The sequence below is a fragment of the Petaurus breviceps genome, unplaced genomic scaffold, assembly GCF_028583685.1.
Source record: "Petaurus breviceps papuanus isolate PSGF00001 unplaced genomic scaffold, PetGlider_PUasm1.0 47, whole genome shotgun sequence".
NCBI classification, from domain to species: domain Eukaryota; kingdom Metazoa; phylum Chordata; class Mammalia; order Diprotodontia; family Petauridae; genus Petaurus; species Petaurus breviceps.
This window is the reverse complement of record NW_027186349.1, coordinates 8,046,500-8,118,588: the sequence shown is the minus strand read 5'-3', so window position 1 is coordinate 8,118,588 and position 72,089 is coordinate 8,046,500. Positions and strand designations below refer to the sequence as shown.

General features: G+C 38.1%; 1 non-coding gene and 2 pseudogenes across 1 annotated transcript; all 3 read right to left on the bottom strand.

Annotated features, from left to right (window-relative positions):
• Positions 1–23,252: 23,252 nt before the first annotated feature.
• Positions 23,253–24,437, bottom strand: LOC138171771 (uncharacterized; annotated as a pseudogene).
• A 17,547-nt stretch (positions 24,438–41,984) lies between these two features.
• On the bottom strand, positions 41,985–42,091 carry LOC138171854 (U6 spliceosomal RNA). Its single transcript, XR_011170982.1, has one exon. It is a non-coding gene; the product is annotated as a U6 spliceosomal RNA (small nuclear RNA).
• An 8,833-nt stretch (positions 42,092–50,924) lies between these two features.
• Positions 50,925–55,352, bottom strand: LOC138171812 (phostensin-like; annotated as a pseudogene).
• Positions 55,353–72,089: the final 16,737 nt, after the last annotated feature.

Sequence of the window (72,089 nt, the reverse complement as noted above, 5' to 3'; positions counted from 1 at the left end):
ACACAGGATATCCCCTCTTCCAATCTGCTCTCTCCTGTATTTTCTCCCATACTCCTTTCGACTTTTCCAGTGGATCTCTATGCCTCAGTGCCTGTATATCTTATTTCCCAATTACATGTAAGATGGTATTAATAATAGTACACACACACACACATACACACACATATTTATATATAGATATATTTGAATATTTGATTTGAAAACTTTCAATTCCAGATTCATTCCCTTCCTTCCTTGTCACCCACCTTTACTGGGAAGATAAGCAGTTCAGTATAGGTTGTACATGTGTGGCTAATGCAAAACAATAACATAGTAGATATATTGTAAAAGACTGACTATATTTCCCTCCCTCCTATCCCACCTCCCACTTGTTCTGTTCTCTACTTTGATCCCATCCCTTTTCAAAAGTGGGTGTTTCCGACTTCCCTCCCCCACCAGCCTACCCTCCTTTCCATCATTCCCCCTCTCATCCCCTTCCCCCTCTATTCTCCTGGAGAGTGAGATACCCTATTTAGTGTGTATTTTGCTCCCTCCTCAAGCCAAATTCAATGGGAATAAGGTTGACCCATTCCCTTTTGCCTTCCTATTCTTCCCCTCCATTGTAACCATTTTCCCTTGCCTCTTCTGTGTGAGATAGTTTACTCCATTCTGTCTCTCCCCATCTCCTCTCATTATATTCCTCTCACCTCTTAATTTCACCTTTTAAGTATCATCCCTTCCTGTTAAATTTGTCCTGTGCCCTCTATCTATGTATACCTGTAAACATATATACACACATTCACATATGTATTCATATGCCCATATACCCTCATATATAGACACACACATATCTATATCTATATCTATATCTATATCTATATCTAATCCCTTCAACTACTGAGAAAAGTTTCATAAGTTACAATTATAGTTTTTCCATGTAGGAATGTTAATAGTTCCACTTTGATAAGTTCCTTATGATTCCTTTTCCCTGTTTACCTTCTCATGCTTCTCTTGCTTCTTGTATCTGAATATCAAATTTTCTATTCAACTCTGGTTTTTTCAGCAAGAATGATTGAAAGTCCTCTATTCCACTGAATGACCATATTTTCCCCTGAAACATGATACTCAGTTTTGCTGGGTAGGTGACTCTTGGTTTTAATCCCAGCTCCTTTGACCCTCGGAATATCATATTTCAAGCCCTTCAATCCCTCAGTGTAGAAGCTGCCAGATCCTGGGCTATCCTGGTTGTGTTTCCACAATATTCAAATTGTTTCTTCCTAGCTGCTTGTAATATTCTCTCCTTAATCTGGGAATTCTGGAACCTGGCTATAATATTCCTAGGAGTTTTCTTTTTGGGATCTTTTTCAGGAGGTGATTGGTGGATTCTTTCAACCTCTATTTTGCCCTCTGGTTCTAAAACATCAGGGCAGTTTTCTTTGAGAACTTCCTGGAGGATGATTTCTAGGTTCTTACTTTGATCATGGCTTTCAGGTAGTCCAATAATTTTTAAATTATCTCTCCTGGATCTATTTTCCAGGTCAGTGGTTTTTCCCATGAGATATTTCACATTGCCTTCTATTTTTCATTTGTTTGGATCTGTTTAACAGCATCTTGATTTCTCATAAAGCTTCCATTTGCTCCAATCTAATTCTGAAGGAGTGATTCTCTTCAGTGAGCTTTTGAGATTCTTTTTCCATGTGGCAAATTTGTCTTTTTAAGGCATTCATCTCCTCATTGGCTTTTTGAGCCTCTTTTGCCATTTGAGTTAGTCTATTTTTAAAGGTGTTATTTTCCTCAGTCAGGCTGTTGACTCTCATTTCATAATTTTCTTGCATTGTTCTCATTTCTCTTCCCAATTTTTCTTCCACTTCTCTTATCTGCTTCTTAAGGTCATCTATGTCCTGTAACCAGCTCGTATTTTCATTTGAACCTTTTGGTGCAAGAGTTCTGACTTTACTGTCTTCCTCTTGTTCCATGCTTTGATCCTTTTTGTCCCCAAAATAGGAGTCTAATGTTGGATTCTTCTGTTTGCTTTGCTTCCTTTGCCTGGTCATGTTGCCACTCAATTACTTGACTTTTGGGCTTTTTGCCAGAGTAGGACTCTGCTACCAGACAGGAGAGCTTTGTACCAAATGCTGGGGTTTTCTCAGCTGCCAGAGGTATTAGATGGGTGCCCTCTCTGAGGTCTCCACATGCTCTGGCAAGCTGGTTGCACACACTAGGACCTCCACCCTAGACTGCAATCCAGATCCAAGCAGGTTAAAGCAAGAGCTTTAACCCTCAGACTGGTCGCTTGGTTCCCCTACACTTTTCAGGCCAGAAGCTGAAGCTGCCACATGGTGCTGGCTGGCTGTGCCAGCGTCTTAGTGGCTTTTCATCCCAGAGTCAAAAGCCGATGCATTCCCACTTACTGGGTCCCAAAGTCCAGACTGCACTGACCTCTCACTTTGACCTTAGCATCTATGTGTTGATAAATCTGGAAATGGCCACAGCTGCTGCTGATCTGGAGTCCCTCTGGCCAGCACCTGGTCAGGCCCGTCCTGGGGCTAAAGCCGTGGTGTGAAGCTGGGCTTGGCTCTCAGAGCACTGCGCTGGCTGATTTCTGCAGGCCTGCTGGGCTGTCCTCAGATGGAGGTTAGCTTCTCTGTGTCATTTTGTGGGTTCTGCAGCTCCAAAGATTGTTTAGAGTCCCCTTTTACATGGATTGGAGGTGGTGAGAGCTGGAGCCACAGGGAGCATCATGGATATTGGTAAAGATTATAGACAGACATTTGTCAATATTAAGAGCTAGTGAGTTGAACTGGATAATAAATTTAGCCTATCCTCTGCTTTTATTCTTCAGGTTTGGCAAAATACAGATTCTTCATTTTAAGAATACAGGGCATAAAAAATGAGCTCATAAACCTTATTTAGCATATAAAGTCTTAAAAATAATATTTTTGAGGACTGAACTTATGCACAATAAATTTCCTTTTGAAATATATTTTATTTTTAAATGGATGGGGAAAAATGAGATCTGGGGAAAAAAAATGACTGTGTTTTTCCTGCTCCAAGCATTTTACTTTCTTAAATTTCTGAAGAAGGAATTGAGTCTTGGAGATGCTTGGATAGGGCGAGCTCCTTTATAAATACTTGCTCCTTCTCAAAAATTTACTTTAAGGTTTTTATTTTTACATCTGGTGGGGATAACACATTACTCCAAAGTCATATCATCAACCTTCCCTTGATCCTTTTCCTAAAAAAAAAGCTGGTTTTCTTTCCTGACTTTACTGTTTAGTAATGGTGATATCAGTTGGTTTTTTTTTTTATTTTTTTAATTTATGGAATAAAATAAACATTTCCATAACATAGCAAGTTTTAAAAAAGATGATTGCATTTGAAACTGAAGTTGCTATTCTTTTAAAATATATAATAAAATTATTGAGATGGCTGCCATTAGACAAAATAGGTGCATATGTATTTATATGTGTGTATATATATATGTAAAATTATCTTATACATACTTCTATTTAACAGTTCTTTCTCTACATGCACATAGTGTCTTTCTTCATATGTCCTTTATGATTAATTTGGTTGTATATAATAGTAAAAATGACTTATTTCCTCAGTCTTTCTTAATACAATATTAAGTTAAATTAAAAGGTTTTTACACAAATGAAACAAATGCAACCAAAATCAGAAGCAAGGAAGAAAATAGGGATATTTTTAATAGTTTCTCAGATAAAGGTCTCATATCTCAAATATATAAAGAATTTTGTCAAATCTATAAGAATACGAGGCATTCCCCAATTGACAATTGATTACAAGATATGAACAGTTTTCCAATGGTGATACCAGTTTTATAGCAGATAATGGGCTCTTCTCCCCCTAGCCTTTTGTCTGTTTCAATAAGCAAGAAGACTAAATTGTGTTCATATGGAAGTATGTGTGATCATTGAAGAAAGAAGAAAAGAAAAAGAGAATGAGAGAATGAATTACATCACTGAGAGAGAAGACAAACCTGGAAGTTTGGCTTTGCCTTGCATGGGCAAGATGGTACTGCAAGTTGAATGAATCCTAGAAGCTTGTGTTTTTCTTATTTGAGACTATACAGAAAGTAGGGAAGAACCATGAAGAATGTCATAAAGTTAGAGAGAAAAAAACAAAACAAAACAAAAACAACTTCTTCTTTAACCATCAGAAGGGAAGCAGGAAAAGTAATGACTTATACAGGGGCTTCTGTCAGAGGAAGCCTTATGTTTGGGACTGTAAATGACTTTTGAGATTATTTCCAACCATCTCGGGTTAATGTTTAGTCATCTAGGGGTTTCAGTTTTGTTTTTCTCCCTATAATCAAATTTCCTTGTAATATTACAAAGTATTTGCTTACAAATAAAGATCTGATATTATATGTAGGGAATTAATGAAAATATACAAGAGCAAGAACTGTTCCCCAAAGGATAAATGGTCAAAGGATTTGAACAAAGAGTTCCTAGAAGAATTGAAAACTATTAACAATCAGAAGAATTGGGTTTCACTATCCACTGAAGAAAATAAACATTGTTGAAGAGTGCCTACTATTCAGACAATAGTGCCAGTACATCAGTGCATACTTTATGGACAGACAGTGAAGATAGACAATGAGCTGAAACCAGAATTTCACAAGTGGAAGTGAGTGGGTTGTGACATTTTGTAGAGTTTCTAGTTACTCTTTGTCCCTGAAACAGAGGTCCACATGTGTTAGTGTGCATATTCTTCTAGTGTATTTAAAAGGTACAAGTCATAGAATACCACAGTTTCTGAAGATTTCAAATTCTATTCACCACAAAAGGAAATAGTGTGTGTAGGCCATGATATGAATTGCACTGGTGAAGCAGGATAAAGTGAGTCATGAGAAAAAGGTAGACCCAGAAAAAGAGGTGGGCCAATCATGTAGGGAAAACAGTGGAGAAGTTACATATTCTCTCCGTATCTTTGCAATGTCAGGGGTTCAAGGGGAGTATCCCAAGCATATTAGAGGATTCATGGTAGGACATATGCAAGAGTTGCATAGAATGAGAAAGTATAGAAGGACAGGAATCTGTATCATTGAACCAAAGTATTCTGTTGTTCAGTCTCTAGGATGTTTTTATTTTTTTCCCTAATAGATGCTATTTGACCTGAACGAACAGCTAGCTAATATGGTCACCTCCTCATGAAAAAAGATTTGATAATCATATTATATTCCAAATACGTGCTTCCTTCAGTCCTTAGGAAAGAGATGAATGTAAGAGTTGTCAGGTTGAAAGGTTTTCTTCTTTTTCCAGAGGCAAAGAAACCAAAGAAGAATAACAATGTAAACTGCATGATTACAAAGGGCCATTTGGACAACATTATTCTGCACAATTGGCAGGAACTCAGGAAATGAGTTTTGTTTGCTAGTATGGAAATATTTGCAAATAATTCTGTTCCAGTCATAAAGCACAAAGCACCATTTAAACCACTGAATTTAATTTTAGTACTACTAAACACCATTTGTAAGTCATTCAATTTTGCCAGTCCATTCTTCCAACTACCCTTCCCAGTTTATAGTTCATAGGATTTTCACAAAGGTAACTTTGAATAGCTAAAGTTGGTGTAGAATTATGTGATTTAAGCTAAATATTTAAGACTTCTCAAAAGTCTTCCCATAACACTGACCAAGATTCAGGTTGTGAAGCCAGTTGATGACTTGTCACTTTAAAATAAGGTGCTTTTATTTTTTGGATAACTACCACCCCTTGGAATTGGTCCAAGAGAGAGATATGTCTTTGATTTATTTTGTGCAATAGAGAAAAGTATTACAATATGATCACAAGGTAGTGACTTGGGGGAGCTGTTTTTTTCCAATTGATTGTAATGGGGTATTAAAAAATGTCCAGATAGTTTTCATGGTATGGTTTTGTTCTTCTCAGAACTGTTGACTAACTTTATTGAGTTTAATAATTCCAATTATATTTTAGAATCTTGGGTTGGTTTTAAACCTATGAATCCTCTCTGTAAGGCTGTCAGATCTCTGTTTTCTCTTTCTTTCTTTTTCTTTTTCTCCCCATTAAATTGTGAGTTCCTTGAGGAAAATGACTTTTATCTTAAAAAATAATATTTATTTATTTACTTTTAAAATCTCCAGTGCTTAGCACAGTGCCTGACACATAGAAAGCATTTATTAAATGTTTATTGACTGACTAAAATTGTCCAGTTGTCCAATATGAGTGATAACTGAATGATCCTATAGTAGAATATACTCATAGCAGATTCTTGGTGGAATAGAGAATGGACATATTAGAGTTTTAGCATTCATTCAAGAAACTTTTGAAGATTGATCAAGCATTTATTAAGTGCTGACAATGTGCTAGATATTGTACTAAGTCCTAAGGATAAAAATACAGGCACAGAAGATAGTCTCTACCCTCAACAAGTTTATTCTAATTGGGAAAGATAACACATAAAGGGAACCTGGAAAGGTAGGGGAAGCAGAGTAGAGGATATCCAAGGAGGGGTAGGGCTCCTGGCAAATAGGAGAGAGGGCTGAATAATGAGGAATGAAGCCAGGAATGAAGTAATTGAGTATGGCTTGGGGTTGAAATAGTGGTCCACTCCAGAGAATCACCAATCAGAAGAGTGAACCACAGGGCAGAGACATATTTATGATGAGAAGGCTGCTGGTGGGGATGTGGAATATATGAATATGAAATTAAATTCAAATTAAAGTACTCATTAAACACCTGGAATGCAGGTGAAACTCATTATGATATTTATGGGGAGAGATACAAAGATAAATGAGACAGGGTCCCTGTCTTTGATAAGCTTACATCAACACATGCAAGAAAAAAATAGTGTTTGTAACAGAGGAATCATAGAATGTGACAGAATCAGTAGAGAAGCAGGAATGTTCATTCTAACTGGATGCTGGATGACTTTTGGCAAACCATTTACCCTCTCAGGGTCTCAGTTTCCTCATCTATAAAACAATGGGGGCTTGGACAATCACTAAGGTACCTTCCAGCTCTAAATCTCTGATCTTATGATAAAAGGAAGTGGTAATGATGGTAGAATAAGCATAAATAGAAAGCCTATGAGGTGCCAGACACTCTATTAAGAACTTCAGAAATATTTCATTCAAGAGGTAGATGCTGTTATCATTACAATTGCCCTGCAAAGCAGGTACTGTTATCATCTCCATTTTACAGTTGAGGAAACTGAGGTAAACATAGGTAAGTGTCTGAGATCAGATTTGAGCTCACATCTTTCTGATTCTAGACTCAACACTCTATACACTGAACTAGTTTGCTCTCTCTAAAACTTTGAAAAGCAGAACTTTCCTTAATTCTACTGTGTTTTTGAGGTATCTCATTCTTTTTTGGCAACTTAAAGAGAATCACCAAAGTAGCAATGACAAGGATCTTTAATACAGGCAAGGGAATTATAATTTGTGGCACTGGAATACTGGAGTACCTGGGAGGGTCATGGGGGCAGTGGTTTAAATATCTCATAGAAGACACAGCCCCATGAATCTGTTATATTAGTTGTTTTGCATGACATAGAGAAGGCTAGGAAGGCTCAGGGAGTGGTGACATCTGATCAGAACAGCAGACTCCAGATGCAGCAACAGGGAGTTTCTGGAGAGATAATAAAGATTGACTTCAAATGGTTTCAACCTGCTCCAAACATAGGGTTAGTGGGGTCAGGGTCAGGTAGCCCCTTTTGATGACTGCATTCAACAGTTGTCTACTCTTTTCACTTACTTCTAGAAAGAATATTCTATGCTGATCTTCTCCCTCCCTTCCTCAGCACACACTTTCTCCTCAGCCCTCTGTAGTCTCACTTAAATCTTTGTTATAGCTAATGAAATCGTTCTGTCCAAGGTCACTAATCACTTGCTCATCACCACCACCAAATTCAACTACTTTTCCCCCTGCTCTTTGTACTTTTAACAACATTTATTTGACCAGTTTCTCTGAGATGTCTTTTTCTACCTTGGCTCCCATGATAATACATTCTTTTTTTTTCTTTTTTGGAGGGATAATTGGGGTTAAGTGACTTGCCCAGGGTTACACGGCTAGTAAGTGCTAAGTGTCTGAGGTTGGATTTGAACTCAGGTCCTCCTGACTCCAGGGCCAGTGCTCTATTCACTTCACCACCTAGCTGCCCCATGACTATACATTTTTTATCCTTCTTGTCAAGCCTTTCTTACAACCATTCTCAGTCTTTTTATCCTTCTGTCATCTCTAAATGTGAATGTTCATCCATGTTTGTTGATGTTTACTAATTTCATGATTAAAAAAAACCATAGTTATCTTGCAAGGTTCACTTTTTAGGTCTTTCCTCTCCATATACTGTCTCCTCTGCTCAATGATCTCATCTATTGCCATGGCCTTAATCCTCACCTCTATATAAAAGACTACTCCTGCCTTCTCTCCAGCCCTTTAGTACTGTATTTTCAAATGCTTCTGGTATGAGAGGTCCTTTTGGTGTCCAATATTCAATACCCTGAATTCATCATTCCATACTCCGACTGTGCATCTCCATCCTTGGGTTTGTCTTTGTGAGCACTAACCTTTTAAGGCAGTGTAGTTGTAATGGTAATGTAATCTGAATTTAAAGATCCCTTTGTGTTGGCAAAGGTAGCAGGTACTTAGCACTTCGTAATTGATCAAGCCTCTGTTGGGGAAACAGAAGGTACTGATGTAACAGGAACGGGTTGGCTGAAACAGGAAGCTAATGCTGTGTGTATAGAAGGAAAGCCCCAGAGAGGGAGAGTTAGATCTTCTTGGAGCCAGGTTCTGGAGGCAGAAGCTGTTGCCACTGGGGAGGCTGAAGAAGAAAGGCCCCTAGAGGCTGGAGAGAATGATTTTGATTTGGAGAATCTGGATGAAGTGATTTTGATTTTGGGAACCAGCTGAGACTTCTGCTGAGTCCGAGGGCCAGCCGAAACTGCTAAGGATTTCCAAGAGCCAGTCAGAGCTGAGGGCCAGCCAGAGCTGCTGAAGACTGAGGAAGCATGACTGTGATGCTGGTACTTTGTATGAACCTGTTGGTGGATACTTGAGATGGACTGGACACTGTAAGCTCCAATGTGGAGCAGGAACTGCACAGAGAGCTGGACAAGGACCTGGGAGCCGTCTGCCTTTGAACCCAGGTGACAGTTTGGTGAATCCAGGTAGGATCTGGGACCATGGAAGGGAATCCAGGGAATCCAAGGAACCATCCCAAGTCAAGATGAAAGAAGACTTTACTTGGATACTGTGTACTGACTGAGAAATTGTAAATTTACTAGTGACCTAGGGGTGGAGGGTCTGTGTATTTTCTAATGATTGAATAATGAAGGATGATTGATTGACTAAATGATTGTATTTAGTAATTGATGACTGAATAAGTAATTGTTTTGTAGCCTAGTATGCCCCATGAGTGGCAAACTTTGACTATTTTACTTTGTGATTGAATTAAGGATTTTGTGAATGCTTTTTTGTTCAAAACTTTGTGACCACTGTAGTGGAAACTATGTGGCCATTTTCTGTGATAAGTTGTTGTGAATGCTATAGTTGGATTTTCTGTGATAAGTTGTAATATTGTGAATGCTGTACTTTGATTGACTGTGAATGTTTTGCTTTGATTTGTTATGGAATAAAAAGAATGCTCACTATACTGTGTAATCAGAACTTTAAAAGCTGTTCATAGTAGCATTCTTCTGGAAAGCTGCTTGTGCATGGCATTACAGTAATTTAATAAAAGTGTGTAGTGGATCTGGGTTTGGAGACAGAAGACTATGGTTCAAATCCTACTTCTGGCTGCTTTTCTACCCCCATCATATGATGTTGGGCAAGTCTTTTGACCTCTTTAGGCTTTTAAAAGAGACAGTTAAACACAATCATTCCTGAGGTTCCTTCTAGTTCTAAATCCACGATGCTATCATGTATGACTCCTTTGTATCAAAGCCTAATGATTCTACCTTCACATTACCTCAGTCTATTCCTTTCTAGTCCCACTGTTACAACCCTAGTCCAATTCCTCTTCTTTTCTGACCTAGATTATTACAGTTGCTTAACTAGTCTTCCTCCCTCTAATCAATCTCTATTTCATTTTGCTGTAAACTTGCTGCCCTTATAGTACTTTATTCAAAACTTTCAATGGTCCACATTTATCTACCAAATAAAAGATTTGCCTATCTTGGCTGTTGAGATATTCTGATATCTGATTCCACGTGAGCCTGTTTTCCCATCACATCCTCTATTCCAGCCAAACTAATCTACTCAATATACTCTAATTTCATACTGCCCTCTCCTGTCTGTATATTTACTCATATTTCCTCCCCCATCTCCTCCAACTGCTCAGGCCAATGGTAGAAATTAATTGCCTGTCAATGTCTCTGTCCCTTCCTTTAAGGTTCAACTTTGGAGCTACCTCCTACATGAAGCCTTCATTGTCGCCCTAGTTGAAAATGACATTTTTCTCCTCACATTTTTAATAGCACTTGACTTGCAGCTCACCTTGACACTTACCCCACTTATCCTTGCATTTTGGTTACTTGTATATGTCTTTTCCCTCATATTAGATTGTAAGCTTCTTAAATAAAAGCAAAAATCATTATAACAAGAGCTAACATTTTTATAGCACTTTAAGTGTGCAAAATGCTTTACAATATTATCTCCATTTATCCTCACAACAAACAACTCTATCCTCACAAAAAACTCTAAGAAGTCAATGCTGTTATTTCTCCCATATTCCAAATGAAAAAACTGAGGCATACAGAGGTCAAATGACGTTCCTAGGGTCACACTGCTAGTCTGAGGCTGGATTACAATTCAGGTCTTCCTCACTCTGAGTCCAAAGCTCTATCCACTGCATTTCCTAGCTGTCTAAGCAATCTGCACACACACACACACACACACACACACACACACACACACCCATACCCCCACACCTGTATATGTGTATATATACATATACATACATAAATACATATATACATATACATACACATCACTAGTAATACCCATAGTGTATCTTGTACCTACTAGGAGTTTAATAAATGCTTGTTGAATTGTATTGAATCAAATCCTTAGTGAAGAATCAGCATCATGCACCAGAATTTAAAATTGGTCATGGAGAGATAACTACATACAAAGTAAAGTTTCTAGATTTGGGGTAGAAAGATGTTCTGACATCCTGACAATTCTATAACATTTTTGTGAACACGCCCTTGAATTTCCATCTGGCTGTTTCAGGCCTAGTTTATTTTCTCCCAAACATTAAAAATCATTATTAGGAATGTAATTTACTGCCTTTTCAATGCATCTTGACCTCTTCAACAGACCTTAGGTACTAAAATGTAATTTATTAGGCAAATCCTAGCTGTCCAAAGAACAATTAATTCAAATGTCTATATACAGAACTGAACAGAGAATCTTCAAAATGTATATAACATAAATGTCTCAAAGTCAGAAAACTGAAAATTGCCTTAGGACTTCTTTGGAATCATCTTGTTCTCTCCTCCCCCTGAATCTCGTTTTTTTTTCTGGGCAAGGCAATGCAAAAACTGATAGAGAACAATTCTATTATGAACAATTAGAACTCTCATATATATTTTCCTAAATAGAAATTAAAATGGCTGAAGAGGTGGCTAAATCATGCTTGTAGACACACTGATAGATTGCTGTGGGGTCCTGGTGTGGCCTTTTATTTCATCTTTCTCCTCGCATATGGGCATAACTTCTTTGGTGCATCATAGTTTACATTCTAGAACTCCAAGCCAAGTGGTGCAAAGAGAACAACCTTCAGGTCAGTGTAATAGTTTACAACCTGTTACTTAAACTCGAAATGTTGAGTTGACAAGCTACTGTGGCATGTACTAGCTTTAATATAGCAATCTCCAAACATGGCAAGTTCCAAGTTCTTATAAGTGATTAAATATCACATATTCCAGAAACTCAGCTTTGTGGACATTACTTATAGTAATGCATGACAAGTAATATAGAGATATGTAATTCTGGGCATTAGAGACTTACTTAATTGGGAAGAGTTTTTTTTTTTAAACTGAGGGAGCTGGGGGCAGCTAGGTGGTGCAGTGAGTAAAAGTGCTGGCCCCAGAGTCAGGAGGACCTGAGTTTGGTTCCGGCCTCTGACACTTAACACAAAAACACTAGCCATGTAACCTTGGGCAAGTTACTTAACCCCATTTGCCCTCCAAAAGGCAATAGATAGATAGATAGATAGATAGATAGATAGATAGATAGATAGATAGATAGATAGATAGATAGATAGATAAACTGAGGGAGCTTAGTGTTATATCAAGACACAAAACTTTTAAAAGATGGTAAAGTTTCTGGAGTATCCAGGAAGTATTTTTGGATTCTCTGCTATCATATATCTATAATACTAAAACCCAAGATTTAAACCTGCCTTCCAGGAAATCCCCTAATTGGATTTCCCATACCCTGGTAACAGTGCCATAACTGGCACTGGAGCCTGTGGCTGTGGCATATGCCTACATCTGAGGGGGTATCCATTACTACCATTTTCCAGACATCCAGCCTTCATTGATTGGGCCTTATGCTGCCTTTTAGCTTCACCACCCCTCATGATGGTGTGGTTATGTGCTCACATCCTGGGCTTGCTTGCCATAGGGCTCTGAGATCTATGTTATCTTTCTCACTCCCATTCCAGTATTCTGGTATAAACACTCTGACTCTCAAGATTCCTGAATCAGTGCAGGATAAACTCAAGGGATTAACGGACAAATCCAAATATCTTTGCCAAATTCAGCATCTGAGTATCCTTCTTTCCCACCCAATTTTGTGATCTTAGATGGCCTCCTCCACTCTGGGTAGACATGTGTTGCTAATTAAAACAAAGACTAGAACTGGGTGGGGAGCAAGATCTTCTCCTGGGGAAAGCAAGGTAGGATTCAAATTAGGATTCAAGTGTATGTAAACCAGAGGTCAGGCAGGGTTGGGAACTTCAGGGTCTCTGGAGTGTTGAACCCCAAGGGACTGAGGTAAATAGAAATCCAGGTCCAAGAGTAGAGGTCCAAGCATGGTAGGTCCTAATCAGATCAGGAGACAAGATACAGGGAGGGCCAGTGAGCTAAGTGTTTGTCTTACTCAGCTTGTTTCCTCCACCCTACCACTTTTTCTCCTACACGAACACACAAGACTAATATTTTGGATTTTTATTGACATCATATGTGTAACTTGTACTCACCCTGAGTTGATGTGTTGAATCCAGTTGTGCTAGTTAAATTGTAGGTTTGAAAATTAGATGAGTCATTTGACTTCTCTGTGGCTCAACTTTCCCATTTGTAAAATGGGCACAATATATTTTACAGGAATACTGTAAGGATCAAATGAGAAAATGCAGGTGAAATAGTCCTATCCAATTAAAATTCCTATACAAATATAATTCGTAATCTTGCAAATGTGCCAGTTTTTCTATGAAAATGCAATGAGGAGATCCTAGAGATATCATAGATATCTTGGGTAGACTTTGGAAGTACAAATACAATTAAGCCTTTAGTATATATATAAATTTAAAAAGTGAACTATAGAAGAGAGGATCTATAATTCTCATATTAATTAGTGACAGTAAACCTGCTCAAACGTATAATTTTGAAGCTGGGCAGATACAAAACTGGCACAGGGAACAAGGGCTGTGCTCCAGATGTCAACCTCTGGAAGGACATGATTCAAACTTTGGGTAAGTCTCTTACCCTCTGTTTGTCTCAGTTTCTTCAGATGTAAAATGAAGCTAACAATAGCACCTACCTCACAGGGTTGTTGTGAGAGTCAAATAAGAAAATATTTGTAAAAAGTACTTAGCACAACCCCTGGTACATAGTAGGCAATATAAAAGCTCTTACTCTCTTCTTTTCCTTCCTTTTCAACCTGGATGGGGAATGGCGATCTTGATACCTTCCCAAAATCCATTGCCAGTTTTCTATCGATTTCTCTCCTAAGGGGTATGCTTTCCTCCCTCAACTAACCTGATCTTTCTCTTGGACCCCACAGTTACTTTCCTAGGGTCCTATGAAGGAAACTCCTTCCCCACTCACCTCCAACCTTCCACAAGTCACTCAGTCTTGGGACCCAAACCACACTGGATGCCAGACTCAGTGGCTGCAGCTGCTATCTACATTCCCATAGTAAATTCAGCCTTAACACTTCTTCCATCATTATCTTCCTCTAGTCTTCCTTTTCACTGTGTTCTCTGAAACCTTTTTCGTGGTGTAGGAGGATCACTAGATTTAAAAATAGAGAGCCTGTGTTCAAATCCTTGTTCTGCTGCTTTCCTTTGTGTGATCTTGGCAAAATTACTTTATCTTTTGGGGCTCCGGTTTCCTTATCTGTAAAATGTGGAAATAGATGACCTTTAAGGTTTCTTCTAATTCTAAGATCTTAGATATCTTAATCACACATCCCTTCTATTTTCTGCTGCACATTAAAATCCTGTTTTCTCTTGAAGACACAGAATCTCTTGGCACCCTCTCCAAGGCTTCTTGCTCCTATTTTTCTACTCCTTGATACATAGGTCTAGGACAGGGGTGGGAAACTTGTGGCCTGGAGGCCATATGTGGCCCTCTATGTCCTCAAGTGTGGCCCTTTGATTAAACTTCACTGAACAAATAGGAACCTGAGGCCTCGAGGCCATATGCACACCACATGTGACCTTGAGGCTGCAGGTTCCCTCCCCCTGGTCTAGGAGAAGGCATTGATCTGCTCTGTTTTCTAATGTCCCTTTCAGATACTCCCTCTCCCAGTGTCACTCAGCAACCCTATGTCCTCCTTTAAAGTTCAGTCCAGCCTCTCCAGAGTCTTGTTGCTGTCTTTTATGGACCTCTAAGTAAGTGGTATCAAACTCAAATAAAAATGGATCCCTGTGGGCCATATATCGACAGACTACAAATGAACATTTTCTATGTTCTATTATATTTTAATACATTTTGTCAACAATAACATTTTGATCTGGTTCACTGGGAAAAAGCTGTCCAGCTCATGATGGTGGTCAATGTTTGATATTTTTGTTCTACATCACTTTCTTTTATTCAATATCAGAACCTGACTCACAGTTTTCTTCTTCAAAATCCTTGGCCTCTTTGAATTCCCTGGCCTCTTAGTTCCTTAGCCTCCTCACCTTCTATGAAATTAACTTCTCCAATCTCCCTCAATCAAGCAATATATTAAAAAAATCCCATAAAGCTTCCCTATAAATCTGAAGGGGAGATGTAGCTTTCCCTGGGAACCCAATTAGCCAATGCAAATGGGAGTTTGGAAAAGAACCCTTAGAGCAGGGGTGGGAAACCTGTGGCCTTGAGGTCACATGTGACCCTCTAGGTCCTCAAGTGAGGCCTCAAAGGGGTCAATCTTGGGGACCTAGAGGGCCACATGTGGCTTCAAGGCTGCAGGTTCCCCATTCCAGCCTTAGAGTCTACAGGAGTTGAATGGATAATAGTATAGGTTCTTAATATCATCTTACTATGAAAACTTTCCAGGTGGGTTTTCTTAGAGATACATTTACATACATATATAATTATTTGTTGTATAAACAGTTACTGGACACTGAGATACATTGGTTCTCAATATAATCTCTGAGAGAGTATTTACTATATATGTAGTGGGTATAGTCTGTATGATAACCAGCACATTACAGGTAGCAGGTTAATTTAAATAGCCATAATTAGGTACTATTCAGGAAATCTCTCAGACCTTTTGAAAAAGTATAAAGGAACCCAATGGAAATGTGAGAAATGTTGATTTAAAGAAATAAAAGGATTTGTTTTTCCAGAAAAAAAAGTGATTTTGAAACCAAATGAATAGGAATCCAAGTGAAATGACATCACACAATAGGTGAATAAATGACTTGTAACACCCTTCTCCTTTTTGATTTCCTTCTTTTTTTTTTTTAAAGCAATTGGGGTTAAGTAACTTGCTCAAGGTTACATGGCCAGTTATTTTGTGTTATTTCAGCTAAGAATCTGAGGCCGGAACCGATCCCAGGTCTTCCGACTCCGGGGCCGGCGCTCTTACTCACTGAGCCACCTGGCTGCCCCGATTTCCTTCTTTTCTAAAAAAAAAAAAAAAGCAGAAATTGTTTCAGTTGTGACCTTTTTGGTTGGTCACTACTGGTAAACATTAGCTTATTTGACTTCTGCTTTTGTATGAAAATTGCAGGTCTATCACTTTCTTGTAGATAGGGAACTGTCATTTAAGGCTAACGTATATCCTTATGGGTTCCACACAGCACCAAAGGGAATTTTATTTACTTTTGCATATTTGGAAAAAAGCACTTATCCTGTATAGTGGTTTTGGATTAAATGTCAGAAGTTTTCACCAAAGCCTGGCCAATTCCAAAGGTGCAATTATGGTCTTAGATACTACACCCACCTCGTTGCTGGAGTGGAATGTCCTGCTATGAACAATGACTTCAAAATGATTTTTGAGTCAAGTAAAACAAAATTCATTTCAATTCACCTTAAGTAAATTCCAGGCACTGAGTGTTTTAGTACCAGTGTCTGAAAACTTACTTGACAAGAGGGCAGAGGTTACCAGGAGACTTTGGGGGCAGCTGCAGAATTCTTATTGAGGTTTTAAGCCAAGTCAGAGGTCTATGTCAGTGTGTTCTGTCAAGTTAAACCCTAGCTACATAGATGCATATGACCCAAAAGAAATGGAATAGGGAGACAGAGAGGAAGATAATGGACAGAGAGAGGTCAGAAACAATGGAAAATTATTTCCCTTGAGGCATCTGTTTGGGGTTTGAAGATACCTCAGAGAGCTCAGAGAGATGGAGACTTGGACCAAAAGAAGGAGCACACATTTTTAAGTGCTTTGGTCTTTAATTCCCTTATTTAGTTTTTGTTCATATTGAATGTTTCCTTTTCCTTCCTTCTAGTTTCTTCTAAATCCTAGTTTCAAATATTTTTCAATCTAATTATGGAAGACATAGGGTTGATTTTCAGTTTTATTACTTGTGTGGAGTTTGTTTCTACAGAGCTGCCCTCTGTAGTGTTGGACAAATTATTCTACCTGTATCAGTGACTCAGTATCTTTTAAATAAGGATACTGATTAGATCTGAAGTTCAAATCTTGTCTTAGGCACTTACTAGCTGTGTGACCCTAGGCAAATCATTCAAACTTTTCCAACCTCAGTTTCCTAATCTGTAAAATGAGGAATTGTACACAATTTACTCAAAGGTTTCATCCAACTCTAGATCTGTGATCTTATTAATAGGTGTACACTAAGGTTTCTTACAACTTTATTCTCTGATCTTAATGATTATTTCAACTTTAGAAGTTCTAGTCTTCCAATGTCCTTTTGTTTCTTTATGGGCTCCCCTTAAAGCTACGATTTCAATAAACAAAGGTACTTTGCCAATTTATGCTGTTATTATGTTTCATTTATTAACAAAACAGCAATCATTTCAATTTGCATCATGAAGTGTTTTAATTATGTTAAAATGATAAAAATAATTCCTGTTCACTTTGCTCAAATTCCGTGGCAGAAATAAATCCCATTGTGTTGAAAAATCAGTAAAATGATTGATTTTTTGGATTACATGATGACCAATAACAACAGCTTGCTTGGTTCCCATCCTCTGCTCATTTGTTTGGTGTTTTGGGCGCACAGTTTGCATGTGTGGATGCTTTTCTATACAGGAACTACATGGACATATTTTTCCAAATTCCTTGATTCAAGACTTTCTAGGAAAAACCATGATAGGTGGGAAAGTGGGGAAGGAGGAAAGCATGATTTCTCAGTTTTTAAGCTTAAGAGCCCTAACTTAAAGACAAAGTTGGTATTTGCCCTCCCAGCTGTCTTCTAGTTGAGGGATTCTATACTTGTACAAGAAAGCATTATCTTAGGTATTTTTTTTAAGTTTGAAAAATAAATCATTTTCATCAAGAGGCAATGAGCACCAAAGTAGTTAGTTTATGCTATTAATGCAAACTCATTGTTTTGTTCCATATTCTATCATCCTGTTCTATGAAAATAAGTGCCAAGTTGCCTATTGGTATCTATAATGTAAATGTTTATTTGTATCCAACCTAAGTCAAGATTTTTGGAACCTGATTTTTAACATTGATGAGACTGATATAAATTTTATCTGAAATAAACAAGCATGAAATGAAAGTAGTTTGTGATGTTAAAGGACCTGATCTCTCTGCCTCAAATCTCTTTCCATTCTAGTTTATTCACTCTACTCAGCTGTCAAATTAACCTTCCTAAAGATTCAGTAAAATTCTTATTTAATAAACTTCAATGGCTCTACCTTTTTAGTCTTCTTAGACCTTATACCCTTCCATATACTCCTCAATAAAATGGTATTAGACTCCTTGCTGTTACTTTCACAAGACTGTTAAAAGAAACCTAGGTTAGGGCCTTTCCCTAAACAATTAATGCAAACTCAGGAAGTAAGACAGAAGGAATTTATTAATACACCAAGACAACATATGCTAGTGGACTAGCCAGAATTTAATCTTCATTCTGCTTTTTCTAGACAAGAGTAAGCACTTTCCATATAGCAGAAAGACAATTTTGGTTGGTCCCTGTTTCAAATGGGTTAGCATTGTCTTAGCTCTTGATTGTTTCAGTAATTTATGACAAGATGGAATTGGGGGGCAGTGCAGGTAGGTGGCACAGTGGATAGAGTCTGGAGCCAGGAAGATTCATCTTCCTGATTTCAAATCTGGCCTCAGACACTTACTATCTGTGGGATCCTGGGCAAGTCACTTATGAGTGTTTGCCTCAGTTTCCTCATCTGTAAAGTGAACTGGAGAAGGAAATGCAAACCATTTTGGTATCTTTGCCAAGAAAACCCCAAATAAGGTCATGAAGTATTGAACAAGACTGAAAAATGATTAAAAAATAACAACAGTTCCTCCCTCATTTCAGTATCATGGGGAGATGGAATTAGTCAGCATGCATACCACCATCTTATATAACAGCCATGTACTCAGAGTTTTAAACAAGGTTTTAAATAGAGTCACCTAGATTGACTCAACACAAATAGCTGATTTCTCAGGCAACATTCTATTTCCTGAATCCATGCATTTCCCTTCCTTCATTCCTTTGTTCCTTTCTTCATTTGTTCTTTTATTCCTTTCTTCCTTCTTTCCTCTTGTTTCTGGGCCAGACAATCTCTATACAGCTGGTGTTCTATTTCTTTTGCTCAGTATTTATTGAGGCAAGTGTCCATCATTTCTGCCTGCTCATTGGAAAATCCAAATGACTCTCCTATAGGTAATAAGTTGTTGTGGTCAAGAGTCTTGATAGGGTCCTTCTTCAGGGTTATTTTCTAAACAGGCAAGTTGCCCAGTCTTTCTATAACTTTCTGGGTTACCTTTCCATTGATAAGCTAATTTGTGAGTCCTTTGAATGCCTGGGTTTTTCAACAGAACTCTGTCTTCTTGAGGATCTTGTCAATATACTTTAGCATCAAAACATCATTTGTTTCTGCCATATCTCTGAGCTTGACCCTTTGATAGGCCTTTCAGCTTCTCTTTCATATATATACATATATATATTTCTCTTTCATATATATGAAATATATTCATATATTTATTTCATATATATTCAAATATATATCAAATATATTCATATATTTCACTTTCATATATATTCAGCTGTACTGAATATAAATAATAGTGTCACTTCCTTTGTCTGATGCTCTAAAACATGTCAGTAGGTAAGCAGGGTTCTTTCCTCAATGTGAAGAGAAATACAGCATAAAACTTTCTAGAATAATGCCTAGTGGGGATTGTATGGGTAAAATAGAAATGACAAATGCTGAGTCTGATAGCTAGATGAAAGGTAAGATGGTAGATAGATAGATATCTTACTAAATTTTTCACCAACCTCAGCTTATCCTTACACATACCACAGACATGGTAAATCTGATCATTCAAGGCCATAGCTTCAAAAAAATATCATCTTCACATGTAGATGCATGAGGATCTATGTAATTTCTTCCTTGGGAAATGCAAAATTTTGCATGTAAAAATATATGCTATCTTCTTGCTATCATCTGTGCAATTGAGAGTGCTGTTTGAAGTCACAGGTTCTGAGTTCAAACTCTGGATCTGTAGTCAATCTCTCTGGGTCTCAGTTTCTTCATCTGTAAAATGCCCACTTGGCCTCAAAACTCCCTTCTATTTCTAGATCTATCATCCTTTTAATTTTAAGTGAAATATTACACTGGCCAGATTTTGCAGTTGTGGTTCAGAGGCTGAGACAGGTAAAATGGAATATATTTCAGATGTTAATTATTATTTTTCACATCCTCATTCACAGCTTTAATGCCACAAATTGAAAACAGAATGAAAGCGCTAAATACTTCAGAAGGATTTTTTTTGAAAATAGGACAAAAGTATAAAAAGTTAGATGAATCTTACAAAGTGAGATGTCAGGGTACCATAGCTCAGAGGCTTTTCACTGACAAAGTGATCCAATTGCACATTTCTCAGGGTTATCCTGACCCTATTCATGACCTTCAGTTACCACCAGCTCTGCTTCTTAGACTGGACTCCACCAGGTTTCCTAGAAAGCCTTATCACTAGGAAACTCATCATTCTCCAAAACTGCATCAGCTTTGATGCTCACACCTTATCAGTACTCATACTCTTATCAGTATGAGTACCTCAATTCTCACCATCTAGCTTTTGGCCAGTGCTTGCATGGACTCCAACTCCCAACCTTCTGGCATCTTATTCTCCTGACCTTTCTAAACTCACAAGGTCATAGCCACTTTCATTTCTCTTTCACCTAAAAGCAAGGAAAAAATAGACACAACAGAGACAGAAGCAATATTAGGGTCATGTGCTCATGTGGGTGGGAAGCTAAAGGCTCAACCCTCTCTCCTCTCTCAAAGGCTGATAGCATTCCTTGCCCCTGCTCTTGAATGTAGCTAGGGAGGAAAAGAGGATAAGCTAGACTTTTGATTTGGTCCAGCTGGTACCTATTGTATGTACCCCAGTTGTGGCTCAGGCCCCTGTCCCCAGTTAGTTTCTTCACCATGTGGTCAGCAGAACAAAATGGATTGAAATGAATTACTGAATGTATACATGTGCTTCAGATCATAGAGCACAGCCCTTCAATTCCATGTCATCATGCTTTATCAGAAGCATATTCTCTAGTTTCTTTCACATGGGGACTTCAACCAAGCAAGCATAGTGAGCATACTTACCAGCCCCGCAAGGAGGCCTGTACTCTCCAAGATGACTCCACTAACCAGACAATAAACAGGCACAAGTCTCTATGAAAATTAGATTCCTACATAGATCAACACTTACTAAGGAAAGAGGCAGGCCTTTTCTATTGCTTGTATTCCTCTTAATTGGAAAGGAGACAACCTGCTATACTGGAAAGATTTCTTGGGGGTAATGGCATTAGATGTTTACATAGTCTTTTGTTCCTTTGTTCCATAAATAGTCTTTTGTTCCTTTGTTCCATAAATAGTCTTTTGTTCCTTTCCTTCTTGTTATAAAAAAAATAGTTACACTTAGAACAGTGAAAACTTTTCAATTCTATGGTATTGTCTTGGGGTCAGGTATATATCTTAAAGATAGAATTATAAAGAATTTCTGATAATAGAAAGTGGATGTTTTTACTTCTAGTAGAGTTATTATCCAGTAAAGTCTCTTGTTTCTAAAAATCCTTAATTTACACAAGTTTTGCAACTTAACCATGGCAAAGAATTGTTAAGGTTTCCAGATGGTTGCATAGAGAAATGGGAAAAGGCTGATACACAATTTTTTTTTCCAAAAACAACCCATTTTTATAGCTTCTCTCAGGAGGAAGAATAAAGAATTCATTAAAAACCTTATTTTAAATCACTATCACAGTTTCTAAAATCCTCTTTGGGACCTTAAAACTTCACATTTGGCCTGAATATATGTATGGAATTTCTCCCTTCTTGGACATTTTCAGTGTATTTCCTTTAGCTGTTATTGAGTAGAATGAACATGAATCAAGTCCCCTACATCTGCTCCAAACTGTTGTCATTATTTAATGCCCAAATAACCCCAAGCAGAAGAGATGACTGCACAGTCAGTACAAAGTTCACTTGGTCTTGGGCATCTGGTTTCCCTTCTTGCTGAATCTGGAAATATAAGCTCACACAAGGAAATTAATCAGTAGTTTAGAGTGGGATCATTAAGTTCAATAATGAGGTTATTTGTGATTGAATTTTACCAAGCACCAGTTTTACCATGTTTATTTTCTACAGGTTTATCAAACACTACTTATGGGAATATATTTGGTTAAATAGCCATCTTATCAATTCTGTTACATTGACCTACTTCTCTGTTGCTTGGTACCAGACTGTTTTTATGATAGCTGTTTTGAATAGCTATATATATATATATATATGCTATAGATGTATAATTATGTAAATCTACATAGATGTGAATATTTGTATGTATATATCTACTTCTATGTTTATATCTATAAGTGTAGCTATAGCGTGTGTGTGTGTGTGTGTGTGTGTGTGTGTGTATTGTATCTGTTTAGGAGAATGTAAGCTTTTTGAAATCATGGGCTGTTTTTTTGTTTTGACTGTTTTAAAAATTTGTTTGTTTTCCTTTGTCTTTATACAAGCACCTAGCACATAGTAGGTGCTTAATAAATGCCTGCTGGAGATTGTATCTCCTGGAATTTCACAGTTATGGAAATGAGCAAAATGTACATCTGTGGTCATCTCCATGTGAAAAGATACATGCATAAGAGACAACGTAGCTAAGAAACTGGAGATGGCTAAATATATTATTCCTTTTGAGAATGAATGCTATTTGCAAGTATTCATGACTGTAAATTAGCAACTCAGGGCCCTGTTTGTGTGTATAATTTCTTCAGTCCTAATCAGAGCATACCTAAGCATTGCTGAAATGTGTGTGTGTGCGTGTGTGTGTGTGTGTGTGTGTGTGTGTATGTGTTTAGGTAGCACTGTGTCTATGGGAGTGTTGAAAATCAATCTACTATGTATTTCCAAAAACATAATAGTTAATTATCACATGAAGATTTTATAAATTGTTTGAATGTTTCCTTCTACCAAAACTAATTTTTCCCCCCACACAATAAAAATATAATAGAGAGACATAGTTTTATGGGGTGATTGTAAGGATGATCACCAACTGTTCCTGAATGTTCTCAATACTGAAGTCACTCTTCATTTTTTTTGAGTTGTGTAGCCCTTTATTAACAACTAAAATAGAAGGTATCTGTTGTACAACACAGGGAGTAGCTGACTATGCTGGAGATTTATTATATTCTAATACAGATCATTTATAAATGCAATTTTCATTATTAAAAAACTTTTACACTTTTTGGTTACAATTTGCAAAACTATTCTGAAAGCTGAATATATGTGTACAGGTTTTCAAAGAGTGCAAATTTAGGATATGGTAAATGCTTTACAGGTTGTATTTGAAGGACCATCTGCCACCATGACTTTACATCTGTTATCATTTTTTAAAATCATAAAACATTTTGAGGCCAGCTTTTCTTCCTTCCATTGTCCTAAACAAGAAAGCATTTTATAATGAGTTGAAATTAAGGAAGGACTACACCTAATTAATAGAAAAAAGTTCTATTAATTTTGAGGTTTCAGTATCCCCAAAGACCAGGAACTGTATCTTTGTAAGGGCTAGGCTGGGACCCCATTTAGAGAATGAGTATGTGCAGGTGATATCCCTGGGTATTCAGAACTTCAGTGCACTGTAAGTTCTCCAGCTGCATAACTCACTGAACTATTTTGCCAGTTTCTACACTGGCTTGACTGGGCATAATTCAAAAATGAAAAGCTCACATTCATTCCATTCTTCTGGAGCTCTGTGATAGCATTTAGTAACATCCCAATGGGATGTTTATCACATATTGTGTTATGGCATTTCTTCAAGTAATTACTAAAAGATACAGGATCTAGTTGTTCTATAATACACATGTCCATTTTATCTAGCTGTTCAATGGATCTATAAATCTCTCTCTGGGATTCATCATAGGAACTAAACCTTTGACACCAATGGCAGAAATCAGAAGAAACCACAAAGAGATTGCTAGGATCCTAGATATTTACTGAAGAATCTTCCAAATTCCTGTTATTTTGGCTAACTCAGAGCTCCCACCAATACAGGAATAATGGTAAACTCATCCTTATGGTTTTCCATGGCTTTAGCAGTACAAGGTAAATGCATTTCAATATTGTGTTCATCTTCATCTGTCTGCAGAGACATGCACTCAAACATTCCTGTCTTCCATAGCTTTCGATAAATCTTTTGATCAATATGAAGGTCATACAGAGATGTTCTATATATATCTACAATGGAAAGCACACATTGAGATAGGCACAAGTGATGGGAAGGCCCAAGGATGAATATTCTCCAGTTAATAGATGGATTCACTTGTTTGTAAGCAAGAGCGGCACAAGACCCACAGTAAGTATATCCTGCATGGGGGACAATAATGACTCTAGCAGGTCTTTTTGTGAATTGTACTTGGAAAAGCCAACCTTGTAAGTGTGCATTCAGTTGAGGACCCGAGGCTGTGTACCAGCTCTCAGCAGTGTGACTGGTTTCCCAGCAGACTACTCAGTTGGACATCTTGGAACCTGTGCCGCCTGTGGTGCACGAGGATGAAGGAGAGGGGCAGCAGGAGCGACTCAGGGAGGGGATGAGGCACCAGGGGACCCCCCCCCCCAGGAGGAGGAGGCTGCAGGGAGGGGATGGGCCGACCAAGGAGTAGGAGGGGGAGGAGGAGGAGGAGGAAAAGGAGCCTCCCCCTCAGAGGTCTATTTTTTTTTTAATTCCAAGATTTTCTAATCCACTGAATCCTTTGGTGAGCAGGTGAGAAGAAGCAATTAACCAACAGCAGGAGCTACCTAGTGGTCAGTCAGAGAAAAATCTACTAGTTTTATTTTTCCAGTAATGTAGGAAAGGAATAAAATGAGTTTTTATAAAATACTGAAATTTGGTAACTAAAGATCACCAGCTCACCCTGTAGTGATGTAAAAACTCGGGAGTAAATTCTGCTATCTGGAAAGAATCTTCTAAAGAACCTCAGAGATACCTTACTTGAATGGGGATCCCCTCTACCACACCCCCACAAAGTGGCTTTGTGCAGTCCAGGATTGCCTTCAGGAACAGGAAAATGACTCACACCTGAAACAGCTGATTCCATTTTTGAAAGATCATACTGTGAGGAAGCATCTCTTTACATCAAGCCTACACTTGCTTTCTGCACCATTTCCCCTGTTGCTCCTAGATCTGCCTCCTGGGTCAAGCAGAACAAGCCTAATTCATCTTCATTCATCTTCTAGGCATTTGCCCTTCAAATACTTAAACGCTGCACTCTTGCAAGCTCCTCCTGCCTCTTCTACTTTTTTTTTTAACTCTTCAAATAGCCCTAATTCTACCTCCTCAGTCCCTTCATTTGTCCTTATCTGGCAGAAGCTTGTACTCCTCATCTAGGCACACTCTGGTTTGTCAATGATCTTCCTAAAAGACAGTAACCAGAAATGCTTGCTATGCTTCAGGTCTTATCAGGGCTGAGGGCTGCACACGTCATGTTCACATTAGAAGGACACTGACAAACTTCATGAGTATGGGGGTGTTACGGCTGCCATGTCACACTCTTATTGCACATTTACTTCTTGTCCATGTTAGCAACCAGATCTTTGCCCATGTGACTTATTCAGGAGAATTTTATCTACTGTAGTATTGCAGCTGATTATTGTAAACAAGTATTAATACCCAATAAATTTTTTTTAGTAAGTAGATTTTAATCATTTGGCCTGATCTTTTTGAACCCTAACTCTGTTAATCAACGTATTCACTTTCCTTTTTTGCTTGTGTCATTTATAAATTTGATAACTACAACAAATAAGTCTTCCTAAAAGGCATTGCTAAAAACTGTTGAACAACACGTGACCAAGAACATGCTTTTGGGACTCTTTTGTAGAGCCTTCCCATCTGCACATTTTGTATCTATTCATTTCACCAGTTACAAATACTCTTAACTATATTTCCACCTAGCCCACATATCTCTGTTTTCCTGTTATGTTACTATAAGAAACTGTCAAATATTTTGCATTGGGATCTCTGGTTTACCATTTTTATAAAGCATACGTTATGCACACACATATAGACAATTTAAAGCCATGGGCTTTATTGACAGCTCTTTTCTTCATTATTGTCTTGACTGATAACTTCTACTCTCTCTGTTATTTATGCTTGTAGTTTTCTTCCTCTCTTTTTTTAAAAAAAATTTGTTTAAAGGCCTTTTGAGGGCGTGGCAGCACAAACCTATAATTCCTGATATTGGGTAGACTGAGGCTGGTGGCTCTTTTGAGCTTGAGAATTCTGAGCTACAGCAGGCTGAAGATGTCCAGATGTCGGTACCAAGTCTGGCAGCAGTATGTTGAGCCCCCAGGAGTGGGAGGTCAACAGGATGTCTAATGAGGGGGAAATTGGATCAGAAATAGAGCAGGTCAAAGATCCTATGTTGATGAATAATGGGATCAAATCCAACCCAACAAATGTTTACTAAGTACCTACTCTATGCCAGACACTGTGTTAAGTATGCTCTTAATAAAAAGAAAGAAAATCCCTGCCCTCAGGGAGCCCACCACCTAATGAGGGGAGACAATATAACAGGATTTAGGGAATGAGGAGCACAGGAGACCCGGTGTGGGGGCATTGTGTTCCATAAAATTGAAACCAGGTAAAGCAGCAGTTGAAAAGAAGAGTAAGTTGAGAGTCCAGTTTCTGGTTTCTATAAAGGAAGACATTGGGGGCAAAGAACCAAGATGTCAGAGTAGAAACAAGATTTCCCCTCAGCTCCAGCTTCCACCTCCTCCAATACATGTAAAAAATGACTCTAAAAAAATTTAGAGCTATGGAACTCACAAAGTGACAGAGAGAAACAAATCTCCCACTGAAGGTAGCCCAGCAGGCTGTCAGGAAGGGTCTATCACAGTGCACTGGGAGCCAAGCCCAGCCCAGCCTGAGCAGTTTTGGCCTGAGGGCAGTGCTGACCTGTGGCAGCCAGAGCAGACTTCAGGAGAGTGAAGCACCAGCAGCTGTGGTGGTTTCCAGACTTCTCAACCCATAAAAGCCAAAGACAAAGTAAAAGGTCAGTGTGGATCTCTGTTGGAACAGGGGTGGATGGAAGATCATGGTCCAGCCCCAGCCCCAATAGCGAGAAGTGGCCGAGGCACGTCAGCACAGCCATGTGGCTGCTTCAGGAGCTCCTGGCCTGCAGATTGTAGGGGGAACAAGTGACCATTCAGAGGCTAAATGCTCTTGCTTTCACCTGCTTGGATCTGGATCACGGTCTTGGGTGGAGATCCTGGTATGTGTGGGCAGGTGCCAGAGCCTGTGTGGGGGCTGCAGAGAGGGTGCCCTACTAATTGGTCCAGCAGCTGCAAAAATCCCAGCAATTTGGGACAAAACTCTCTCCATTCTGAAAACAGGTCTACCTTGGCAAAGAGTTCAAAAGTCAAGTAATTGACTGGCAATGTGAACAAGCAGAGGAAATGCAATCCTACCATAGATTCCTTTTTTGGAGACAAAAAGGATCAAAGCATGGAATGGGAGGAAGTCAGCGAAGTCAGAACTACTGCATCAAAAGCTCCCAAGAAAAATATGAATTGGTTACAGGCCATGGAGGAGCTCAAGAAGGATTTTGAAAACCAAGTAAGAGAAGTAGAGGAAAAATTGGGAAGAGAAATGAGAATGATGCAAGAAAATCAAGAAAAGTGAGTCAACAGCCTCACTGAAGAAAATAACATCTTAAAAAATAGACTAACTCAAATGGCAAAAGAGGTCCAAAAAGCCAATGAGAAGAAGAATACCTTAAAAAGCCAAATTTGCTAGATGGAAAAAGAATTTCAAAAACTCACTGAAGAGACTAATTCCTTCAAAAATAGATTTGAACAAATGGAAATTAATGACTTTATGAGAAATCAAGATACTATAAAACAGATTCAAACAAATGAAAGAATAGAAGGCAATATGAAATATCTCATTGGAAAAACCACTGACCAGGAAAATAGAACCAGGAGAGATAATTTAAAAATTATTGGACTACCTGAAAGCCATGATCAAAAAAAAAGAGCTTAGATACCATCTTTCAAGAAATTATCAAACAAAATTGCCCTGATATTCTAGAACCAGAGGGCAAAATAGAAATTGAAAAAATTCACCAATCACCTCTTGAAAAAGATCCCTGAAAGAAAACTCCTAGGAATATTATAGGCAAATTCCAGAGTTCCCAGGTCAAGGAGAAAATACTGCAAGTAGTCAGTAAGAAACAATTTGAGTATTGTAGAAACACAATCAGGATAACACAAGACCTAGCAGCTTCTACATTAAGGGATTGGAGGGCTTGGAATATGATATTCCAGAGGTCAAGGAAGGTAGGATTAAAACTGAGAATCACCTATCCAGCAAAACTGAGTATAATGCTTTAGAGGAAAATATGGTCATTCAATGAAATAGAGAATTTTCAAGCATTCTTGATGAAAAAACCAGAGCTGAACAGAAAATTTGACTTTCAAATACAAGAAGCAAGAGAAGCATGTGAAGGTAAACAGGGAAAGCAAATCATAAGGAACTCATTGAAGTTGAACTATTTATATTCCTACATGGAAAAATAGTAATTGTAACTAATGAGACTTTTATCAGTATGAGGACAGTTGAAGGGGATATATGTATACGTACATATGTATGTATGTATAGGAAGGTGTAGGTATGTATAAATATATATGTGAAGGTGTGCATATGTATGTACTTGTATACATAGAGGGCACAGGATGAGTTGAATATGAAGGGATGATATCTAAAAAATATAATTAAGAGGTGAGAGAGGAATATATTGGGAGGAGAAAGGGAGAGATAGATTAGTGTAAATTATCTCATATAAAAGAGGCAAGAGAAAACTGTTACAATGGAGGGGAAGAGCAGAAAGGTAAAAGGTAAGGGGCAACCTTACTCTCATTGAATTTAGCTTAAGGATGGAATAATATACACACTCAGTTGGTATCTTACCCTACAGGAAAATAGGGGGGAAGGGAATGAGAAGGGGGATGACAGAAGGGAGGGCTGATTGGGGGAGAGGGTAGTGAGAAGCAAACACTTTTGAAAAGGGATAGGGTCAAAGGAGAAAACAGAATAAGTGAGGGGTGGGATAGGATGGAAGGAAATATAGTTAGTCTTTCACAATATACCTACTATGGAAGTGTTTTGCGAAACTGCACATGTATAGCCTATATTGAATTGCTTGTCTTCCCAGTGGGGGTGGGTGAGGAGGGAGGAAGGGAGGGGATCTGGAACTCAAAGTTTTAAAAACAAATGTGTACACACACACACACACACACAAACACACACACATATAAAAATTGTTGTTGGTTTTTTTACATGCAACTGGGAAATAAGATACACAGGCACTAGGGTATAGAAATTCATCTTGCCCTACTAGAAAGTTGGGGGACGGGGAAAGGGGAGGATATAAGAGAGAACAGATTGGGGAAAGGGGTATTCAGCAGTCTAGCTATTTTGGGGTGGGTGTAGGGGAAAGACGGGGAGAAAAATTTATAACTCAATCTTGTGGAAATGAATGTTGAAAACTAAAAATAAATAAATAAATTGGAAAAACAAACAAAAAAATATGGCAGGAAAGTGAAAAAAAGAAACAAAGAAAATAATCTCTTCAAAGAGGCATCATTTTACAATTTGACTTTATATCCCCAGCACTTAGCATAATACCTTGTATGTGGCAAGTATATAAGAAATGCCTATTTGAATGGGAAAAAAAGGGAAGACTTTGGGAGTAGTTTGACACTCTACCCTCCAACCCTTCAAAGGAGAGAGGAGGCTGAAGGAAGTAATGTCAATTCAGGCTTGAGTTAGCAGCATTGTGGTGGGTTTAGAAGCAATGAGGTTATCCTGGGAGGGTCATCTTGTCCCATGGAATTGAAAACAGGCATAGAGGCAGATGTAGTGGAGTGAACTAAAATCCCAGTGTGTAATCTCTAACAAGGAAGGCAGTGGGAGGAATTAGTATTCCAGCCTCTAACCCTCCAATTAGATGGGAGAGGGGCCTTGAGGGAGGTTGTGCCTATCTAGGCTTGAGTTACCAGCATGGTGATGAGATTAGAGGGAAAGAGTTTCACCTGGCAAGGGCATATTGTTTGGTGGAATTCAAACAGGATGACACATTTAGAGTGAATTGAAACTGTGAGCTGATGCTTTGCTTTCAGACTGGGCTAGATTGGGAGATCCAATTTCAAAATAAAATAAAATAAAGCTAAATAAATGCTAGTAGTAATTTTTTTTTTGGTCATGGCATTTGGTGCTCATCAAATGTAGCACTTTCTAGCTGTCATCTTGAAGGAATTATTCATAATATACAGTAACAGAATGTCCAAATAGCCCATAAGCCTTGGACCTCTTCATCTCAAAGGAACACAGATATAGAAGATCTAGAACAAAGGATATGGGTGGTCATCTAGTTTACCTGCCTAATTTTGTAGATGAGGAAAATGAGGCTCAAGGTAATCATGTGACTGCCCAGTGTCACACCCTCCCCTTTATTCATCTTCACAATCAAGTCACTAGGCATCTAAATATATGCTAACTTAATTTGGAGGCTCTTGGCCCTCATAGAATTTCTCTACTTATTCCTCTGTAATAGCCACAAGTACTTCAGCTGTAATTACCTTCCTTCTGTTCTGTTCATTTACAGTTACTGTGAGCGGTATAAGGTGAAAAATTCCAGCGTCCCATGAAATGACTTAAAAAAAAAATTATTGTTGCATTTGGGTGAAAGCAACATCACCACCTCCATTGGCCACCACTCCTATTGATCATATTTGGTATATTTAAGAGACACAGGCATGTTTCTTAAAGGGTCCACCAGGACAAATGCAATCTTCCCAGAATATTTTGACTTTTCACTTGATAAGTTTTTTTTAAATTACAGATAAGATTTTTCTCTTTATTGTTGACTTTACATTGTCTGTTCTCTAAAAGGGAAGCTTAATTAATTTAGATAAAGACAAAAAGGCACTTTTATTGGATAAGATCACTTTCAAAGTCCTTAAGAGACAGGATTTTTAGCTCTCATAGAAGAGCAAATGTGACCCTAGTAGAATGGATTATGTCCATAAAAAACGATACTTCAATTCAAATTGGAATTCACATAGTAATTGAAGCATGTGACTGTGCAACTTCAACATCTTAAAATAGCTATTACATGGGATTGGTTTTCCATAAGAAACAGAGAGTATTTCATGGGTAGGTATCATTTTTTCCCCTTCAAACTACAGGAGCAGCCTTTGAACAATGAAAAAGAAAAACAATATATGGTATTTGATGAAGAGGTTTACAAATTGAGCTGGGAAGAAAATGTCAGCATATGGTTTAGTTTATTCTCCAAACAAAGGAAAGGTGGTTCTAAGTAAAAAGAAAACAAACAAACAGAAGGAAAACAACAGCTGGAGAAGCTTGGTGTTTATGTTCAAAATTACTTTGTTTTTAGGATAGTTGTAAACTCATAACTTCTTAAAGTCTTTTCCTAATCAATGGGGTATTTCTATAAGAATTAAATAACTATGGACTTCCTAGCAAATTGGGCCTTAGTATCTTAATCATAGTATCTTAAATTTAGAACTAACCAAGGTATGAGGCCAACTAGTTCAGTACCCTCATTTTGTAGGTAAGGAAACTGAGCTCTCAAAAAAGGGAAGTAACTTGCCTGAATACAGAGGTTGGAAGAGACAGAGAGAGTGGGAATTTGAACTCTATTCTTATGTTGAGTATTAGATATTTCACTGTGCCTTTAAAGAAGGCTAAATATAGCCAGTTACAGAAATTTGGGATTGAACCAAATGCCCCTTTAAGTCTTTGAGGAAAGGTTCTGTTCTTAAAAAGGTAGTCAATACACAGCAAAAATGTGTCATTGTTCTCCTACCATCTGTAGGCCCACAGTGACTGAGACTCCATGGCGGCAGATAGTTGCCAAGTGGAGATCTCAGAACCATTTGGATTTGTGGTTGGGTTGTATTAGTGACTAACCCAACTATGTTTTCATTCAGCCAGGCTTTGGCATAGACTGACTGTCAGATCTTTTCCCCACTGGATAGAGGTAGGAATTTTCTACTGTTTAGGGAATTCTTCATCGTGATGGAGGTGGTCAAAGGGCCTCAAAAAGTTGAAGGAGCAAAGCAAAAGAGGTGTTTATGAGGTCAAGCAAATTGCAGCTATAGAAATCCATAAGATTTGAGGGAACAAGGGTGGAACAAGGGCAGACCAAGGAAGTAATGAATTGAATTGAAAATGTATAGGACTTTAAAGGGGGAAACAGAGATGTATAAATCTCAATTCCTGACTTTAAGGAACTTGTCACCTAGTAGGAATACAGTTGCAGTGTACCAACTGAAAAGGAAGGATTTTGATGTGCCATCATACTAGTGAGAATGGTAGTCATCTCTAGGGTGTGGCATGGGGAGGGAGGGAAGAAAAAAATACATGATAATTTCATTGCATATGTGAAAGGAATAGCAAGTTGAGCATAGTAGATTCATAGTTTTGTGTACAATTGTCTTTTTATTGTACTATGTTACAAAAATGCTTGTTTTATTCCATAAATTAAAAATAAAATAAAAAAGTTATATAGGAAATGCCAGTTCCACATTCATTTTGGAATTTCAAATAACTTTACCTTTTGAATTTGATATATATTTCTATAACTTCCAGTTTGATCAGTTCAAAGAAAATGCCATTTCAACTATCTCTTGTAACTTAAGAAGCAAGTACTATTTTTCATTTACTAATGGGAAAATTGTGACAAAGTAGTTATGGAATCTTATGTTATCCAGTGGATCACCTTCAGAGGTTGGATTAAATCTCTATTTTCTGCAGTCCAGTACTCTATTTCCAACCTTAACCCTCCCTCCCGTCCTCCTTCCTTCCCTCCCTCCCTCCCATCCTTCCTCCTTCCCTCCTCCCTCCCTCCCTTCCTTTATGACAGAATATAATAGACTCATCTCAGTGCAGAATTATATACATATGTGTGTATGTATATATATGTATGTGTATGACATGACAAATACAATAACTTGTTTTGTTTGTTTATGCATATTTGTTACAAGACTTTTCTTTTTTCCTTTTCAATATAGTGGTGAGAAGGGAGAGGAAGAAAAAAATGATTGTTAATTGAAAAATTTAAACTTAATGAAAAGCAACAAAAAGAAAGATCATTAGATGGAATTTTAGGAGACCTTATTTTTTGGCTGAGTGACTTTGGACATGTCCCATCACTTCTCTAAACCTCAGTTTTCTCATTTGTAAAATGAAAAAGTTGGCTCAGAGGATCTCTTAGAAACTTTCAAACTGAAATTTGATGAGTCTCTATAATTAAGAGAAAAGTGATGGATTTGGGGGTCATTAGGATTTGGTTAAAATGAAGAAGAAGGCTGTAATCTGGGAAGACCAAGAAGTGAATAGAGAAATTCCTCAGACTAGGGTTCAGATCAGTCCCACTGAAGTTCTGTGACTTTTAGAAACCATGGCTGCACCTTTTGGAGCTGTCAAGGCAACAAGCAGTTGTTATGAACCCATTCTTTGCCAGGTCTGGGCTAAGCTCTAGGGAGACAACGGTAGAAACAGGCCATGCTCTCAAGGAAGTCATTACCTGCGGGGTCTGTATAAAATACAAATGACTAGGAACAAACAAGATAACAGGATAAATTGGAGAAGATCTTAGCGGAAAGGTACTAGTATAAGAAGGATTTGGGAAAGGCTTCTTCCATAAGTTGGGATTTTAGCTGGGACTCGAAGGTGGCCAGGAAAGCCAAAAAGCACAGAGGAGAAGGGAGGGAGAGAGGTACAGGCATGAGAGACAAACAGTGAAAATGCACAGGGTCAGAAGATGGAGTGTCTTATTCAAGAAATAGAAAGAGACCAATGTTATAGGATCAGTGTGTGTGGAGGGGAGAAAGATTGAAGAAGACTGCAAAGTGAGGAAGGGGTCATGTTATAAAGAGCTTTAAAAAACAAACAAGATTTTATATTTGATCGAAAACAGAGATACCATGGTCAGACCTGTGTCTTAGGAAGATCACTTTGATAGCTGATTGGGGAGAAAGTTGAGGCAGGGAGACCAACCAGAAGGTTAGTAAAGGTATTAATAATCCAGCCATGCAGCAGCCTAGGTATGAGGTGATGAGAGCCTGCACCCAAGTGGTGGCAATGTCAGAGGAGAGAAAAGGATATAAGTGAGAGACGTTGCAAATGTGGAATCTACAGGGCTTGGCAAATTATTGGCTATGTGGAATCAGAGAGTGGGGAGTTGAAGATAACTCTTAGGTTGTGAGTCTGGGTAACTGAGAGGATGGTGGTGCTCTCCACAGAAATACAGAAAAGGGGGAAGGGAGGGTTTTAAGGGGAGGGTCTAATGAGTTCAGTTTTAGATATGTTCAGTTTAATATGTATATGGGACATCCATTTCAAGATATTTAATAGGCAGTTGGAAATGTGACAGTGGAGCTCAGGAAAGAGGTTAGGGCTGAATAAGTAGATTTAAGAGTCATCAGTGTGGAGATGATAATTGAATCCATGGGAACTGATGAGATCACTGTATGAAATAGTATATAGCAGAAGAGAAAGGATCCTAGGACTGAGCCTTGGGGGGGGAGGGGCACATTTAGTGGGCATTCTTTATAAAGAGATCCAATAAAGGCAACTGAAAAGGAGCAGTCATCTTGTAGGAGAACCAGGAGAAAAGTCTCACAGAAACCTAGAGAAAGAGGATATCAAGAAGAAGACAGTGATTGACCATCAAAGGCTCCAGAGAAGTCAAGAAAGATGAGGACTGAGAATAGGCCTTTTGAGTAGGGTAGCATAGACATAATGTTTTATTTTTGGACAACTGGGAAGAGCAAGGATATAGAACTGGATTACCTTTTCTTTTCTATATGAAGGGAGTTTCTGGTTTGTAAATAGTATGTAAATTGGCAAGTCTATTTTCTACTACACCACAAGATGCCCCAAGGAGATAATAGAACAATGGTTCTTCACTTAGAATAGTGGTTCAAAGAAACAGAATTCCAAAGAACTAATTGGGTACCTTGTCACTAGCTTAACCGTTAAAAAGATTTTTTCAACAAATATTTCCCTATGTTTCTGCTATATACATACTTCCTCAGATCATATTTCTGGCTTTTTGTAAGCAATCATAAATTATTATACTATGCAAGATATTATGCTATATATCATATTAAATATATAATATATAAATATATACTACAGTGAACATTAAATCACAACCTTCCTTACTGAAGTTAATATAATTTTTGAATAAATTATTATGCAGAAGCCTATCTGCCCCAATACCATTTTAGTTTTCCCTTTCTATACCTTTTGTGGAGGGGTAGTGTTGTGCAATGAATGGAACTCTGGATTTGGAGTCAGGAAGACCTGGGGTTCATTCCCACTTTAGACACTTGCTGTGTATCCTGGTATGCTTCATTGTGGTCATCTGTAAAAAGAGGGAGGAGGCTCCCATGGTCATTCCAGCTCTAAATCTATGGTCATAGTCAGCATCCTATGCAGTGGTCTAGACTCTGATAGTGTCACTCAGGGCTGTCTATTATCTCCTTAGGGCATGGACCTTGATTTATAAAAGGGTAGCGGGATTATATTTTTCATCTTGATGATGGCTATCATTTCCTTAATTCTTTTGGCCTACTCTGGGGACACTCTATGATGGCTTCTAGGTCTCCACTGTGCCTTGTAATAGATAATTTGGTGGCTATAATCCTATATAGGGAATTTGGATCATCTCTTCCTGTTTGCTTATACTGAAGTTAATCTGATACTTTCCTATCCACTGACCACAGCATTTTCTATTTTTGCTTGTAAGTTTAGCTGTTATTACCCAGAAAAACTAAGCAACACAGTGCCTGGAGAATACACACACACAAACACATACACACACATACATATGCCATTTTTTTCTCCAAAGTCATTTTTAATACTAAAAAATACCCACGCTACTCCCTAGGGAATCAGGGGTGATTATCTCTCTGTACTCTACCCTCACAAAATGAGATCTGGAATATTGCATTCTGTTCTGGGGGGGGGGTGTCACAGTTCAAAAAAGATATTTGTAATTAGGAGAACATCCAGAGGAGAAGGGCCTTGAGTTCATGATTGAGAACTGTTTATAAGAATTTTGGATGTAAAGCTTAGAGAAGATAAGACTGCATTTAAGTATCTGAGAGATTGTCATGTAGAATGGGGATTAGACTTTATTTGGCTGTAGAGGGAGAAGTAGAGACAGAATGTGAAATTTGCAAAGGGGCGCATTTAGATATCATGATACCTTGATGTCATATCATGAACATTTTTTCTAACAATTAGTGCTATTCAAAACTTGAAGGCTTTGCCTTGGGATGCTCCTCATTGGAGGACTTCAGGCAGAGATTAGATGACCACTTTGGTCCCCATGTGGTAAAGGACACATGTGACCAGTGACCCTTTGTTGGTTCTTTACTCCAAGTGATGGGGATAAGTAATTATTATATTTGCTAAATTCAAAGATCCTCATCTTTTTTTTATAAATTATACAAATTTGAATAGGTATGGAAGTTAAAGTCTGTAGTTTCCTGAGTCACTTCCTGAATCCTTCTAATGGATAGGAACCAAATTGGCAGTCTACTAATATGTAGGACACTGAAAACTTGTAAGAATAGATTATACATTTTGGTAAGCAGTAAAATTTCATCATTGAATTTTCCATAGCTCTTAGATGGGCAAAGTCAGATTCAATAAAGGCAACTATCTTGTTTGTTAAATTATGTCTATAACCATTTAATTCAGTGCTCTGGACATAACTGGGGCCCATGGGTCCATAACCTTGGAGCTGGTTGAGGCCTTAGACTAGTCCAGTTCCCTCATTTTATAGATAAAGAACTGGGAACACAAAACCATGAAGTTACCAGCCCAAGATCACAGAAGTATTAAGAGCTTGGAATTAAACCCAAGTCCTCTTTCTCCAAATACAGTATTGTTTCTACTGTGTCAAGATGTTATGTGTATTTGGAGAAATAGGTAGTTGAGAGAAAATTTGGTGTAGTGAATGGAGGCCTGATCTTGAAGTCAAAAAGACCTAGATGTAAGCTCCACTTGCGATGTATACAGGCTGTGTGCACCTGGGAAAGTCATTGAACTTTTCAGTGTCCCAGGAAACTCCCTCTAATTCTAAGTACCAAAAGCTGTCAATTTGCCTTGCTAGAGGGGATTTTCTCACTAGGAATTCTCTTTATCCACAGGTATGGACAAAAATGACATGAATGTGGGAAGAGGCTCAATTCACATTCAGAGCTCTAATATTAAAGTTTCTGGTAGGAGTTCCTCATCCACAGTAAGTTGCAAAATAAAGCTGTCTAGAACAAAGAGGGGCTCTCTTCTTTAAGGCCGTCTCTCTTTCTTCTGCCTTGCTGAACACCTCTCCCACCTCCCAAAGCTGCAAGGGTTACTTAGCTACTCCTAATCATATCTCTGTGCAACAGGGCATCTCCATTCTGGTGATTAGAAAATGAAAAAGACAAACATGGAGTTATTCAAAGTCGTAAAGAAAATCAATAGTTGAGGCATTATTACAACTAATTCTTCTGTCTGGACCAGACTGCACTGTATTCTCATCATTGATTGGTTAATCCAGAGAGCATCTTGGGGACAGGTCAATTTATCATCCTTGTTTTCTTTTTCACATGAAGGAAGTAAAAGACTCAGCAATTTGCATAGCTTTCTTACAGATTGAGAGTATAACAGGATTCAAAGATGAAGCCCCCTAGAGAATCACCTCAGAGCTCCAAAGTATTGATTTATTCTTTCAGTCAACATTTATTAGGGATTGGTTATATGCAAAGCAAGAGACAGAGGCTTAGAATCAGGCACACCTAAGATCAAATGTTATCTCTGACACATACTGACTCTAGGAGAATCTAGTTGGAAGAATCTTACCTGTCAGTGCTTCTAGGGAACTCTTTAGGACTACAAATTCTTGGACGGTTGTGGATTTGCATTGGTAGATGGAGAGTCTTCACTAGAAATTCTGTGTTATTGAAAAAAAATCCCCACAGAATCAGACATCATACTCCTCCTTCCCTAACTTCTCCCCCCAAAACAGGAATTAAAAAAGAAACAGTGGAATATGCAGATGCATGGGATGCATAGTTTCTTCCCTTATGGAACTTGCATTCAAGGAGAAGAGTTAATATTTTCACAATATATTATATTGGTAAATATGATAGGTTTCAGAAGAACTAGCAAAGCACTCTGAGATGCCAGGCAGGGCATATAGCTTCATGCTAACAAAATTGTGAAAATTATAATAATTGCCATTAGAGGCAGTAAATAGCTTTCATAAATTCTTATTTGGTGACAATTGCAAAGATTATATTATAAATCAGCATGTTAAATGAGCTATAATGAATTTTTGCTTTACTACAAACCAGAAAATCCCTTAGGATGAGAAAGTGACAATGGTATTACCTTAGTAAGCATAAGAGCTGACTTTGAATTATTGATTTATAAGAAATGTATTTATTGATTTATAAGATTATATTCAATTTTTAAAAATATATAAAGAAATATTTTCTGTAGCATACATGTTAATAATTTTGTATCAATAATCCTGGTGAATTATTCTATTCATCTTTGAACCACATTTATTGAACTTGTACTGTGGACAGAACACTGCATACAAAAGAAATAGGAAATTACCTGACATCAAGTAACTTAGCCCTTCAATGGTGGAAACAAGATAAAATATTTTAAAAAATGATTATAAGAGGGAGGCAGATTGACAGATTATAAGTATTATCTTTAAATGGTAAAGAGATAAGGAATGATTCAACCTAGGATATACTAAGTGGAGAAAGCTTTCTGTTGTACATATTTCTTAATTAGATCCTAGATCATCATATTCAGAATTTGAAGAAAACTCTGATGCCAACTGGACTATTCCATTTTTATCTCTATATTACTAGTAGTTAATACTTTATAACACCAGTGCATTGTACTATGGGCCTGCCAGATAACAGATACTTAATATACTTATTGGTTGATTGGCTTCAAATAGGAGAATGGAGTTTTGATAAAAAGAGGGGGAGATGGCATTCCAGGTGACAGAAATGATAAATATCAAGGATGGATAAAAGGGTCAGATGTATTAGTGTGAGACTCATGACCTCTAAAATACCTTCCAGGTCTAAGTCAATGATCCTTTGAGCTAAGAGGTCTGTATGAAGAAGGGATAAATTAAAATCTTAAGGTGGGTTGGGGGTGGTGTGTGATAGTCCGTGGAAGGCTTAAATAGCCTGTTTTAATGTCATCCATCTGGAACATGGCTAATGAGATGTTTGAGGTATTACATTAAATACATTTCTTTAGATGAGGTCTCTGCCTTACACTAGCTGTAGAGGGATTAATATGTGCTTTTGATTTTTTATGATAAAACATACCATGGCAACATATCACATTGCAGTCTCGTGTATAGTTTGAAAATGTACTACATTTCCAAAAGGGATAGTTAAAATTGGCTTAGAGACACATTTCCAACTCTTCATGCTTTGCTATTTTTGTTCTGAGAAATGACAAGAAAGATTTCCTTCAAGAGATTGGAGAAAGTGAGGTTCTTTTTTGAATGTCCTTTTTAAGAAAGGAAAATTACCATTTACAGAAAATTAGATTTCCTTTCAGGGCTAGTCCTACATGTAAATGAAGTGGACAACAGCCTACATGGTGCAGAATGAATGCTATCAGAACTTTGCCTGCCTCCCAACATGTCTTACTCATTGAGTTACACTAATGTTGATCTGAAATTTGAACGTGTTAGGATTATTCCCCTGGGTAAGACTTTAATGAAAGGTGACATCATCATCAGAGCACTACAATGAAAATTCATTTTACCTGGAAGTGAAGAGGGGAGGGAGAGTTCTGAAATCTCTTCTGGGGCTTTATTCCTAATCAACTAAACAGAGATTTAAGAGATTAACTAGTTAAGGTAAGAATGAAAGATGAATAATTTGATCCTGGGCAGGGGGAAAGCCAAGAGCAGCCTTGTATATAGCTAGGGAGGATGATTACTGGGGAAGGAGTGTCAAAGGGGGTTGGGAGTGAGGAATGGAAGCTAAAACATGTCCATTTTGTAATTATGTTGCACTATATATGTAGACTTATAATTTTATGATATTTTTATTTTTTGGGGGGGGCAGAACAGAAATATTAACTCACTGTTATTATGATACCTAATATAGTAATGTAATTGGCCAGGAGAAAAAAAAAGTATAGAACATTTGAACTGTGAAGTAATCTAATATTTTAACGAGGATCAACATGTTACATTATTCTTATACATTTTCATATATTATCCAGTCTGTCTAAACTGAAGGACTGAATGGATGTAACAAGCATATGTGGTTAGAAAGAAATTCTCCTTTGTAAGCACACTATTGGAAATCTAAAAATCAGACTGTGGTTTGGAATCACTTACTCTCTATAGGAGATATCCTATAATTTCTGCTATTCTAACTCTATCAGGTCCCATATGTCAGAGGCTGGATTTTCTTAATCCAAAAACAAAAGGAGAGATCTGAGAAAAGCAGAGAGGAAATTCCAGGTGATAGGGATGATAAGGTGGGTTCTACTTTTCTTCTCATTAAAGATATGTATATGGGCTCTGCTCTACTCTATTTAGATAAGATTAATATCCAACAGGTAAAGGAATGGAGATTCAGTCTGGTAAAGTAACTATGAGATCAGGAGGCAGGATACAGGCAGTGTCAGTCAACGGACTCTTTATTTAGTTATTCCTGCATAGTCATAGACTGGATTTTTTTTTTTTGGCTGGTGTTTGCATCTCATACCTTTGCATAGCTTGTTGCTGCCCATGCTAGGAATTCTTTTTCTTCTGCTCAGAACCTTTTCCTCCTTTTAAGAATCAGCTCAAAGGCTAAAAGCTTCAAGAAGCCTTTCACCTACCCACTTCAAATTTACTTGCATTTATTTTGCTTAAGATATATTATTTATAGTATTTATTCTAGTGCCTTGAGATCAGGACCTGCTTTTTGTGTTTGTATGCCCCAGGACCTCTATATTAAATCTCAAGGTGCCAAGAAGCATGGAGTAAATCCTGAGAATGACCTTCAGGATCCCAGAGTGGAGACAAAAACTCACCTTTGGGTGAACTCACCCTTGAATTGGAATCTATTCTCTACAGAGAATGAGGCAGTGCAGGGAGAATATGTTCCAAGGTGTTGGAGGGAAATGTTTATACTTTGTTTTTGCTATATCTTTGAAGTGAATAACTGTTTTTAAAGGTTAATTGATATTTAGTGGTTAAATGGAATGGAATCTCTAATGATTGGTACCTAACATTAGGAGGAAATAGCTGAGGGGAATTCAAGACAATGGCAGTAGAGAAGAGATACTCTAAAACCTCTTAGGATGTCCTGCAACCTTCTGGGTAAGATGCAGTGGTTTAAGTTTTGGGAGAATAGATGAGGGCATAATCACTAGACTATGATGGGTGATGTTTTCCTTCCACATTCCTTCCATCTTCCCGTGCTCACTGGCATGGAAATTTGTCTTGAAGTCACCACTTCTCTTTTCATTCCTTCCAAGGCTAGCTGATTCTTTTTTCTCACGTCACCTACACCTAAGACAAAGAGGTGGAGGAGCTGGTATTTCCATTTCTAAGCTCTCTGCCACAACCACTCAGTATAAGGGCTTGAAGTTCTCTGTGAAGAACAGCAAACAGGTTAGTATAGCTGGATCATAGATTGTAGACAGAGTAATGTGTAAGAATATTGGAAAGATAGGAAAGGCTGAAATTATGAAGACCTTCAAAGATCAATAAAAGACCTTTATATGCAAATCTGGGGGAAATAGGGTGTTACTGAATTTTATTGAGTACGGATATGACAGGGGTGTACCTAGCTTTGACAGCTGAGACAAAAAAATAATGTACAATATTTCACAAATTTATATGTCATTCTTGACTACAGGGCATGCTTATCTTTTCTGTATGTGTCTAATTTTAGTATATGAACTGTGGAAGCAAAAACATCTGCTTTCTCAGCTCCTATTCCCAAGCTGCTAAGAATGGTGAAATTATGATGACTGTCTGCTACCAGTTCTGACTTTCTTATGTCAGATGAAGTCTCAGCAGTGCTCAGTAATTCCTCTTTTCATCAGATCTAAGTACTCTATCATATCCTCCATAGGGGTTATTCCAAATTTTCTCTGTCCTCAAGTCTATAACTTTACTTCCACTCACTCAGCAGATGACTTCACCTTCTCCTTGCCAAGACTAATTCCTTCACTTGATGCTTCCCTTTCTTCTCTCCTCCATCTTGTGACCCTGATAATCTTTCAAGTGCTCGTTCAATTTTTTTTTTCCTCTTTCTTGTCTCTTTCCCGACCCTCTCTATTGTGGTCCAAATAATTTGAACATATCAGCATTTGGTACAATTTAGTTGTGATATATCCTGGGGCCCACCAAGGGTGGGAGAAGGTGCATTATACATACCCAACTCAATTGTTTTATTTTTGCAAGGACCTATATTTTTATTAAACCCTGAGCCTAAGCACAAACAGCTATTCTCTTGTCCTTTACTTTTCATTTTAACCCAACTTCCACCCCACCCGCAATCAGGAATCTTAGGGTTTTATCCCTTTGCAAAGAAGCAGTTTTTATCCATTTAGCACATACATTAAAAAAAAAATCTGTGTTTTCTTTAAGATTAAGCTTCTCTGTAAACAGGTAGTCTTAAGGCCATTAAAGTAAACTACTTACCTATCATCTTATTGGATAAATTATTCCCAATTGAAAATCCCACATATGCTGCATTGGGCCTGATGAATACTCATTGTATTCTAAGAGACTTTGCTACTAAGTTTTTAGTCATAGTGATCTAAAATGTTTATAGCAGCTGTCTTTGTGGTGGCAAAGAACTGGAAATTGTAAGGATGCCAGTCAGTTAGGAAGGGTTGGACAAGTTGTGGTATATGATTGTGACATAATGCTACTGTGCTATAAGGAATGATGAACTCAGTGGTCTTAGAAAAACATGAATAGACTTGCACAAAATAAGGAAGAGCAAAATGAGCAGAACCAAGAGAATGTTGTGTGCAGCAACAGCAATATTGTTGAGAACAACTTTGAGGAACTAAATAATTTTCACCATTATAAATACCCAAATTAACTACAGAGGACACATGGAGGAAGATACCATCTACATCCAGAGAAAGAACTGGTAAATTAGTGTATGTATACGGCGCAAAAATTTTTATAGAACCTTATTATATATTTAAAAGGAAGTTAGTTGTATAATAGTTTTCAGTTTCATCTTTTTTTTAATTGGTTTAATATTGGGAAAACTATACACTTTACTAGCCACGTTTATAATAAAAACTTCTCCTGACTTCCATAACTCTATTATCTTTTGGTTCTTCATTCTTCTCCTGCCTAAATGCTTTCTTGGTCTTAGCTTACTGCTCTTGTGTGTGTGTGTGTGTGTGTGTGTGTGTGTGTGTCCCTTGAATGAGACTCTGTCTTTGATCCTTCTTTCTCCCCATCTCCTTTCACAAACTCATCTCCTTCCAGAGTTTTGATGATCACTTCTCTGAAGATGATTCCAAAATCTATACATCCAGTCCCAATCTATTCTTGTCCTATTTCCCAAATGCAGGGTAGACGTTTCAGTAGCTCTTCAAAGTCACTACGTCCCAAACTGAGCTCATTATCTTTTCCTCAAAAGCTGAATTCCCTCTCAATTTCTCCTTTATGGTAATGGTGCCACCATACTGCGAGTCATTCAACCTCAGAATTTTAAAGCCATCTTTGATTCTTTCCTCACTTCCTACATTCGATCAGTTGTCAATTCCCATTGGTTCTATCTTTACAGTCTCTCATATGTCTCATTTTTCCTTTCAACTTATATGGCTATTACCCCATTTCAGGCCTTCAGTACCTTATTTATTATTATTCAACTCACCAAAAGTTTATTGAACATCTATTAAGTGCTAGTAATATAAAAGAAAAATGAAAAATAGCCATTGTCTTCCTTGAGGAGCATACAGTGAAGCAAGAAGTAAGGAGAGGAATGTTCGTAAACTTCCTTAAAATTGCCATTCACAGGATCTGACTCTTTTCTCTATCACTCATCTGTGGTCACATATCACTTTCCCATTCATCCTGAGTCTGTTAGGGCAATGGATGCCCCTCCACTCCCATTCCCATTCTCTCTCCTTTTTAATCCAGTCCAAGGGCAACACCATCCTGCCTGCAGAAAATGCATGCCATGTCATCGGCAATGAGTGTATCATATGCTAGGTTACTTAGCAAATATTTCGTTAGTACTACAAATGGCTATTACAAATGAGCTGTTTTCTGATAGGCTTAAAGTGTTTATTTTTCACCTTTATTTGAGAACAACAATTCAACACACAGCAGGCAGAATGGCTTATTCAAAGACTATTTAGAATTGAAGCACTTCTATACTGGCACAACACTCTTACACCCTTATACTTGGAGTCTTGGTCACATAGCAATTAACTTTGGAATATTTAAAGGAAAATAACTCTTGCTTTCACTTCTGTATAGATTTGTTGTGTTTATTATTCTTTTTTTTTCTGACTGGCGTGGGGTAGGAGAGTGGGATAGCAGTGGTAGGAGGAGGGAAATAGTAAGAGGAAAGAGGGATGTGGAGCATATGTTTTTCTTTGGGAAGAAGCAAATGTACTCTTTCTGGCATGATGTTGATACTTTTTATGCCACTGCAGAATCCTTGTGCATGTGACCAAACATGCCAATCTTGTACTTTGTCATGGACTAGTACATTGAATCGCTGAGTGATTTATGAAGAAAGCCATGGCCCCTGTTGGGGAGCTGTTCCAAGACTTGGAACTCTGCTGCAATCTCATCTGAGACTTTCAATTTGGATACATTTTAGTGGCCTCAGTCCACATCTTAGGCACTCATTGAAAACTGTACTGTGATTCACTATCTCCTCATGAAGAGTCTCAAATGGATATTGAGTTGGCTTTCTATAGTCTCCATAATTTATATTCAAGATCCTAGAAATAAATAATGTATGTAACTAGGTTCCTTTATTGGTTCTAGGTCAGCATCAGTGATGAAAGCCAAGAACAAGGTGAATTCAGAAGGATCTAGTCTACTCCTAAGTAGATATCCTGAATCTAGAGGATGACCAAAAAATTCATTTCTATTATTAGAGTTAATATGGTACACTGGAAAGATCATTAGATTTGGAGTAAAGACAGATGTATCTGCATTCTTCCTCTTTTATTTATTAGCTTTGTGATGAAGGGCAAGTCAATTAAACTCTAATACCTCCAGTATTCCCCTCATAGGGTTGCAAAAATCAAATGAGAAATAATGTAGGTAACATTCTTGGTAAAACTTAAAGCTTTGTAAAAGTGTTAGTAATTGTATATATGTATATATACACATATTCATATGCTTTTGAATATGTAGAGATGTGTTTGTGTGTGTGTGTGTGTTTGTGAGAATGTGTGTGAAAAGGCCTATAATAGAGGTTGCTCTCTGGTCATGGTGAGAGCAATCCAAAACCATTGTTATTTTAAAATCCCTCCTCGCTTTCATGTCTTATGTCCAGTCAGGCAAATCCTTTAAAGTCTTCAGAAATTCTCCATTTCTCTTTCTCTTTCCACTGACCCTGTTGTCTTTATAGCTCATGCTCTTACCATTTCTTTTCTGGATTCTTTCAAATGTCTCCTCAGTGGTGACCCAGCCTCCAATTCCATGCCCCTGTCACAATCGTCCCTATTGCTCACCACTGCCAGACTAATTTCTGCAAAGCATTACTTTGTTCTTTTTTTTTAATTAAAAGATTTAGTGCTAGAAGAGATTGTAGAGATCATCCAGCTCTCTCTCTTCATTTTATAGAATGAAGCCACTTCACGAGGTACTTTGGACTTCCTCTAACATCATTATAAAGCCTCATTATATCTCAGATCTTCATCTTCAAGTCTCACTTCAAACCTGGAATTCATATATTGAAAGTGTCTCCAGCCCCTGCAGCTTTTCTTCTGCTTGAATGGCTCCTCTGGGAGCCTCCATTAAGGAGGCACCCAGGACAGCTATGTCTCATTCCTCTCCAGGGGGCACTCAGGACTTCCTCTAATAAATGTCCTCTACTTCCTCCCCAGCCCCACCTCCCTTCAGCTTCCTTTTAGGTTTTCTTTTCTTCCACTAGAATGTAAATTCCTTAAGGTCAGGGACTCTCTTCCTTTCCATTTGGATTTGACATTCCAGAATTTAACAGAGTACTAGGCACTTAGTCGGTGGTTAGTAAATGCTAGTTCACCAACTGACTGACTATAATTGAGGGAAGCAGGCCTTGAGAAGCTGTATAAGTTGCCCACAGATAGTAAAAAGCAGAGCTAGAATTTGAGTTCAGTTCCTTTCCTGAATTCAAAACCATGTTTCTTGTCACTCCCCCACAGGTATCATTCCCCTGGCTGAAATACCTTCAGTGACTTTCCCATTGATTATTAAATAATAACTCAACTCCTAATCATTTGCACTCAATTTGTGTTATTCATATAATACTTATTAGAAATAATATGGAGTTATAACTATTTTTGTATGTATCTTATTTCTTGTACTATTTTGCAAGCTTCTTCAGAATAGAAATTAAGTCTTGCAGATAAGTATTTGTTGAGTGAATGAAGAAATAAATGTTCATAATCTCTAACTGAGCAAAGTAGCAAGTCTAGTCCCTAGGATAAACATGGAAGTCACTGTGAGATCAATACTTTAAGACAAATGCAGTTGGGAAACTTAAGAGTGACCTCAGACCTTTACATTCAAGGACCAAAGGGATAACTTCTGTGGGGAGACAGACACCCTAGGATGATAGAAGGAGATTCTAGGATGCTAAACATTTGAAACTGGGAAGCTCCATCATAGGAGAAAAGTAAAGGTGTGTAGAGAGAGGGAAAGAAGCATTGCATTGTCTGGTAGCTTCCCATTTTTAAAGCAATTATTCTTTTATTTTTAGCAATTGGGGTTAAGTAACTTGCTCAAGGTTACATGACCAGTTATTTCTGGGTAAGGTTACATGACCAGTTATTTCTGGGTGTGGTGCTGAGTATCTGAGCCCAGATTTGATCCACAGGTCATCCCGACACTGGAGCCAGTGCTCTTACTTGCTGAGCAACCTGGCAGCCCCTAAGCAATTGGGGTTAAGTAACTTGCTCAAGGTTACACAGCCAGGTGTTTCTGGGTGGGTGCTAAGTGTCTGAGCCCGGGATTCGATCTCCAGGTCATCCTGACACTGGAGCCTGTGCTCTTACTCGCTGTGCTACCTGGCCGCCCCTAAAAGCAATTATTCTTATTAATTGTATACTAAGTTCTATTGTTTTTACCTACTGGGGCAGGAATATTGTTAATGGCCTCTAAGTTTGGGACCCTATTTTAAAGTTTCAGTTGCCTTGCCCTAGGTAAGGCTGCGGCCCACAGTATTAAGTTTGCTCAATAAATAATCGTGACCCCTTTTATATGGGTCACTGAAGGCCCTTAAACACAAAAGGCAAAGATTGTGACTTTCTGTATTCATTTCTATATTTTATTTTCTGTTTAAAAGTGATTGACTCATTGCTCTGGGATTCAGAGAGGTGAACAATTTAAGAAAGCAACGAATCAGCCCAGAGCCATGTCCTGTTTGAAAACAGCAAAATATGCATATTCAAAGATGCCAGGTTCTCTGAGGTGTTAAAAAGGGCAGAGTAGCTAATGGTGCTGAAATGGTAAACTTGTATGCAATTAAGCTTAATATTAACCTCTTATTACTTATGGAGAAGACACTCTGGGGACTTTTACCTGGAGTGTTGTTACTTGTTATTATAAGGGTGGGGTAATTAATTTATCCAACCCCATCCCTATTTGAAGTGTGTGATAAGATTCCAGATAAATCAATTTCTATCTTGGGTCATGAAAAAATTTTGAAATCCATTTGATAACATGAAATGATGCTAGACATGATATTTGAAGTTATTTGGAAAAGGGTTGAATTCCAGAAATTGGAGCAAATGTGACTTTCTAGCATATTTCTCAGAAAAAAACAGAGGGTATGGAGGGTGGGGTAAGGCGGGGGAGGACTCAGCTCCATATAGATATCCTCTACCCCTACCATCCTTGGATGGGAAGAGGACCTTTAACAATTCAAATGTTCTGGAGAGTGCTGGACTTTTCATCTTCCCATATGTGGTCTCACCTTGGGAGCCACAGACAGATGAAAACCACCGTTATCTGTGAATTATTCCTTAATTACATGTGCACTATAAGCTCTGTATTAAGTTTATCATATATATTTATGGAGATGTTTTGTATCAAATGTTTTCATGGTGCCCCTTAGAAAATACCCTTTCTAAAAGCTACTTAAGGATAGTTGACTAAATAGATTTTCCACTGATAATCTTGCGGGGAGGGAGAGAAGAAAGTACACTGCTAGGGGCTCAGGCCACTGACATTAAAGAATTACCTCTAGGTACCTCTAGCCACCTCTAGGATCCCCAAAAGGACATGTAGCCACACTCTGAGGACTTGCTTCATTAGTAGTAGTGGGGGTTGGGATAAAGATCCTTAGAGTTTTCACTAAAAGCCAGGATCTTATAGAAGAAAGTTCCAGTTAAGGGAAAGGACCAATAGCCCAGGCTATGGAACAGAAGAATGCTTTTCCACAAGTACAAGCATTGTCCTCCCTTTGCCTTCTCTCTTTTACTGTAATATTTGGTCTCCAAGTAGATTATAAAGAATGTCATGTCCAAAACAATGCTGCCACATTATCCTCAGTTGAACCAAGGTCCATAGGACTCAGCACTATTGAAGCAGAAGAGTTATTTAAATTTGGGTTAAAAAATTCCTTCCATTTGAGTCTGCAACCAGTCTTTTATTTTTCAAATAATGTGGCTCCTAGGTTTTATGCTTGAACAGAAATAAATGCTTGTGCTCTTTTATGTCAACTACCTTCATTTAGTATCTTTGCCCCCATTGCTCTGAACATTTCCCCAGGAAAACAGGGACTTATGGGTAAATTTGGGGGGTAAATGGTGTTATGCCTGCTCACACACCAAACAAAAACTAAAACTAAGACAAAACTCTTCTGATTGACCTGAGAAGTGTAGTACTGAGAACAAAAAAAAGGTATTGGATTGGGTGCCAGTGGACCCAGTAATTCTACTTACTACCTTGGTTATATGAACTTTATTAAACCTATTAACCTCTCTGGACTCTCCATTTTCTATGGAAAATAAGGCGATTAAATTCAATAATTTCTTAGGTCCCTTCTGATTCTAAATCTATGCAAATAAGCATTTAAAAATTGGTCACAATCTGTTGCCAGCCTACTTTTTAGTCATATTATCCATTACTCCACATTACATATTCTGTGTTCTAAATATCCTCTGTGGACATTCTGTCTCTAGCTTCTGTGTATTTCCCACCCACTTGTTGGAATTCCTAGTTTATATCAAGTTTCCACTCAAGAATCACTTCTTACACAAGGCCCTTCTGGATACCCACAGCAGAAGGTTTTCCTTGTACCATATTCTTTTGCATTTAACTTTGTGTATTTCTTTGTATTTTCTTCACTGTGTAGATCAGGGGTAGGGAACCTGTGGCCTCAGGGCCACATGTGACTCTCTAGGTCCTCAAGTGTGACCTTTTGGCTTGTGGAATTTGGATTCAAAGGACCACACTTGAGGACCTAGAGGACCACAGGTTCCCTCTGGTATAGACATTGCCTCTCCCTGATAAAAATGTAAGCTTCTTGAGTTTAGGGATTGTTTTGACTTTATCTCTTTGCTACTTGTGCCTGGAATTTAGTTTTCATTTGATAAATGCTTGTTGAATAAATTAGTTGTTGGTAATGGTGGGCATTCATCTGTGATTTAAAATGCCTTTCCAGAAGAACAAAATGTGGTCATAGTGTTCTAAAGGTAGCACATTTATTTCTTCAACTTAAATAATATTTATTAAATTTGCTATTTACACAAATTTTTCAAAAAATTTCACACTTCCCAACTAGAGAAGACAGGGAACTATACAATAAATAGAAATAGTCAATCTTCAAAATAACTAGTGATTCTTAAAAGATGCAAACAATAAAGGATCTATAGTTTCAACATAAACTAGTACAAGTGCTATGACTTACTCCCAAATTATGTGACTTAGCAGATATGTCTTGGGAATTGACTAAGGCACAAAAAAGTTAAATGATTCATCCTGAGTCAAATAAGTTGTAAGTGTCCAAAGTGGTGGACAGAAGCCTTGAGGAAGGATGGAAGAGCCATTTTAAATTCTTGGGAGTGGGCAGCAGTTCTGGCCTCCCAGTTGGAAAGGTCACCAGTAGCCTTGTTCTGCAGGACTTCACCCTTTGCAGTAGCAGCAAAATTCCTCCTCATCTTCCTATTCATGGGGGGGGGGGAGTCTAGCACAGAATTCTCAGAAGGGTAATAACAGATGATCTCCAGGGTTGACTCATTAAATGAAATTTTGAGATGTTTACGATGTCTCTCAGGGAACCTCTTGGCCAGGCAGCTTTGGCTGAGATGGAAGTAGCCCCCAAGCACCAGTATCTCTTCAGTAATGGGGTACTGCTTCTTTCTAGGGCCAGGGGTCTGGGGTTTAGGTGGGGCAGAGGCTTCTTGGGGCCTAGACTTCCTGGAGTGTCTACTGTGGCATGGGGCTCCTACCCTAGACCTAGATTTTGTTACACAGAACAGGAGACATGACAGCCCTGTGGGTTAAGAAGTTGGTGGAGCAGGGGTTAGGGGAGACGCTGAGGCTGGTAAGTGGTGCTGAGGCCCTGGGTTTCTGCTTACAACTTCCTTGGGTTGGGGGAGCTTGGTTCAAGAGTTCAACATCTTGTCTCCATCCCCATCTTTCTCTTCAGCAACCTCTATCCTCCCTTCTTCAGCCTCTACCTCAGGCAACACCCCCAACTTCTTATCTCTAGAACCTGAACTCACTGGCTTCTGTTCTTGGGCCTCTGATCTCCCAGGGCTCTGTTCTAGAGTCTTCCCAGAGTTCATTCTCCATTTCTGTCCTTCCATCTGTCTAGAACTCTTCTCTCCATCCTCTCCTAGGTTCAGTCTCCTTTCTGGTGCCTCCATCACTCCTGAGCTTGGTTCTTGAAACTCCCTAGGATTTAGCTGACATTTCTGTCTCCAAAAGTCCCGAGCTCTCCCTGGATTTCCTCTGCATTAGTCTCTGTTCTGTCCTAAATTCCCCTGAATGCCCTTTGCTTTCTTCTCCTGGGCCTAGTCTACATTCTCCCATTTCACATCCCCCAGAAGTCTGTTCTTGAGGTTCTACTGGTTTCCCATTTTGTTCTTGAGCTTCCCCAGAGCTTTTCTCCCATTGCCGTGCCTCTATTAGTTCTGGACTCCTCTCTTCCATCTCCTTAGGGCTTAGTCTCCATTCCAAAGCCTCTGAAGGCCCAGGGCTCTGCTCTCCAGCTTTTGCTCCCTGCAGCCTTTCTCCAGCCTTCCCCAGGCTCAGCTTCTGTTCTCTTGACTCTCTCCTCACCAGATTCTGTTCCTGAGTTTCTGCTGGGCTGGCTCTCTGCTCTTGGGCTTCCTCTTCCCCTGAAATATGTTCTTGACGCTCAGGAGGTTGTAGCGGCAAGCACCCCAAGCGCGTCCTCAGGGTTTGCTGCTACCACAGGTTCTTGGATCTGCTTTGTTAAAGGAAAGCAACTCAAAATGGGTTAACAAGCTTACTTTAATCAGTCAGACATATATCGTTTACCTTGTTCAGGAGAAAAGGTCAGCACCCTGAACCTCAAAGTATACAGGCATAATTATCAAGACAGAAACATCAAGTAGACAGATTTCCAAACTGTCCAACCATTACATCCATACCCAGTCAACATCTGGGTTTCCACATTCTGGGTTTTTCAAAGCCGGGGGACTCTCAACAACGGCTTCCCAGAATTCAGATCAAATCACAGAACACTTCTCAAAGTGAGTCCCAAAACAAAGCTACACATCAGGGCTTATATAGCCTTCTCCTGGCTCAGAAAATGTAACAACCTTATTGACCCACTGGCCAATCAAAAAGTATCTACTGAAAAACAAGCCTCCCTCCCCAGGCTTCTGGTGCACTTTAGCCTAGGGGCAGGGAAGATCTTTAAAATTTACATTCGCATTACAGAGGCCTCCTATCAGTGAGCTGCTTTTCTGCATGCCACTGCTGCCACCACCGCTGCTTCTTCCACACTTGGCGAATGAAGGGATCCTAGTGGACAGGTCTGATGGCCTCTAGAATGACAACAGGCTTATCAGGTTCAGGAATTGCATCACCTACAGCCTCATTCCCAAGACCTGGTTCTGCCACTGGCACCCCTGGCTTGGCATGGAGTCTTTCCAACAATCCCTGTTTCTGGGCTGACTTTTGGGCTGGTTGGTCCCTCTCACCCTGCTCTTGGACTCATACAGCAGCCTTCTCTTGTCTTCTCCTGACTGGTAGTTGTAGTTTCCAATCTGGTAGAGTAGCCATGGTCCCAATGGGGCAAGAGAACTTTTCAATGAGCCATAGCTTCCCCAAGAATCTATGCAGTTCTCCAGATGTCTAATGCTGTTTCTTCCCCATAAAAAGGAAAAATATTAGGATTGCTAGAGGCCAGGAGCCCTCTTTAATGGTAGCTCATATCCCTCCTTCCTTTGGGACTGCACAGTCTTTGTAACTCATGGTACCAGACAGTTGGAAGATCAGCTCTGCTTCTCACTTGACTCACAAACTCCTCCACTAATCCTTAGTTTAGGAACTTCTCCACCGGAGCTTGGTTCTCTGGAGCTGAGCTACTGAGGTCTTTTTCAATTTTAAACTTCTTTAATTCTTAAATGTTTGAAGCTATTGATGTGATTGAAATGTGCTTGGCAAATCATATGGAAAATAGCCTTAAATAGTTTCACTTGTGCTTTTTTTTTTTTTTGGATGGGGGAAAGTAGGGCAATTGGGGTTAAGTGACTTGCCCGAGTTCACATAGCTAGTTTTTTGTGTTGTGTCTGAGGCCACATTTGAGCTCAGGTCCTCCTGACTCCAAGGCTGGTGCTGTATTCACTGTTCCACCTAGTTGCCCCTATAGTTTCACTTGTGGATAATACAGAGAGAATTGCTCATATGTTTGAAGACATTTGTGACCAATTGAGACTTTAAAATTTTCCTATTTTGCCTATCAGGCATCTAGGTGGCACAGTGGATAGAATGGCAGACTTGGAGTTAGAAAAACTCATCTTTCTGGGTTCAAATCTGGCCTCAGACACTCAGACACACAGACAGCTGTGTGACTCTGGGCAAGTCATTTAATTTTTCTATTCCTTCTCTGTAAATGAGCTGGAGAAGGAAATGGAAAACCAGTCCTGATTCTTTGCCAAGAAAGCCCCAAATGGGTTCACAAAGAGTTACACATGACTGAAAAAATGACTGAACAAAAACAAATTTGCATATTAAGTAGCTGAGACAACACATAAAATCAAAGATACTTGTTCTATTACATGTGAAGTTAGGTAGTATAGTGGATTGGGCATTGGATTTGGATTCAGAAAGACCTGAGTTTGAATCTTGTTTCAGAAATTACTAGTTGTATGACCTGGAAAATTCACTTAACCTTTATCAGCTACAAATGGGGGATAATAATAACAGATACCTTACAGGGTTGTTGGGAGAATCAGGTGAGATAATATGTGTAAAGCACACTGCCAACTTTAAAGCACTGTGTTCATGATAGCTATTATTTTTCTCAGTTTCTGCTCAAATAATTTCTAACACTATGATTTTGGGCAAGTCATTTCTTGTCTGTGGTCCTCATTTTTGTGATGAATTCATATGTCTAGATTTTTAAAAAAGGCCTATGATTAGCTTTGGTGTCTGTTTAATGTCAAAAAGATTTAGAAGGTTCCTAATATATCATGCAGACCTGTTGAGGATTTAGAGGAGGGTATGAACATGACTCCCCGACAATGAGACTGTGTGGTTAGGTTGAAATTCATTTCATTGGAGTTCCCATATCTATTCCCATATCAGAACCATTGAATTATTGAAGATTTTGAGAAAACTCACATTAGCTCATTTGGCAGCTACATCGTGCTTCTGATTCATTCATATTGAGATTTCAATACACTAAAACTCCCAGATCTTTTTTTTTCACATGAATTATATTTTAAACACAGATCCTTCTTGTACTTTGTTTTCTTATTGGTGTGAATTTATGAGTTCACTGGTATGGGGAACTCCTGGACTGGAAACACCACCAAGTGTCGCCTAGACCTCCAAGAGCTCTAAGGGCTTTCCATGGTCATATATCTTATATATGCTAGAAACAGTATTGAACTCGGGTCTTCATGACTTCAAGACTAGTTCTCTGCCTTTTGTGCCATGCTGCCTTTCATCTAGTACTTAGGCAGCTATTTTTATAGAAACTGTACATTCTATCAGACCTGTTAAAGAATATTTTAACCTGTTTCTGTTAATACAAATAGCAGTGTCAAAGCAGGCAATGATCAATAGAAACGTGAATGTCAATAAAATTATGACCCACCTCTAAACATCCTCATTTCTGCTGATGGCACTATTTTCCTTCTAGTAACCCAGGTTTTTGAAACATCAGAGTCATATTTGGTTCTTCCCACTCCCTATCACCTCCCATATCCAATCAAATTCCATAGCATGTTGATTTCATTTCCATGGTATCTCTTTATTCCCTTCATTCTATTCCTATTGTCACCACTTTTTGCCTAGGCTATCACAATATTTTCCTAAGTGACCATTTCCCAAGTGGAAAAAAGGAAAATTCCCTAGGGATTTTCTTAAATTCAGAAGTAGGGAGATGTTTTGCCACACAAAAGCAAACAGAGCTTGCTATCCACTCTCCTGCAAAGATCAAGGCCACGAACTCCCCTATACTCTGTGGTCTCTATCTTTGCTCATTTTCTATCCCCTTTCTCCAGCTGGGGACGATGAGGTGGCCATTCTTGTCAAAATGATTACCTCAAATTGCTTCTTTGATTCTATTCCCTCCAAATTCCTTTGGATCTTGTCCTTTTTATAATTATTATACTCTCTCATCGTCAACTTTCCCTGTCTACTGGCTCCTTTCCCATTGCCTACAAATAACCATCATTAAAAAGTTTCCTTTTATCCTGGCATACCTTCAAAATATGATTCAATCTCTCCTTCCTTTCACTGCCAAACTCTGAATTTCCTATACCTCTTGCTTTCCTTCTCTGTTGTTCTTGCTGTTGTTCAGTTATTTTCAGTCGTGTCTGACTCTTCATAACCCCATGTGGTGTTTTCTTGGCATTGACACTGGAGTAGTTTGCCATTTCCTTCTTCAGCTCATTTTACAGATGACAAAACTAAGGCTGACATGATTAAGTGACTTGCTCAGGGCCACACAGTAAGTATCTGAGGCTGAATTTGAACTCGAGTCTTCCTGACTCTAGGCCCAGCACTCTCTATCCACTGTGCTACCTCAGTTTTCAATCTTGTGAGATCCAGTTTCCAAATGCACACTTATAGAAATTGATGCTTCCATAATCATGGATGCTTGTAGTGATTACTTAATACTAAATCTGAAACATTTTATCTTTCTTCAACTATCTTGACTTTTATACAGCTTTTTGGCAATGTTGAGCATACTTGCTTCATAGATGCCCTCTCTTCCATTGTGTATATGACATTGGTCTTTCATGGTTCTTGTCCTACCTTTCTGACAATTTCTATTCCATCTTCTATGGTTTATTCTCCTTCTCCAGCACACAAAGCTACTTACTATGTCTTCTATTTTTTATGTTATTCCCTTGGTGATTTCATCCTTTTTGATGGTACCAATGATCATTTCTATCTAGATTACTCCCATGTCAACACATTCAGACCTAATTTCTTCTCTGTACTCTAGTGCCAGATTTTTAACTGACTCCAGGATGTCTCCACCTAGACCTCTTATCAGCATAAATTGAACATGATGAAAAATCACTCTTTGATTTCCTCCCTAAATGGAACCTACCTCCAAACATCCTCATTTCTGCTGATGGCACTATTTTCCTTCTAGTAACCCAGGTTTTTGAAGCATCAGAGTCATATTTGACTCTTCTTGCTCCCTATCACCTCCCATATCCAATCAAATCCCATAGTCTGTTGATTCTATTTCCATAATATCTCTTCATTCGCTTCATTTCATTCCTATTGTCACCACTTTTTGCCTAGGCTATCACAATATTCTTCTACTTTGTCTCTTTTCCTTTTTTTTTTTTAACTCTTTAAAGCTATCTTCCATTTAGTTGCTAAAACAATCTCTTTAATGGTTCTAGGATAAAATGCAAAAACCTTAGGCTGGAATTTAAGATTCTGCATAATCTTACTTCAATCTTTCAAGACTTGTTTCATAGTAGTCCCTTTTACATACTGTATTCCCATTATTTTGTTCACCAGCCTTGACATCTCCCAGTCCCAGTATGTATTAATGTAGGTTGTTCTCTACTCTTTGCTTACATTCCCTCCCATCTCTGCTTTTCAGAATATATATATATATATACATATATATACATACATATATATGTATATATATATATATAAATTAGTCTCATTGATCATGATACTGCAAATCTTTAATTCCAACTACTGGGGATGCTGAGGCTGATTGATCTCTTGTGATCAGAAATTCTGAACTAAAGTGGACTAAACCAATTGGGTAACCACAGTGTTTGGTATTACTGTGGTGAACCCCTGGGGTGGAGATGGGTGCAGTATGTGACCATTTCCTAAGGAAGGGTGAACCAAACCAGGTAATAAACAGAATAGTCTAAGCATCCTTGACTAAACTATTTGAGCCTGCTTTGCATACCAATAGTGAGATGGGGACCATGTGTTTCTCCTGCATTTCTAGTATAGATGAGACAAAGAGACCCAATTAAAAAAAATAGGTTCACAGAATCATAGAATTTTAGGAGTGGAGGAAAAATCAGCAGCCATCCAGTCAAACTTATACTTGACAGGGAGCCTATTCTTCCCTCCAATTCCCTTCTGTACTTGAGAAGTGGTCATCTGGACTCTTTGAAGACCTCCATTGAAGGTGAGCATGCCACATATAAAAGGCATGGGGACAAACAGAATAGGTCTGTTCTTCTACATGACAACCCTGCAAGTGAGTGAAAATAGCTCTAATATCCCAAATGAATCTTCTTTTTTCTGTGCTAAACATTCTCACTCCTTCCCCAATATTCATTTAATATGGAAACAAGACCCTTTATCATCCTGGTTTTTCTCCACTAGATATTTTCTACCTTATCAATAGTCTTTGAAAACTTGATTGCCCAGAAGTGAGAAAAATAATGAGAGAAAAGGATTCATTTTGTAATATCTATGGCAAATCTCAATTAAGTAGAATATTCATCAATTTGATGGAGCCATGATTTTATTCAAGAATACATTTATCAATAGGGGTATTCTCTCTACCAAAGCAGAGCACAACCAAACCTCAGTTCTCTTATCTATGAATTGAAAAGGTTTGATTAAATGACTTTTAAAGTCCTTTCCAGCTCTAGATTGGCCATCTTATCATGTCCCATGCCTTTTCATCCTACATCAATTTTTGTCTATGTTGAAGATCTACCAAGCTCACTGGAAGGCTTCCTCTGCATCTTTTAATATTTTATGACCACCACTGGAACACGTGGGCTCTCCATCTCATTAGAATATCATTTCCTTTTGAATAGGGACTATTTGATTCATTTTGCTTGTATACTAATTATTTAGTATAGCATTTGCCACATGATAGGCACTTAATAAATGCTTGTGGGTTGATTTATTGGTTGTTCTGTTATTTCTTGTTTTTACTACAATACTGACCCATTTGATTCACAGCAATCACATTCTTAATGTCTTGTCCATCATTCCTTACATGCAAGTCATCTGTCAGCAAGTCAGTATTAAGCACCTACTATATGCCAGGCACTCTACTAAGCACAACAGACTATAATTATCCTCACTGTGCTTCTTTTCAGTGTGTAATTGAGACATATTACTCAATTAACCAGAGCTACTTCATTCACCCATGAAAGTATACTATGATGTTATGTAAACCTAAGGCTAAATGGTAATGGAAATGTATCTGATTATATAATTAGTAGTGTGAACCTGACAATTATATCTCTTAAAAATTCAGTATTTATAGTATAAAATGCTAATAAGCCAAAGCAGTTTTTTAAAAATAAAATTCAGAATAATTTGCGATACTTTAAGTAAATTTTCCTTAATTTTGAAAAATTCATTCCGATCTCATGCACATATAAGTATGTTTAACTTTTTCATGCAAGATTTTTCCCCCAAATCTTAGCTTATTGCCATTCCAGATAGTGAAAAAAATTAAATTTAATAGTCTTTCAAGATTTGTTATTCAACTAATATGTGTGAGAGACTGTGTTAGGTAGGAAAAATACAAAGAAAAATAAGACATGGTGCCTACCCTTGAGGTGCTTACACTTTATTAAAGAAGATAAAATATATGTATAACTTAGTATGATACAAAATAGAATATGATGAATTTGTGTGACATATTGTAATGCCATGCACAGAAGCTTTCCAGAAGAACTGCTACTGTGAATAGCTTTTTTTTAAGGTTCTGATTACTCAGTACAGTGATCACTCTATCCCATAACAAAAGCAAAACATCCATGGAAAATCAAGGTACAGCATAATTCAAAATACAGCATTCACCATATTTCAACTTATCACAGAAAATCAAAATAAAATATTCACAACATAGTCTCAAAGTAAAATAGTCACTCTTAAGTTAATTCAATCAGTCACAAAACAGTCACTCTTAAGTTAATTCAATTAGTCACTAATCAGTAGTCTCAAAGTCTTTCCACTCTTGGGGCAAAGTCTTGATTAACTCAATCAATCACTAATCAGTAACAATAGTCAAAGTACTCAAAGTACAATCAGTCACTTATTCAGTAAAGTCTTACTAAGTATCATACATAAAACCCTCTACCCTTTAGGTCACTAGTAAAGTATAATTCCATAATTACTCAGTACCCAAGGAGAGGGCTTTTCTTCATCTTGACTTGGGGCCTGTTCTCAGATTCCATGGATCCTCTTCCATGGTCCCAGATTCTACCTGGATTCACCAGGCTGTCACCTGGGTTCAATGGCAGACAGCTCCCAGTTCCTTGTCCAGCTTTCTGGGGAGATCCTGCTCCACACTGGTGTTCACAGGGTCTAGTCCATGTCAGCTCCTTCACCATTTCTACTCCAAGGAATTCGAGGCTCAACCAAGCCACAAACAAAGTCTCAGCATCCTGGCCATGCTTCAATCACCTGGGCTTCTGGCTCCTGGCTCCAGGCTCTGGGCTCCTGGCCACCTGGCTCTGGGCTCCTGGAATCCTGTTCAGAAGAAGCTACACCACCACAAGTTTTCAGGACTCAGTTCTTCATTCTTCTGTAGCTGTTCTGCCACCAGATCTCGATCTCAAGGAAATTCTGACTGTGCCTCTCTGGGGCTTTTCTTATATACACAATATTAGTACTCCCTTCAGCCAATCTCCTGTACATCAGTAACAAGGGGACAGGAGTTCATACCTTATGTTCCCCCAATCAGAGACTTGATCAGTTACGAAGTGTTAAGTACCTGCTACTTTTGCCAACATGAAAGGGATCTTCAAATTCAAAATTACATTACCATTAAACATATAAAGTTCTGTGAGGGCTGTAAGTTGGAAGAGATCACTTCCAGCTGAGTCTGTTATGAAAAGCTTCTTATTAGAGGCAGCATTTGACCTTCCCCTTGAAAATTTTTAATACATACAGCTTGGAGCAGGGGTGAGGAACCTGTGGCCTTGAGGCCACATGTGGTCCTTTAGGTCCTCAAGTGTAGCCTTTTGACTGAATTCATACTTCAGTTGTGAAGTGTGGATTCAAAGGGTCACACTTGAAGATGGTGGTTTCCTACACCTAGAGCCTTAGAGGTTATAGAATTCCAGGGAAAAAGAGCAATAGGGGGAAAAAGAGATCAGAAAGTTCTAGAAGACTGATCCAGTGTGAGAAGGATCCAGAATCATGGCACTCACTAGGAATGTAGGGAGTTTTTTTTTAACAGAAGTTTCATATCTATTGTACTAGATAAGCAGGATTCACTGATTCTACCTATACTACTAAATTAGAAACTTAAGACTGTCAAGAAACCTTGCTTGAGGGTGGCTAGGTGGCACAGTGAATAGAGCCCCGGCCCTGGAGTCAGGAAGACCTGAGTTCGGATCCAGCTTCAGACACTTAACACACACACAAAAAAACTAGTCGTGTGACCTTGGGCAAGTTACTTAACCCCAATTGCCCTCCAAAAAGCAAAACAAACAAACAAACAAAAAACCTTGCTTGAAGTTTTGGGACATAGTGGGAAGGAATAAAACGTGGATGGGTATCAACTAGTACAGTGAAGACAAAATGAAGGAGAGAAAGAAGATTACAAAAATGTAGCAAGAATGGAGAAAGAGGCTTAAAGACCTTGCATCCTAGTTGATTTCCATGCTCAAAGGCAACTCCCTCACATCTCAATTCTTTTCCAAACTACTCCTTGGCTTTAGCTCCTGCTTGGTTTAGGAACTCCTCCTCTTAGCATAGCAATTTGATGTGGTCCAGAATCTTTGCATGGCTTCTGTTTTGTCCTGGTATCTGGAAGGGCTGAGGGATATGTAGGCTTTCTTTCAGGGAACTAAATTCCATTTCTATGCAGTCTCTATTTTTGAATTTGCTTTTCTGTATTCAGCTCAATAGTCTCTATTTCTTTTAGTGGTCAAACCAAAGTATATGAATTTTCTATGAAGAAGCAACTGGTATTTGATTACCAATGACAAAGTAAATAAGGCAAGAAATTCTGAGAAGACCATAAGTTTATATCATATCAAAGGATTTCACACCCTCTTAAGGAGAGAGTAGAGCTATTCAGAAGAGACTGGCTGATTCTTCCGGGGCTCTTCCAGAATAGTTTGCCATCTACATACACTACACTACATGATTCAGCATTAGTTTCATATGTAAGATCCCTAACGGTGGTCTGTTTAGTTTTTGTCTTCTTGTTCCTATCCCTTAATATAATAACTTGCACACAGTAGCACTTTTAAATCTATATTAAAAAAATTAAATTGATTTTAATTAAACTGTCTTAAACATTATTGAAATTCTCTGATATTTTGTTGAAACCAATCAATAAGACAATTTGCAAGCATTTGTTAATTGTTTACAATGTGCCAGGAACCATTCTAAGCACTGGAGATTTATAGAAATGGAAAAACAGGTCCCTGCCCCTCAAGAAACTCATATTAGAAAACATGAAAATAATGAAATATTAAACATATACACACCTATATAATACGTATATGTATATATGTATGCATGTATATATGTATATGCACATATGTACACACATATACACAGTTAATAAGTATCTGAGGCTGGATTTGAACTGATTTCTTGACTCCAGATCCAGCTGTCTATCTACTGGGCTACCTAGCTGCATGCCTCTCTCCACCCCATATTCCTTTCCCTCTCTCCCTTCCTCTTTCTCTTTTTCTCTCTCTCAATGTAGTTATATCTATATCTAGCTAGAAGTATAAGGACATAGGGACACATAGGAAGGTGGGGGGGTTCTTTCAGAAGATATTTATATATCTATATATAGCAAAGTATATATTTTATATATATAACACACATATATGCATATTATATACATATATATGTAAATAGATTGTAATATAGAAGCAGTCATTGAGTGGAGGGAGAGGGGAAAGGACCAGGAAAGGCTTCTTTCAGGAGCTGGGTCTTGAAGGAAGCCAGGGAAGGTAGAATGTAGAGGTGAAGAAGGGATAACATTCCAGGCATAGGGGACAGCCAGGGCTAACATTCCAGGCATGGGGTATGGCCAGAACAAATGCAGGATAAATAAATGGGGTATCACATTGGAGGAATAGCCAATAGGTCAATGTTGCTGGGTTGTAGAGAGCATGGAGAAGGAGAGAAAATGTTAGGAAATTGGAAAGGCAGGAAGGAGACAAGTTGTAAAGATTTTTAAATGACAAGAAGAGGATTTTTTATTTTGGATTCTGGAGACAATAGAAAACCAATGGAATGTGTTGAATAGGGGGATGATATAGTTAGACCTGTGGTATAGGGAGGCCACCTTGGTAGATGAGTGAAGGATAGATTGGAATGGGGTAAGACTCAGGGAAGGGAGATCTATTAGAAGGATATTTCAATAGTCCAGGTGAGAGGTGATGAGGGTCTTATAAGGGTGGTGGTTGTGTGAGTGGAGAAAAGTGAGAATATATGAGAGATGTACAAATAAAAATGAAAAGATCTGACAACAGATTGGATACATGGGGGGTGGAGCCAAGATGGCAGAATGGAAGCAATAACTTTTCTAAGCTCCTCCTATGTGAATCAGGCCACTAAACTTTAAAAAGTGAATCTGAACAGATTTTAGAGTGACAGAATCCATTGGGAGACCAAACGTGGCAGAATCCAGCCCAGGAAAGTGCCCACGTGGGTCTGGGCAGGGAGATTTTAGCTGCACCAGCCTGGATGTGAGAGGAGACTACAGCAGAGTGAGAAGAAGACCCAGCCAGCAGACTCACCAACCCCAAGGGTGATTTGGGCAGTCTCACCAGAGCAGGATGGAGGATCCCTCAGAGATGGGTAAAAAAAGCTCAGGGCCCATAGCAGAGACAGCAGCTCCTCCTATGGCAATCAGCCCACAGCCTTGAAGTTTAAAAATCACCTACCTGATTTTCCAGGGGCCAGGATGGTAAAGTAAACACTAGCTTCTCTGATTCCCCCTCCTTGACCTAAAAAATCCAGAGATAAATGTCCCACCCAGAGTAAAATCCTGAAATAGTAGAAATAGCGTCAGGCTTAGGAGTCACTGAGAAAGGGTGTAACTGAGGCAGTAAGGAGTCTGAAGTGAAGGGCAGGAGGGGTCCCAACAAGCCCCACCTCAGCTAACCAACAATGGCTCCCAAAGCCAGGGTTGTGGAGCCAGCAAGAGCGAAAAACACAAGCCCAGATGGACCTTAGCACCACCAGGGGAATCTGCAGACACCAACGCTGCCAGCCACCAGCTGTTGAGCCTGCCTGAGCTGTAGCCCAAGGACACAGAGGTGGAAATCTGAAGTGGTCAGACCATCTCTCCCCCACAGGTTACTCTGTGAGCCTCAGGGTAACTCAGGGGAAACACTGAGAATCCTGGCCTTGGACTCAGTCTAGACACCCAGAAGCTACAGCACACAAAGTCAACAACCAGACCCTTAGCTCCCAGCCTGAGAAATCAGGAAATAGGAAATCACAATGGGAAAGAAGGAAGCTGAGAAAGGCAAGAAAATAGATCTGAGCTCATTATAGTGAGCAAGAACAACCAAATATAGAGGACAAAATGGACTCTATGCTCACACCTGAGACCACAGAAGGAAATATGAACTGGTCTCAAGCCCAAAAAGCATTCTTGGAGGAGCCCAAGAAGGATTTTAAAAGCCAAATCAGAGAGGTAGAAGATAAATTTAAATCTACAGTGACCAAATTGGAAAAAAGTCTCACTGAAGAAAACAAATCCTTAAAAAGTAAAATTTGTGAACTGGGACAGGAGGTTCAAAATCTAACTGCAGATTGGATACGTGGGGTAAGTATTTGTGAGGAGTTGAGTATAACAACAAAGTTATGAGCCTGGGTAAATGAGAGGATGGTGATAACCTTGATAATAATAGAAAAACTGAGAGGTGGGGAGATTTTTGCATGGAAAGAGTGATTCATGTTTTTGACATGTTGAGTTTGAGGAACCTATTCCCAAAGAACTCCCAATTTAAGATGTGAAAAGAGCAGTTTGTGATATGAGATTAGAATTCAATGGAGAGATTAGAATTGGATTTGTGTATTGGAGAATCATCTGCATCAAGATAACTATTAAAACCATAGGAGCTGAGGAAATCATCAAGTGAGAGAGTATAGAAAAAAAGAGAAGGGATCTAGTACAGAGCCTTGGATTATACCCACAGTCAGAAGCCACGACCTAAATGAAGAACCAACAAAAAAGACTGAGAAGGAGTGGTCAGACAGAGGGAAAAGAAAAGAGTGAGCATGGCTAAGAAAACTTAGAGAATGTCTAAGAGGAGATGGTCATCAACAATGTCAAAGGTGGCAAAGAGTTCAACAATCCTGAGGATTGAGGAAAGACTTTTATACTTGTTACTGAAATGATCATTGGTAAGCTTGGAGAGGGCAGTTTCAGTTTAATGATGAAGTAAAAGATAAACTGTGGGTTGGTTAAAAAAGAGGAAGTGTGGAGGTACCTTCTATAGATAACTTTCTGAAAGATAATAATTGTCGGGGATGTCAGATAAAGTTAGGGTTAATTTTTTTCTTAATGATGAGGAAGACGTGTATGTTTGTAGTACCTAGAAAAGAGCCAGCATATTGGGGAAGACTACAGATTTTAGAGAGTGTGGGAATGAGGATCAATAGTACACACAGAAGAGTCTGTCTTGGCAAGAAGGACCACCTCTTTACATGGGACAGGAATGAAGGAAGAGATGGTAAGGGAAGATGTGTGGGTAATGGGAGATGAGGGCTATGGGAAAAAGAGAGAGCTGTCACTAAATGGCCTCATTTTTTTCCCATTTGAAATAGTCTGTTTCTTAAAAAATGTTTTTAGTTGTCAGAAGAAAAGAGGGCTTGCTTCCTTTAAGAAACAGAGGCAAACACATCTGGCAAGATTTCTCTGTGGCTCCTTTGAGGAATTCAAATAATTAGATCTCTGGCAGAGTCAAAGCTGTAAAATATAGAAGCCTGTGGATTTTAGTAAAGAAATCAGTTCCATATACATGCAATCCAAGGAAGTAGATGGGGAAAGGAGTCAGTGAAAAAAATCTTTCCTGTATTAGAAATAGAATCATGAAGAAGTCATAGGGAAATACAGTATGCATGTAGCTATTATTTTTCTTTGATTGTTTTGCCCAAAGAAGGTACTAAAAAAGGCCCACAGAGTGGAAAATCATGTCAGCAAAAAGGAAGGAGCTGGGGCATGGAAGGAGCAAAGATTTCTGTGAGAAGCATTTGGGGACATTACAAAACAAATGAGTAACTGAAGTCTGAGAAGGTGTAATCAAAGACTTCTCAAAAGCCGTAGATCTTTTTTCTTCCCAATTCATTATTTATTTTTAAGACTTAAAATTTTCTTTTGAATTCCAGCATCCCTCTATTCCCCTTTTCCACCCATTGAGAAGGTAAGCAATGTATCAATTACATATGTGAAATTTTTCAAAACATATTTCTATATGTCATGTTGCAAAAAAAGCAAGAAAAATAAAGTGAAAAAACATAAACTTCAACTTGTACTCAAAGTTCTCCAGTCTCTCTTTGGAGGTGGGATAGTATTTTTCATCATGGCTAAAGAATTATCTTGAATCATTATATTGATCAGAATAGCTAAGTCTTTCATGGTTGATCATCATGACAGTGTTGCTGTTACTATGTACAGTGTTCTGGTTCTGCTCACTTTACTTTGCATGGGTTCATATAAGTCTTCTCAGATTTTCTTTTGACACCACCCCTGTCATAACCTATAGCACAATATTATTCCAACACAATCGATCATTTTCCAATTGATGAGTATTTCCTCAAATTCCAATTCTTAGCCATAAAAAAGCTATGAATATATATATAGTTTATTTTTCTTTGATCTCTTTGGGAAGTAGATCTAATAGTAGTGGTATTTCTGGGTCAAAGGGCATGCACAGTTGTAGTACCAATGCAATGTTTACAGCACCTCTGATCATGATAAAGACCATGACTATAAATATTCCTGCATGGCTCTTGATCACAAAATATAACAAACTCTCCATATAGAGGACAGAAGCAAAGCATTTATTTAGATACCAGAAAACCAAATCCCCAAATCAGTAAGCTTGATTCCATCATAGCAGCAAAGAAGTCAACAAGCCATAACAAGACAGAGAATCACAGAATCCTTAGCCTTCCCATGAATCAATATTAGATCAATATTTACTTACAAGCCTATCTGACTCCTTGCTGAGTGTCCTCTCCCCACACCATCTAGTCTAGCCTTGTGGGCTCTGCTCCACCCTTCAGCAAACTCCTCCCATCACAGGCTCCATGTGACTACATTCAGCCTATTAGGGGACAGAGTTTACTTTCAAAGCAGGGAAGGTCTTCTATTTACCCCTGGGCCTATTAAGGGGCAGGGAAGATCTTCAAATTCCCATTCCCATTACAACAATTTTATGTCCCTTTGGGTATAGTTTCAAATTGTTTTCAAAAACGGTTGTATCAATTTACAACTCTACCAACTACAGTACATTGGTGTTCCTGCTTTTCCACATCCCTTCTAACATTTATTATTTTTCCTTTTCTGTCATTTTAGTCAATTTGATGGATGTGAGGTGGCACTTCAGAGTTATTTTAACTTGCATTTTTCTAATTAATAGTGATTTAGAATATTTTTTCATATGACTGTAGATAGCTTTTATTTCTTCCTCTGAAAACTGCCTGTTCGTATCTTTTGACTATTTATCAATTTGAAAATAACTCTTATTTTTATTAAATTTGACTCGGTTCCTGTATATTTGAGAAATGAGGCCTTTATCAGACAAACTTGCTGTAAGAATTTTCCTTCTTGCTTTCTTCCTGACTTTGGATGTATTGTTTTTGTTTGTGCAAAAACTTTTAAATTTTATGTCATCAAAATTATTTGTTATACATCCTCTGATCCTCTCTATGTCTTGCTTGGTCATAAACAATTTCTTTATCCATAGAGCTGACAGGTAAAAATTTCCATATTCCCCTAATTTGATTTTCGTAGCATACTTTAGATCTAAATTTTTTGAACTTATGGTGATAAACAATGTGATGTCTATGTGTAGTTTCTGCCAAACTGCTTTTCAGTTTTCCCAGCAATTTTTGTCAAATATTAAGTTCTTGTCCCCAAAACTTAGATCTATGTGTTTATCAAACATTAGCTTACTATGGTCATTTACTATTCTGTATTGTGTACCTAATCTATTCCATTGACCCAACTACTCTATTTTTTAGACAGTACCAGATTGTTCTGATGATTACTGCTTTGTATTATGGTTTGAAATCTGGTCCTACTAGGCTACCCTCCTCATTTTTTCCTTTGGTCCCCTTGATATTCATGACATTTTGTTCTTCCAAATGTGTTTTGTTATAATTTCTAGTTTTATAAAATAACTCTTTGATGATATAATTGGTATGATACTGAATAAGTAAATTAATTTAGCTAGTGTTATCATTTTTGTTCTATTGGCTTGGCCTACCTATCAGCATTTAATATTTATCCAGTTATTTAGCTCTGTCTTTATTTGTGCGAAAAGTGTTTCATAATTGTATTCATATGGTTCCTGGTTTTGTCTTGGCAGGTAGACATCTGAGTATTTTATATTGTCTGCAGCTATTTTAAATGAAATTTTTCTATCTCTTCCTTCTGGTTTTGCTGGTAATATATAGAAATACTGATTATTTTATGTGGGTTTATCTTATATCCTGCAACTCTGCAAAAGTTGTTAATTGTTCCAACTAGTTTTTCAATTGATTCTCTAAAGTACACCATCATATCATCTGTAAAGGGTGATAGTTTTGTTTCTTTGTTGCCTATTCTTATCCCTTAAATTTCTTTTTCTTGTCTTATTGCAGTAACTAACATCTGAAAGGTTGAAGTTTTAGTGTCAAGCAACCCTAAACCAAGAGATAACCAAATACATTGTTGCTTGGAAGACAACTAACTCTAAAAATTTGTTTTCTATTTAGTTTTGGTAAAGCAAACCAGCATCAGATTATTCAGTGGTTGAGAACAGTTAAAGATCTGTCCCAAGGTACTTGCTTGTACCTAGGTTTTTGAATTTATCTAATTCTTGAACAAAACATATCACTTTTTTGTTTGTAGTTATTAGTGAGCACAATATTAATAATGCTTTATTTTAATAGAGCATTTTAAAAACATGATTTGCTAGACTTAACTTGCCTTTTGTCTCTATCACAAAAAAGGACAGAAGATACCTCAAAATCTTGTTATCTGACCCTTCTGGTGTTTGATCACAGATAAATGGGAATGGACTGTATCAGAAAAAACTCTCCTTAGGTTTCCTGGGAATATTGACTCTATTTCACATTCCAGGTGAATAGGCATTCTAACAGGGAAAATGGTAAGACTTGAAAGCATGAGAATGATTATGCCTTTCTGAAAAAAATCATTTTCATACTTAATTAATCACCCTCTATAGAAATATACACATATGCACCCGCATGAGAATACACACACACACACACACACACACACACATACACCACACTGAATCTAGGTTTTGTGAAAGTGGTGAAACCACTAGACTATTATAATAGCATTTTAAGAAAATTAATGAAAATGTATGAACTTGTGAAACTAGTCTTTGTGGATGTTACTGTGGTGGTGTCTGAATTTGAATGAAGATACAGGGCAGTGTCTGTGATTTTAATGGCATAAGAATTCTCCTCTACCAGAGCAATTCACAGTTGATAATTTCTAGGGAGTAGTAGAAGGCAAAAAGAACTTAAATGGCTTATTCAAGCATTATATGACTAGTTAATACTAGAAATCGTATTTACCTCCCAGTCATCATGATTCCAAGCCCACCACTTTAGCCACTTCATGTTGTCTATAGCACAGTATAAAACTACAAGAGAAATTCAGACAAGTTGTAGATCTTCTCTGTTTCTACTTAATTCAGATTTGCAATGTCCTTGAATTAAGAAAAAGTTTAACAACTCCCTCCTCCTCCCTTACCAGCAAGGCAGGGCTATCACTTTTATGTCTATTTTGATAATGTGAATAGTTATATTTATCTTTAGAGTTACTACACCTTTGCCCATTGCTAGGGATCTTATCTGTGGGGGTTCTGATATTGTTCTAAAAGAATTTAAAAAATACATTTGTTATTTTCTGTTTCCTAGGTATCTTTCTGCAGCTATATGTAGAAACAAGATAAAATAATTTCTAAAAGAGAAAAGAGAAATTTAGCAAAGCTAAATAAGTTTTGCCAAAATATTGATTTGGTATTGCTCTGAAGCAATACCATGTTGGTCCTATTTTATTTCTGTTTTCATAAAGATGCAACATTTGCCTCTTAAGAGAAAAACAATGTGAAGAAAATGCCCATATTTTCCTTGTTTTATTACTTTGACAACTTTGTACAATAAATGGGTTAACTTTTAATAATAGCTTTGATATAGTACGCAAAGGGATCCTAGATGTAGATGCAGCAAAAAGAGACAGCAATGGCCATGTAGTGATACCCTCTAGCCTCCTTCCATCCCCCAGTTCATCAACTCCCCATTTTATAGATGAGGAAATTGAAACCCCTTAAGGTTAAGTGAATTGTCCATGGTCACACAGGTAGTAAATGTTTAACGGAGAATTTGAATCCAGGTCCTTTGACTCCAGAGTTTGTCCTCTTCCCACTATGTTTTTAATTTTGAATGTGAATATTTAAAATTTCTGTCTTACAAATGAGATAAAATCTTTAAGGTGAAAAGTGATGTGTGCTTATATGTTCTATGTTTAATGCATATCTGTAAATCGTTTCCATATTTGGTTATCAAATATCCCATATTCTAGATTCTAGTGGATGATTTGGGGGTGATGAATGAACCATTTCCAAATGCGTCATTAAAGGGGAATAAAGTTCTTTTTCTTTCCATCTGTGCCAGGCAAAATGAGTTTTTAGAACATTGAGAACTGGGTTATTCGAACAAAGTAAAGACTGATAAACAGACTGTTATGAAATGAATTTACATTTCCCCTTGCTTCCTCCAATATTTAAATTTCCAACCAATTGTTTCTATTAGAGGTATGACAAATGTGGTGAAATGAAATATGCATACATAGGTCAATCAATTTTACATTCCACAGTTATAATAAGAGAACATTTTTAAAGTTATGGCTTATCTATCAATTTTATTTAAGTATTCATCTCAAGCATTTTCAACAGCTTTGATATATACCATTCAGCCATGTTTCTGGCACTAGGTAGCTTTAATTGATAGCTATTTCTCCTTCTAACCTGAATGTATATCGTATGGGAGAAGATAAATTATGAAGTTAAGAATTATGAAGAAAGCATTTTGTAAGACCAAAAAAAAAACAACCCCAAAACCAAACCCATATACTTAAGAGTTTGAAAAATAATGTTGGAAGTATTTCCTTAAATATTTTCAGTATAATCTCACAATGTACAAACTATGCATTGTGATCACTGGAATCCTTGTCCTATAAATTTACTTAAGAAACGTATAGTTAATATGCAATAAAATGTGTCTTCTCAGTCAGACAAATATAGAATTATTAACTGTGTCAAGATTTAATGGAAGTAGTCATACATAGTAATGAAATTGTGGCCCCTCTATATCTTAGGAGATGTTTTCAAGATTTCTTTGACCAAAATTTCATCACCAGGTGGTCAGCCTTCTGCTGATGAGACCCACACAACATAGCTAGGCTGGATCTCAGATGACAGATGTATGATTCATTGCCAGGCCTACTTTAAAAGCTATTCCAAATTTGTAAGACCTTTTAGAACTGATGTGTTTCTGGCATGGTACTTACAAACCTATGGCCTTGTCTATGTTTCAATGAGGTATTGAAAAATGTTTTTAATGGAAGAATAGTATAATAATAGAGACTCATAGAATCTCAAAGTCAAAATAGAATTCAAAGGCCATCTAAATCCAATCCATGATGGAATAGGCCAGCTTCCACTTGATTTCCGTTAAGGGTTAATGTACTATCTCCCAAAGCAGTCATTTCTATTTTTTTTTTAGATAACTCCAATTTTTAGGAAGTTTTTCATGACATTGAGATTCTATATGCCTTTATATAGCTTCTACTTTCTGAAACTAAGGAGAACAACTTAAAATCTTCCTTCACATTAAAACCCTTCTAAAACTTGAAGATGATAACCTTGTGTTTTCCAAGTCTTCTCAACTTCAGGAAAAACACCCCTAATTCTTCTAACATATTCTTGTGTGACTTGGTACCCATCTGTTCTTTTCATCATTCTAGTCTCCCACTTCTGGATGAATTCCAATTTGTCAATTTTCTTTCTACTGTAACCCTCATGTAAGACAGAAGTTCAGTCTTCATATGAAGGACTGAGGCACACTTTTAGGACTTCCATTTCTCTGCTTCATTGTTACCATCATGATAACAGGGTACCTTTGGTATTATACACTCCCCTCCTTCTGGCCAACCAAACAGTAATTTCCTTTAGAAGCACATAGATTCACAAAGTTTTACACAGGCAATGTTATTGATAGGTCAGAGGGACTAGATATAATTCTTCTTAGAGTCATAGAAAATAACATTATCTTCTCTTTCCCAGAGGGCTATAAAACATTGATTGCTTTGGGTAAAGTTTTGGTATGGGTGGCGTCAGGGCTGCTCCTCCCCACTGATACTTACCTAATAGTCCTGCCTGGACTGTTACCAGTGCCTTGTCGTTTTTCTTGCAGCAGTCTCCTCTATTGTTCCCAGGAGCTGCTACCAAGAAGAGTCACTGCTTCCTGACCCAGATCTCATTGGCCGTCCTGTTCAACAGCTCGCACTTCCTGCATGTTTGCTCAGCTCCCAGAAGAAGATGGTCATTTTGTTCTCCCCTTTCCTCTCTTAACTATTCTGACTTGTGTAGGTCTTCCTTCCGGCAGCGTTCCTTCTCCCTCTTCTCCTCATCTGTTAGCAGATGGATGGTGTTTATTTCTTTTCCCACGAGACCAATGCTGCTACAGCAAGGAAAAATTTTCAATTCCTGCCATGCTAAAATTTGGCACCAAATATCTGTCTCTGTCCAACCTGTTTCATAGCTCATTATATACCTCTGTTTCTTTAATCTTGTCTTGAACTTCCTTTATTGTTACTTTCTCGGTCTTTCAGGGGCCTTGAAGAAAAATTTTTCTTGCACCATATG